The following is a 72,089-nucleotide window of genomic DNA, read 5'->3' as shown; positions in this document are numbered from 1 at the left end:
GTAATCTAATCTAGAGATCACCAGAGCATAGATGACAGAGGCTATCCCAGTCCAGATAGGGGTGCAGCTGAGCCACCAATCAAAGCTGATAGAAATCATTCTGCACCAACGGGGCCACCTAAGTCTCAAGTGACAACAGTGGACCCAGACGTATCACTGAGCTACGTATCCACTGCTTAGAACTTAGAAGTTAAATAACCCACAGAGATACTGGGGTTATAGGCTGCAGGGTGCAACATATAAGAGTCCTGTCTCACGAAGAATGGAAAGGCTCACATAGTATCCAATATTCTACACAGGAATGGCAACCTATGGCCTTCCAGGTATTGCTGAACTCCAACTCCCATAATTCCTAGTCATTGGCAACGGTGGCTGGAGTTGATGGGAACTGGAGTTCAACAACATTTGCAGGTTCATAGGTTTCCTGTCCCTGCACTAAAGGGAGGATGAGACAACCACATCCTATCATGTTTGCAAACTTATCTTTCTCATACATTTCTCTGTATACTTCAGGAGAGTATCAATGCAACACTACAGTGATGTCAGTGGACACTGCATGTGTGCAGCTACTGTAGTAGCAAGGAAACAATATAATACAGTGACACATGAGAATCTAGATAGTTTATTTATTATGCGTTATTAAACCATAGCCTACTTCCAAAGCTATGCCCATTCTATTTTTGTCTACCTAGTAATCTGAAATCTCATAAGGACTTAAAACTGTGGAATGCCCTCCCATCAGTTGTCAAGGAGATAAAGAAGATAAAGATAAAAAACCACACAACTTTTAGCAGACATCTGAAGGCAGCCCTGTATTGGGAAGTTTTTAATGGTTGATGTTTTACTGTGTTTTATATGTGCTGTAAGCCACTCAGAATGGTTGGGGAAACCCAGCCAGATGGGCAGGGTATAAGTAATAAAATAATAATAATAATAATAATAAATAATAATAATAATAATAATAATAATAATAATAATAATAATAATAATAAAAAATAAAAATAAAAATGACATGGTTCAAGCCAAGCTGGATTTTACTAAATGCACTCCCTGCTATTGATGTACCTCTGGCATGATGTACTCGTACCTTGCCTAATCTTGTTCTTTGCTGATGGGTTTGTGTTTGTGATCCTGGATCAGCTCTGGGGTTTGGAACAGATGACCCTTGAATGTGTTTCAGCCTTATGATTTTTTGTTTTTGTTTTTTTGGCATCATTAATTATTGACTGCTGTCAGAAACTCAGTTCCGTTCTTATCTGATATGGCAGGTCTAGGCTTTATCAGATATGGCACTTTGTATGCCACAGTTGAATGTTTTAGTGACTGCACTGTTCTCCTGACAGATTGCCAAAAGGAATAAAGCATTTCCAACCAAAAGCTTTCAATCTGACAGATGTGAATGATACAGGACTGATCATCATTGTGTAGAATTGAATTTTTGTCTCACCGTTGCTCACAGGGGAATCTGCATAATGAAAGTCTAAGTCACAATCTCTGGTTAAAAATAATGTTGGTCTGATGAAAGAACTGGTCAAGTAGAATTTGTCTCCAATGGTTCAAGAAAGGTTATGCAGAACCAGGGTTTGAGAAGAGCTTGGCAGCAAGTGAGGAAAAAAACATAGATTGGTGGCATTGCTGCGCAGTGTGGAAATGCAGGAACTAGGGAAAGGGACAAAGGACGCTAATAATACTAGATTAGTTTTCACAAAGTGAGAAAGAACCTGGAGGGGATAAGAAGATGAAAAAGTGAAACAGTGAATGGACAGGTGGTCAAAAATGTAAGGATAACAACTTGCAGGAAACAAAGAAATACACAGGCAATTAATTTTGAATCTCATGTTACCTGAACAAGATGGCTGCTGATTTTATCTCAATATAGATGGGAGCCAAACCACATGGAAATAAGTTGATATGATGCAGCCCCTATGAGGGCTTGGATGCTAACCATGTTTAAAGATCCACTTATAAGTGGGTGTTTACCAATGATAAGCAACCTCCCCCTTCCATCTCACCTACTAATTACCTTTGTTCTTCTGAGCTTTCACTGAAAAAACTAAGAAAATCTCAGCAAACCTAGAAAATAATAGTTTGAGAGGGAGAGGAAGGTTCTCTAACAGAAAATGGTCAAGATTCAAGGGAATCCAACTCACTTATATTAAAAAATGTTCCCAAGATTCAAGGGAATCCAACTCACTTATATTAAAAAATGTTCTAAAATAGAACATTTTACTTGTAGTGTCCTAGTTATGTCCTAGAGTTTGGCCTCATCTTCACTATACATTTAAAGGAGTATCATACCTCTTTAAACAACCATGGCTTTCAGCAAAGACTCATGGGAACTGTAATTTGTTAAGGGTGCTGAGAATTGTTAGAAGATTCATATTCCCCTTATAGAGCTACAGGTTGCAGAGTTCCCTGGGAAGAGGGGTTGATTGTAAAACCACTGTACAATCACTGTACAAAAAACCTGTAGCTCTCTGAGGGTAATAGGTGTCTTCTAATAACTCTCAGCACCCTGAACACAGTACAGTTCCCAGGGTACTTTGTGGGAAGCCATGTCTGTTCAAAGTGGTACGATACTGGTTTAAGATTATAGTGCAGATGGGGCTTTCATTCCTATTGTGTGAACAGTAGAACACATACAGAGTGAACATTCTAGCATACTATTATTGAATGACATAATAAGATAAAATAAAGTACATGCTCAGAATGACACATCTGAAAGAACAGACCAATGGGGAAGGCATGTTATAGCAGTCTGCATTCTCTCAAAGTAAAATAAGAAGAAAGGCATGTTTTCCTTCTTGTTTTAAGTGACTCAGCATGTGCTTTTATCTCCAGCATAGCCTTTCTTTCCTTTTAGTTTTGTACTATGCTGGCAGTCTTAAATGTTGCACAAAGGACAGCTGGTAATTGGTATTTGGGGGAAAATAAAATGCTGAAATCTTGAAATATTTTGGAAAGGAAACTAAGGAAGGAACAAGGAAGGGCAGAACAATGGCAATTATCCCTGAGCTAAAAAAAAAAAATACAGATACTTCTAAGACCTCTTTCCATCATTCAGTTGTGACACTGTTGTTGAATTTATCAGCATACTTTTACATCACAAGTGTTGAGGTAAAACTTGCTATCAAACTATAAAGTTTCCAAAATTAGTTAAAAAAATTAAGTAAAAAGTAGGAGAAAGTTAAATAAATCTCCTTCAGATTTAAATTCCCAATTAGTCTGTCCTTCATAGGATGCCAGGGAGAACAGTATATTTTTAATCTAAGCCTTAGATTCTAAGCCAGGAAGTAATGCACCTGAGCTTACTTGGTGAGAGAAAGGGTATCAGATAAATGTGCAGTTACAAATATAACCCATAACTTTACATCACTCAAAAAATTGTTCCTGTCTCTCCATTGGATGCAGAGGCCATACTGGTCAAGCATGAACACTACAAAACACCCATGATGTACCTGAAACAGATCTGGGTGAAATCCAGGTAGACTTGTGGGAAAATAAGGTAATCTTAAACTTGAATACTTGGAAATTCTGTTGAGATCAACTAACTTTCTGAATAATACACATGTCTAGGAATCACCAGTGTTCCTGGTCTGAGATTTAGTACATTTTGGGTAGCTCTCATAGTCAAAACAAGAGCATTAACATGTAATTTTTACCAGGTTTGAATGGACGTTAGTGCACTAAAGTGTTGTTTTTTCACACATGAAGGCTTAACTATTTTCTTTATTTCAGATATACAAGGGATTATTGGGAGAAAGAGGCCATCCATTTTCTTTAGTCTATATCGTAATGAGAATTCTATTACTCTCTATGTGCAACAAAATGTATTCAGTGAATAGCCGAAAAGAAAAAAATGGGGTTTTTCAGCTTCATTATGCATTTGATTCCTCTTATCATTAACAGAGAGGCATAACGTTTCTTAGAAAATTGTGTATAAAAGTGGGGAAGTCTGCAACTTTGAAAACCTGGAGAAAATGTCATTACTGGGAAGGTAAGTTCATTGAAATGAACAGAAGAAACACAAGATCATGAGAATATTATAAATCAGCTTCAAGTCCATTAGTTTGGTAATGAAAAACAATACAAAACAAAGGAGTAGAATACAACCCCATATTGAATGACCCTCATCTCAGCATGAAAATGTTTCTGTGCAAGCTGCAATTGTCCTTAAAGGTAAAGGGACCCCTGACTGTTAGGTCCAGTCATGGCCGACTCTGGGGTTGCGGCGCTCATCTCGCTTTATTGGCCGAGGGAGCCAGCGTACAGCTTCTGGGTCATGTGGCCAGCATGACTAAGCCGCTTCTGGTAACCAGAGCAGCGCACAGAAACGCCATTTACCTTTCCACCGGAGCGGTACCTATTTATCTACTTGCACTTTGACGTGCTTTCGAACTGCTAGGTTGGCAGGAGCAGGGTCCGAGCAACGGGAGCTCACCCCGTAGCGGGGATTCGAACTGCCGACCTTCTGATTGGGAAGTCCTAGGCTCTGTGGTTTAACCCACAGTGCCACCCGCGTCCCACCACAATTATCCTTACCTGTACCAAATTGTACATCTGCTGCAATTGTGAAGACATGCTGGGACAGTTTCCAGTTCCACCAACAGGGTTTTTTTGTTTTGTTTTTAAGTCATGGAGAAACGTGAATACAGTAATTCCAACATGGTTGTATTCCATACTGGAGCCAGTGGGTATATTGCAGCCTGGAGTGGCAAGGGAAACAGAAGATCAGGACCATGGAAAGCTCCTTGTGAACAAGCTTCAGGGTTAGACTCACCAGACTCACTGTGAAGCCAGGAGCATTTGCTCCAGAATTAACTGTAGGTGACTGATCATTAAATCTGTTTGAGGAAAGCTGGCTTACATAGTTCTGCAGAGAGGAAGATGTGGGTGAAGCCACATCTCCATGAAGGCGCATAGTGTTCTACTCCTGTGGGGATAAAAATGCATCCTGGAGTGCTCTAAGTGAGGCAGAGTGGAGGAAGGAGTCATCAAAGTCCAAGATGGGGGACAACCCTACCTCATTCACAGGTAACCAAGAATGATCTGACCCTCTTAGATCCAAAGCATTGCCCTTTAATGGTTCAAGCAATTTGATCAAGAGATGGATGAGGATCTCAATGTAGCCCTTGTGGACAGTGCAGGCAATCAAATGCTTGATGTGAAGAACAGCAAGTGCATGCTTGGCTTCAAGAAATCATATTTTGTACACTATTTATATGTATAATATTTATTCATCTGTCTAATGAGGTGATGTTCTAAATTATTTAGGAGAATTCTTTAAGAATTGATCAGTGGCAACATAAGCAGTCCAAATGATCATAGGTGCTGCTTAATAAATGTGTCCCCTCCATGGAATATTTATTAGAAGGTTTCTAGAAGGACATTCTTACCCATTGTAGCCACAGCCTGCATGTCTCTCAGGAAAGCTAAGCCTGATAAACCCTCTGAAATTTCTCCTTTATAAAAACCATACCTTGACGTATTCTCCTGTCAGAAGTTTTGAAAATATCATTTGCAGGGTAGTTAAGTCAAATGTAAACATGAACAATGAAGACATTTAGACTATTTAGAGTTTCCTGCAGAGATTGGTCTGAAGGGACCATGATAGTATTTGCCTTTTCAAGAAAACTCTTAACTGCACAGCTCTGCCATGAAGGTCACTTTTTTAAGGAACATGGAGCATTTGGTGTGTGTGCACTCCTAACATCAATATTAATACAGGTATCTGAAGAAGTGTGCACGCACACGAAAGCTCATACCAAGAACTAACTTAGTTGGTCTGTAAGGTGCTACTGGAAGGAATTTTGTTTTGTTTTGACTATGGCAGACCAACACGGCTACCTATCTGTAACTATCAATATTAATGTTATTTGGGTTGGGGGGGCATATAAAGAGAATATCTTTTCATACAAGGTTATTGTTCCTAACAGACATCAAATAATAAAGGGAATCTGCCCAAGTGGCTAAAAGCTGAAAGGGCCTCTCAGCCAAAATCCCCCATCATCTCTAAATCATAGGAGTTTGGAAAAGACCCAGTTCATACAGCATTCTGACGAGTGCAGAAGCACAGTGATTTGTCAGCTTGTGACAAATAATTCAGGAATGTGACCTAAATTTCATAAATTGTAACTGTACTCAGAAAACAGCAGCCACTTGCAGCAGTGGCTAGTGCCCACTGGGACTGGCAGGGTATGAGGTAGGAGACAAAGCTTTTGAAGTGGGCTTTCACTTTTATTTCCTGCCTTTATTGATCATTCCACACTCACCTGTGAGGCTCTTGAGACCAGCTGAAGTCCTTGAGATGCAAAGATGATGGGGCTGTTCCTTTATCTACTGTTACTCAGCTGGACTTCCACCATGCCTGCTCTCCATCTGCAGAACAGCTTTAGATTGATTCATAGTGTCCAAGGATGCTAGATCACAATATCAGAATTCCATTGACAAATGGGGGGTGTCTTAAGTTTCAGCTACCGTTAGGCAAACTTCAAAGTAAATTTACTTGAAAAACGTAATAATTACAACAAAGATTCTTGTTTGTCTGCCGACTGAGTATGCAACTGAATGCAACTATCAGAACAAGACTGACATTTGAGAGTCAGGAGAAATTCCCATTGCCTGCATTGCAACAACAACTTTCTTTTATGGATATGTGGGTGTTCAGTTGGTTTATGAAAGGATGTGTCAGGACATTTTAATAAAAATGAAATTTATCTGAAAATTATGTATACAGGGCAATGGGTCCCATTTTTTCTACCAAGGACCACATGGAAATTGCTGAGGGCCTTGACATACCACTTAATGATTTTTCTGCCAGCTGCAACAATTGTACTGTCCTGTGCTAGTTGCTGCTTGGAATTCAAATTGCAATAAAAATACAGTTACAATAATTATGAATATCTAATGTGATGGATGTGCCATCTCCTACCTTCAACCACAAATCCAGATAGACACTGCAGGCTACCTGAATGAAGCTCATGGACCACTAGTTTGGGAACCCTTGTCACAGATCACAGTTTGGGAACCTTGGTTAGATCTTTTTGCGTACCAAGCAAGGTGGAAGCTATGCCCAAAAAATGAATGGAAGAAAATTAGGTCTGAGGTTTTGTTAACAAAATGATTACACTTACACACATGCCCAGGGCTACTCAAATACTGTAAATCAAATATTTTTAGCTGCCATAATGGTTCACAGAATTGGACCATGAACTGCAAGTACCCATATCTAAAATGGAAGCAGCAGTGACATGAAAGGGTGGGGGATTTGGGGGGAAAGAACCACTACTGGTCTTGGCTGTTAAAACAAGGATGAGATATTCCTTAAAAATCAAAAATCAAAAATCTGCAAGCCCTTTTGTTGGGAACTACTGTCTTGTTGGTATTACTTTTTTGTATGCTAATATTGCTGGTGTATTTGTATGAATCTAGCCTGTAGGCGGATTCACACATACTTGAGAGCTATACTAATGGCAAATATGTGAACTATCTCTACTGAAAAGATATGTGTTTGAATAAGCATATAGTGATACGGAAGTTCTTCCAGTGATTAATATGCTGTGGCTGATTCAAGCACTCATCAATTAACGCAACAGTCAACAACAAAGACCCTAAGGAGCCAAAGAGCAGAATATATAAACATAAACATAAATCAACAAATGATGTTGAATATGCATGTGTGAATAGGGTTGGCGCCTCTCTGTCTTTAAGGATGAGTCATATCTTGTAAGAAATAGGCATGCAGACACAGATGTGCAGGTGTGTGATGGGGAGAAGCTGAGAAACAGGCAAATGCTTTGTTTGTGTGTTAGATATCAATAAGATGCAAGTTATAACCTGATCTGTCTTTTGTTCTATATCTTTTAGAGATCTAGAAGATTGGCATTAATATATGTGGGGAAATAGTCTTCAGCAGAAATGATACTCTATTCTCTTATGGCCTTAGTTGGCTAAAAACTACAGGGACCCTTAAACTAGATAAATATTATTGTAGATAATGCATGAATACAATACTAGAACCCTGATGATCTGCTTTCTTATGAAAAGCAACAGGGCGGATGTGTGGTGGTGGTGGGGAGAGGTTGTTTAGAGAAGAGCCTGGATTTTTCCACTGAAGCTCCCCACAAGGCACATTCTCCATCTATGAAGTTCCAGGTTTATATTTACCTTGCTAAAAAAATGCCATGTATTGCCATGAGATGAAACAAGGCTATGTGTGGGAATAAAAGAGGTAGGGTGTTAGGTGGGGAAGGATTAAGCATCCTCTCACTCCTTACTGCTTCTTTATTACAACTTGCTCCCTCGCAGTGCTGCTTGTAGTGAGGAAGTAGGCCCTCAGTCGAATATGACACTGCTCATGTGTACTTTTTTTAAGGTGAGGAAAAGTCACTTAGCTTTGTAATATGCTTTGCTTTAATGGCATCATAATTGAGATTTATTTGCTGTTAAATTCTTGACTGGTTAAGTAGCCGTAGACTATTTAAATCAATTTAATTCCTAAGTGATTAATACATTTTGTTGTCCCAATTCTAATAATGTTTGTCCATAATTGTAGGAAGATCTATATATAATGTCCTGGTAGAGCAATAAATTCATTTAGGAAGACACCCTGGTGGAGCAATATATTCATTTAGAAATTGTAGGGACATGTTTGGAAACATGGCTATAAATATTTGTCCAGATGGATCTCATTATGTAGATTGGGATTTCCCATTACCAAAGTACTGGCTCTTTAATACCACACCTGTCCTTGCTGATCCGCAGCAAGAAACTGGTCACATGACTTGTGTGTTATCATGTACTGTAAAGCATACACCACTAGTTGGCCTGAGCAAAGCAGCAACCTAGCCTTAGACTTTGCCCTTTTTAAACCCTACTACACAGATGGGGGAGAGGTACTGTACCTGACCTAATGTTGGACTTGCAGCAATTAGCTTCCTATCCTGCTATCTCAATTTTCTTTTGAGTCAACCTCAAATGCTAATTAAACAACCTATGGCTTTTTAAACTGTGTGTGGAAGGATTATACTTTCTGCTGTAACAAATCTGAACAAAGCTCTCCCTCTTTTCTCTATTGGGTAAGCAATACACAGGTCTTAGGACACATTCAATTATTGGCTTCATTTGAAAGCAATGCTCATCTATGGTACAATGTTCCATGAATGAGCCTTGGGAACACCAGCTCCCCTCCCTCCCTCTGCTGTGTGTGGCCATGAATACTTTCACTTGTGTTTTTAACTCACCACAATTTAATGCTATGTCCACACCCAAGCAAACTATGATTTGTTGAAACAAGACATCTTCAAACCATGATTTCCAATCCTGTCATGTTTCCATAAACTATAATTAAGATTAGCCACAAGTTTAGGTTTCTGATGTAAACTGTGGTTAATTGAAAACTAAAGTCAAAGTTTCTAACCTCCTGCTCTTAATTATTCTAGAAGAGGAGTGTGAACACTGAAGACCAACACAAAACACTAAGCTATACTTCAGTGCAAGATAGACAGAATTCAAGCTTACAACTGCTTTGAGCTAGATTGTAGTTGTCGTATTAGAACCCACAATTTCCACCAACTGGAGCCAACTGCATAAAAGAATCAGGAGCCTGGAATTTCATCATTTCATCAGTATAATTTTGATGGTTTGGAGGAGGAAGAATAATTTTGTTGTTGTCATTGTGAAAGATTTGGTCAGCTATAACCTGAGCTTTCTTCTCCTCTGCTTTGTTTCTCCCCCAGCAGATCTGGATTTATCTTCTGTCCATCTCTGTTTTAGAGCTATAACCAAATCAGGTCACATTATGCAGTAAGCTTCTGTTTCTGCTTCCTGATATGTCAAAACAGCAGCAACCCCCAAAAGAAAGAGAAAGTCTATTACTTCAGCTATCTGCACGCCAAAGAAGACTGCACCACATTTTATGCAGTCAATTGGAGCAATGCAGGCCAAACGTTCATGGACCATCAGTGCATCTCTGGCAAGAAGACAGAGAGGAGGACTGAAATCTGACTCCAGGAACTGGTTGTGATGCCACTAAAACAGCATCATTTGGTACCCTTATTGCTTCTGTGGCAAGTGATGGCTTGAGGCAGTTAGCAGTATGAATTTTAAATTGGAGAGTTTATCTCTGTGACAAATGGTTTGTTTCATTGGCTTTAGAGATCGAAGTAATTGCTGCACGAAAAATATCACATTCCAAACTTCAACTATTGGCATGCTTGAATTATCTTAACAAGAGGCGCCTAACAAACAGCTTCGATTCATAAGCTGTTTACACAGTAAATGAGGAGGTGGCTCTTTGGGTTAAATGTTTTAGTGACTGTAGCAATCTTGATCACACTTAGCTTTGGCCACCCTAACCAAATGCTGGGTGGTGAATATTTCCTTTGACTTAAGAAAATTTCACTATATTCAATCTCTAATGTACTTCAGCTGCAGAGCAAACTGAATTTCAGTCAAATGCTAAGGAATTGGAGTTAATGAGCTGGTGCTGAACAATTGCCCTTGGAATCATTGGTTCACCGATTGTCAATCATGTCAGGATTTCAGCTGGAGCAAAGATAGGTTATTCCTATCACCTAAAATCCATTCTAAAGATGTGATGCAAAATCTTTGCTCTATTAAACATAAGGAGAGGGCATTTTGTAGATTTTAGTGGGGCTGGGATTGCTATTGAGTGTGCAGCCATACAAGCTGGCCTCACCTTTTCAGCAGAAGTACAAACTGAGGGAAGATTTAATATAAAGCTGTAGGAAAACTCACTCTGGTGATGTTGTGGCCTCTCATCTTTCAGCTCCCACTCAGTGCGAGAGTATTCTGTGCCTTCCCAAAGAGCTAAAACCTAAGGGTTTTGAAATTGCCAAAGTGCTTGAAATATTTACACAGAATTGTCTGTGTACGTGCTCATGAATTTGGAGGTCATTCCACAGAAGCTCTCTCTCTCACACACCACATATGGCCTGTATGTAAGACATGTTTGCAAATCATACTGGTTCACTGAAATGGTGCCAGCTCCCTTGCTAGGCCTCACCACACCAAAGAGGAGACTGGTGGATTTTAATGGTGGCATTGTCCTCATGGACAAATGCTTTGCAAGCCCTGAAGAACTTGCCACTTCTACTCCCTACTTCTCTTTTGGCCCCTCCCCACCCCAGATACATCTGAACATAGCACATCAAGCGTGCAGCATGAAAACTCAGACACAGCTGGCTGGGACAGCACTGAAGGGGTTCCCATTCAACTACTGTGGAATCAAAGAACTGTGGCATGAAGCCTCTAATAAAAAGCAAACAAATTGGCACTGGCGGTGCTAATTGGAATGACGTGCCTTAACTGTGCAGACAGCATCAACTCATTATGTTATTCTCTCCTTAACATCTTTGCTGTTGGGTTCTGGCTGAAAACTTTCCAAGAGTACTGCAGAACTTTAAAGAAGTGTTAATGCAAGTGCTTTTGCTGTGAATATTTCTCTTGACAGTCTCAGAGACTGTTAGAATTCCATGCTGTTGTTGCTGATGTGGAGTCTCCCCCCTGCCTTTTAGTTTTCTTTTTTTCCATTTCAAGAAAATCAATAAATCCCATTCTGGTTAAGTGGAGAAAACATCAGGAAGATATAATCAGGCCAGAGTGTAGTTTCACAGCAGGACTTGTGCAAGTGGCAGTGCTAAAGCCAGAAATGAAAGTCATAGCCTATAAGAGGGTGGGAAACGTGCTTTGCTGCAAGCAAATAAATTACCTGGATTACTCAGGTGCTTAACGCAAAGTATAACCAGCATTATAGAAGAAGACTGAACTGAGAATTAGGAAGCCCCCATTTTAAATTTGGACTCTGCCACAAACTTACTAGGTGACTTTAGACCAGCAGTTGTCAGTCTTACTGTGACTTTTCTGCATTTTCTTCACTATTATGATGAAAACAATACTGACCTACCCAACTGGGTTGTAGTAAGGAATACCAAGATATTGAAGTGTTTTGGACACTCTAAGCAAATATGAGGTATTTAGCGCAGAAGCTCAAAGTTAGGTAAAGTTGAAGTTCAGTTTTAATACATTAAGCTTTAAAATTATTTTTTAATTTAGTTTTGCCTTGCTTTCTTTTGTTATTTGAACTCCATAAGGCAGTAAGGCCAGGCCGTGAAAACATTTCCGCAGGCATTTGCCCTGCAAGAAGAAGAAGAAGAAGAAGAGTTTGGATTTGATATCCCGCCTTTCACTCCCTTTAAGGAGTCTCAAAGCGGCTAACATTCTCCTTTCCCTTCCTCCCCCACAACAAACACTCTGTGAAGTGAGTGGGGCTGAGAGACTTCAAGGAAGTGTGACTGGCCCAAGGTCACCCAGCAGCTGCAAGTGGAGGAGCAGAGACACGAACCCGGTTCCCCAGATTAGCAGACTACCGCTCTTAACCACTACACCACACTGACTGGAGGAAGTTCTTTAACTGAACCTGTTTTTAACTTGTATTATTTTTATGTTGTATTATTTGCTGCTTTTGCCTCTTTTAAACTGTTTAATTCTATATTCATACTCTTGTAGTTTGAACTGTTATAAACTGACCTCAGAACTGTGTAGCAGTAGACTGAAACAAAATTGTTCCCATGGTCAAAGCAAAGTAACAGTGACAGAACTGAAGCATACACACTATTATCCTCACTGTTGTTGTTTGACTATATCTTGCAACATAAAATAGTGTTTTTGCAATGCTTTTGTGGGGCAGGAGGAATTTAAATGCCCTGTTCTAAGGCCAGCAGTTCTAATTTCCAACACATGCTTGTATAAACAAACACAATACAAACACAGCCAATAGAAATGGCTGTAGTATTTATATTCCACCTTTCCTCCATAGAGTTCAATAGGTGGTGTACATGTTTTCCATCTCCATATTGTCCATTTCCATATTATCAACAAGTCTGTTGAGAGACACCAGCTTCATGGCTGAGTGGAATTAGGACCCTGGTTTCTGGGTCCTAGTCTGGCACTCTAACCACTATGTAACACATTCCTATTATTGTAGCAGCTGAAGAAAAACAAATAATTGTTGCTGTCTGTCTCTGCCACTGCTTGGCTCAGACATCATGCTTGACCACATGAGCTTATCAGAACTCCAGGCATGTAGAAACAAATCATCTGGTAGAAACTGGTCCAGTAGGAAACAAAACTACCAGCTTTGTCGAGGGCAGCATCCACATTAGAGGGGAGCTTAATCAAAGATACATTACTTTAATGAAATTCTCATAGAAAATTCAGGACATTTGATAGAACGTATCTAAATTAATTACTCCCTGCTGCCAAAAGGAAGTTGTATGACAAATTATTTGTTCTGCCTATTCATCCATTCTTCATCAGTCCTCTTCCTTCCCTGATGCAACATAAAGAGCATACACAAACTCATTCATGGTGCTGAGTGGATTAATTTGCAATGATCAGAGTTAATACGTGACTTGTTCAACCAAAATAGCAGTCAGTATAATAATAATAATAAATAATAATCTAGATCATTGAAAACTATATTTTAAATGAAAGAATCATTAAAATATTTTGGGTCTGGATTGCAGCAGGTTCCAATTTTCAATCAAAATAGCATTTTTAAAAATTGGTGTGAAGGATAACATAGCTGACATGGTGGCTTCCTTTACTGTTTCATACAAACCCATCTCAAAATTACACATTCTGTTTAGTTGCATTGCAAACCATTTCTGCTTAAATAAGAAAACAGATAAATTCCTCAGGAACCATTAAGAATTTTTAGAAATCTTTTCCTGGGTGCATGGCTTTGAAATGGATGAAAACTATCCAAAACCATGCTAGTAGTTCAGCAGCATTTGGAGTGCACCATGTTGACTAACCCTGAGCTAGAGCTCTCAGTGGTCTGACTAGATATGAGGCAGCTTCCATTGTTATGTTCCCTTACTGGACTATATTACATTACTGTTGCACCCTGCAAAGTTACACTTTGCCATGTTTCTTCCTATCTCTTTTTGAAGCCCTCTGGAAGTGAAGACCTTTGAAGTCCACAGGATTCACAGCAAGATTTGGGGGGTAATGGAATGGTCTTCCCAGGAAATATGTGAAATCTTTTGAATGGGAGGTTTTGAAGCTGAAACCAGATGGGCATTTGTTGGGGCTGTTGTTGATCTAGAGGAGTGGAAGGTAAGTCAAGTTCATGAAGGTCTAAGAAAGTCAATGATGGTATGATCCAAGGTCTCTGTGCTTTCCCATGCATATGAGTGTTTGTTCTTCTCTCCTTTATGACATGGCTGTTTGGATGGACCAGAATATAGGCGCTGAAGCACTAGAGAATCTTTTTATCATTGCCACTATGAAATCCACCATAAACATTAAAACCCAGATAAATTACAAAAAGCCCAGCCAACCAATCCCAGTAGCTAAAATCAGCATAAACCAAAGCAAGGAGAATATTGGTTCAAAACCTGAAGCCCCTGATAGAATGTCATTAAAAGTCCTGAAAGAACAAAGAAGTCTTCATTTGTCTAAAAGACCATAGAGAAAACCATAGAGAAAGACCATGTCAGGCAACCCTTGAGGCCCTTTCCCTTGCATCTGTCCATCATAAATCATTAAATAATTTTAAAGTATCTTATTCATATTTTGAGCTATTTTTGCACATTCCAAAATTTGGTTATTGTTCCAAATTTAAATTGAAACAATTTATGAACAGTTATGTAAAGCAGTTGGGCAAGTTTGCTCATACCTATTGGTGACACCACCACACTTGAAACATTATTGGAACTTCCATTGTCTTTTGCTAGTCCTGCTCATTCTCCTTCTCATGTCCCATCAAAAAAAGTAATGTATGTAAAAGGGTTCATCTAATTTGCATGGACGCTTTGATTAGTCCCTAAGCAATTCTGCACATTAGCAGTATGAACTGATTTCAGTAGCACATTTCTCCAAAAGCATTTTCTTTCCTCTGCCTGTATAATTTTCATGCATCCTACAAATGTAATGTGTGAAGCAGCCTGCAGTTGAGTCTGCAATTACCCTTCATATTACCCAGCCTCCACCCAAGGAGACTACAGTGAAACGCCAATGCCTGTTGGAAATAGTGCAATATTCATTTAAACCATATGAGATTAGTACTTTGTAAGTACCTTAAAGCCCCTACCCCCAGCTTCCTTTATCTCTTTTGGCTTTAATTCTGCCCCCCCCCCAACAATTGACCTTACTGACCATTTAATCTTCACGTTTGTAGCTAGCAAGCTGACTGTACTGCCAGTGGAACAAGATACAAGTGGATGTTCTCAGATGTCAAAGAAGAAGGGAATGATCTGCTGACATGACAGTCTTTGCTCAGCAAACATAACTGGCAGAAAGTATAAATCAAACACTTTATAATCAGACTTCTAGGCAGATATTCTTTGTGAGCTGCCAATCATTTGACAGCACAGGAAATTCTTGTTGATGAAGCACAAATGAAAATGGATAGTCCTTAAGAAAAGTCACCTCTTTGCTGACTTCCGACGTTCTTCCAAATGTAGGGGATTGCCATGAGTGAGGAAGTTAGTTTGATGACTTCAGAGTATGAAAGTTGGCTCTTTGAAATTTCCAGGCATGTGGTTGCCTGATGGCCAGAGGTGGGAAACCTGTGGTCCTCCAGATACTACTAAACTACAACTCCCATCATCCCTTGCCATTGGTAATACAGTAGCTCCTGCGGTAGAATATGCAATGCAATTTTGTGTTGATTTGACCTATTTGTTTTATTCCCCCTTTTCTGGCTTTATGTGAGATGTGCCAGGAACAGCACATGAAGCAGCAAAGGAAACTTCAGGTAAAGGGGAAAACAAGAGGGGGGAAAGCTTTTCCTCTTCCATGAACAACAAGCTTCAGTAGATCACCAGCATTTCAATGAATCCAAAGTTTGTGGAACAGCTACTCTGGATCCAAGCCATTGAATTTATGTAAAAGATTCCCTACCTTTTTATACAAGAAGTTCTTGCTTTTATCTGTAAGCTGCCTCAAGTCCCATCAGGGGGGAAATGGGGAATAAATAAATAAGTAATAGTGAGGTGAAATTTGTATAATGTTTGACATCTACATGACCCAAAGTTCTCATCCTAATAGCCATATTCAATTTTAATTGTCCCCTCCCCAAATGAAGATGGATGAGTGGTTATAAGGGCTGCAATGTAGCTAACAAAGATGTTCAACAAGCATCAAAGAATCAGAATTTCTAGCTCCTGCTTTGACAGGCAGCCATGGAAAACCCTGAACTGTCTTGCCAATTTGGATGACACCACCCTGGCTCAGCATGCCCAGTCAACAAGGTTGTTGTTCTATGCTTTTCTTCACCTGCCCACCTTAAATGTGACCCAAGGGGACCCTGTCTGCTCCAGCCCAACCCTACATGGAGGATGGTATTTGGGAAGAAGACCAGATGCCTGATATCAAATGAGATAGCAAGTAGCAAGCTGCGGTAAGCACCTGTTTAATTCAGAACGTCTGGTAAACAAAAAGGCAAAACTAACGGACACTTTGAATGTCGCTGATTAAATCCAGTAATATACACATGCATTATTCCCAAGCTATTAACTTTCTGACACAGCTTAAATTGCCATAAATTAAATCTGCATGAATGATTTAGACCCCTGTAGTGCAAAATGTTAAGGAATGATAACAGGGTTGACAGTATATTGAAGCCAAGGGTGAAATCTGCTTCTTGGAAAATGCTTCTTGAAAAACGGGTTTCATTCCAAAAAAAATAAAAGCCGATTGATTCTGCATTACCCTGCTGTGTATCCTTTTGCAAACAGATGACAATTGATGTAGTCAGTCCTGACAATGAGGTGTGCGTCCGCAGCTGCCCAATGACGTTGCGGGATCACAACCACTCCACATGGAGGGATCACAATCACACCTTCCTTCTTCATTCACTTGGGGCACATGCAGAGAGGAAAAGGTATGGATAACCAAACCAAGGGAAGAATTTTCACATGGGCATCAAGTAACCACACACATCTTCGTGAATGGCAAGATCTAGAGTCAAACTGGCTTGAAAGCAGCATGCTTAGGATGAGCACGAATGAATCGAAATAGATTAGTTTGTGTGCCACCATAGAACATGATGGCCATGTTTAGCTGCACTCTCCGCTACCAGAGGAGCATTCCTCCAATGTCAGTATGCCTCCAAATAGCAGTTGTTGTGAATTACAAATAGGGCAGAGTTCTAATTGCATTATTGCAGGATATCCATTGGCATCTGTCTGGCCACTGTAATAATACAAAGCTGGACTAGGCAGATCTTTGGCCCAATCCGGTGGAGCTCTTCTTATGCAGTCTACAAAATTCTGAATTCAGCTACTCCTTACATAGCTCTTGTTTTCTCATGGTGATCTCATATTTCTTTACTTAGAAGAGAAGCAATAAAGCAACAGGGGGAAGCAATGAAGATAATAAAGAGGTATTCTAACTCTACCCCATGCCCATGAAAATATTAGTAATTAACCCATTTATTTATTTTATTGCTTTCTGGAAGCCAATGAGAATACAAGGAGGTTTGGGATGCCTCTCCCTTTCTCTCCCTCTCCTCCAACCCCATTCTTTTGTCACCCTGGGAGTCCTCTCTTACTGTGTTGTTCCCCACCTAAATTCTGTTATAGCTGGCAGAATTTCTCAAATTCCTGCCAAGACTGAAGCACGCAGAATTTGCAGCTGTTCATTTGCATCCTTTCCCCCCTTTTGCACTACCAGTATTCATGCCCACATGATAAAAACTCTGCAAAGAAAGTGATCCTCAGCTGATTGCGTGTATTAAAGATTCTTTATTACATGTACTTTTGTCAAAGTGAAATGGCACACAGAGAATTCAGGACAATTAGTAGTAGCAGCAGCAGCAGTATTTATTTAAAAACAGAACTTATAATCTCCCAATCTATACTGTCCTCCTACTCCTGGGCAGTGGTGAAGCTGCACAAACTGCTACCAGGGGCAGAGAGCAGGCGGGGGCATGGCTGGCACCCCCCAGGGGCGTGACATGCCTCCTGGGGGCGTGGTATGCCACCCGCAGGGGCATGGTGCACGTTCTGAAGGTGTGTGACGCATCGCCTGTGGGGGTGTGGCACCTGGCATGCATGGGGGTGCGCGGTGCATGTCCAGGGGTGCGCCACGATGGCACCCAACCAGAATAGTGGTGCCGGGGGCGGTCCACTCCCTCCGCGCTCTCATTCCTCAGCCAGAGCTCCTGGGAAGATTCAGGATTTGGAGCAGGAGCAGGGGGAGGGGGAGGCTCCCACCATTCCTCCTCCACGGTCCCTGACACCTTTATGGTAACTCTCCCCATGTTCACTTTCCCAGATATGAACTAATTATTAAGCTGGGAAATCAAGGCAAATAGATCAAATCTGAATGTATGCAACAGTGGGTGGAAACAATTTTCTCTCCAAAGGCTAAGGAGGGAACAAGAGCCCCCAAATTCTACTTGCTCCCCTGCTTAAAGGTAACTGTCGAATCCTTCATCATATTAAATACAGCAGGTGGGCAGGCTGCTGAATATGCTGTCCTGAGGGGTCTGGCCCCCTTAAATAGGCACAGACACACAAGCCCTCATTTTATGGGTTACATGAGGACTGCATGGAAGTCTAGCCAAGCATGCTGCACTCTCTAGGGGGTGAAGCAAATGCACCCCCCTCCCCAACTGGAAGGTCAGAGAACAGTATTCCCAATCTGCTTTTCCTCCCTGCAGGCCTCATAATGTGCATCTTGGACCATGGATCTGAGCACCAAAAAAATGCAATTGAAGTACAGATCATGTCAGAAAATCAGTCATGTTTAAATATCAGAACACACTTCAAAACTAATAGCCTCTGATGTTATGTTTGCATACATACACTGGTAATACCGCAGATTTTTAACAGAGATCCACAACAAAGGCTGATCAACAAGAACAAGATTAATTTCAATAAATAAAACAGCATCCTTTTCATCCTACAGCCATCAGAGAAATCATAATAGGATGTGTGTCCTGTTTTATAGAATCAGTTTGGACAATATCCCAGTCTGGATCAATAGATTCATTTCTCTCTAGCCAACATTTCTGCTGCCTTTTATGTGCGAACAGTCTTTCATAGTAGAATTTGCTCTGGAAGGGGTATACATTTCTGATACTTATGATCTAGTAGCAGATCTGTAAGATTAACAGCATCATTGTCAACACTAGTTGGAGAGAAGATCAGAGTCGCATGCACACAAAAATGTATATGGAAATATGGTGTGGGATTCAAAATCTCACATGTGAAGTACATGGAGACTTTTAAGCCATCTCCTTGAGTCCTTCACAAAGTCATTGCCCAAGCTCAGGAAAACCCTAGAGCAGTATTCTGCAAAGAGACTGCCATCAATAAGTCTCTAGATCACAGTCATGAAATTCTTGCTCTTCTTATGGGTCTTTGGGTTCTGTGTTGTCTCTTTGACTCCTATAAGGGCCAGAGAATTGGGGTCTACAAATGGGAAGTCCTGGACTAAGGCTGCCACATGAGAATATATTTCACAAGAGACTACAAATATATGAAACATCTGTTTTATGGAAATCTGGAGCTTAAAATATACGCGTTCATGCACGAGCTGTCACGTGGAAGTGGGGAGACACCTGTGACAACAGCCATGCTTAGGCCCATTAATTCACCAAGAAGCTGACCTGGGTATTTCAGCAATTGAATATTCCATTAGATCTTAGCCTTTGCTGGATCCAGGACCCCAAGAATTGCAAGGGACTCGGGCACCATGCAGGTTAACCCCTCAAACTCACAACAGTATATTTGCTTATTGTTCCTCTCACATTCCATAATATTAAACTGCTGCCTGTTTCAAAGAGTGGCCAACCAGATACCTCTGGGGAGCTTGTAAACAGGATTTGATAGTGATTGCCATATCCTGCTGTTGTCCACAGCAGCTGGAAGGCAGAGATACAATGCCTTTTGAACATAGACATTTTAATCAAAGTAGGCAATAAGAAAAGCTTTTGCAGCTGGCTGAAAAAGCCTTGGGTGTTCATTTTGTATTGGTTTTAAACCAATCTAATCTTCAGATTCTTGGGGTGCTGTACTTATGGCATGTACATGAATTGCCTTAAGACATGTGTGAAAGGTGATTCATAAATTAATAATAATAATAATAATAATAATAATAATAATAGATGCAATGTTGTTCAATCCTTTAAAAAGTATAATAATAAATTGTGACATCTGGTGGCAATAAAGTTTGTAAGACTGCATTCTATACCCACTGAATTCAGTGGGACATTTGAGTATAATTATAAGTTAATTATAGATTGCATGAGCAAGTGCTTTCTTCATTTGTCCCGTATGATAAGTTTAGTTGCTCTGTTCTGTCTCCATCAGGAATAGCCAGTGTGGTGCCTCCAAGATTTTGCTCCCATAATTTCTGACCATTGGCCATACCGGTTGGTGCTAATGGGAGTTGGAGTTCAATGTACTGTACAATGTAACTATCCCTGAGGGGTGTGTGTGTGTGTGTGTGTGTGTGTGTGTGTGTGTACATACACACACATATATACAGCTTTATGCAGGGCAGTCAGTTCTACACACATTATTTCAGGCTTCTCTTTAATATAAGATGCAGCCTTATGTTTAATAAAACTGGGGCCCTAGTTTAGTTCATATTGTGTCTTCATTCTGGGATTGGACAGAGTTCTACACACTGTCACTCATTAATGTGTATCACATTACGTTAGTTGTACCTTTGTGTGACTTTTTTCTTGAAGACATATGCTGAGTTTCAGGTCAGAGATAAAATGGAAGGTAATGTGAAAGTCAACTTGAAATATTTTACTTCTAGGACAGAAAAAGTTGAGGATGGCGAACCTGAAGTCCTCCATGTGTTAGACTACAATTCTCATCATTTGTGGCCATTGACCAGGCTGGCTGCAGCTGATGTAAAATAGGGATAGGTATCCCCCCCCCCCCCATTTTTAAAAAGATTGACATAATGCCATGTAAACTAAGGACACTTAAATAAACAATTCATTCCCCCGCCCCCAGTAGAGATGATTTAACAGACACAGATTGCCCTGTTATTGTGGCACCTATAGCATGCATTGGATAACATACAGGAGTGACCATTAATTATATTTCCCCCCATATCAAAGGAAGATGCATTAAAACATTCAAGCTCAGCATAATGACCCTGGAGACAGATAAGTGAGTGCTGATGCAAAGAGATAAAGTTTTGTGGTTGTGATCTAAGAGAAGGGATGGTGATATTTTGCTGACATAGATGCAGCCTAGAGAAAGTTAGTGGCATCCTGCCATGGTATTTAAAGATGCTCATGAAGACTAGGCTATCAGTCTGGATATTAGTTTTCTCTTGTTAAGTGAAAAGCAGGTTTTGTCCTTTGAAAGTTTGAGGATCCCAAAGAAGGGCCCCTTAATGCTGTTAATATTATGATTCTTGTTGCAAAATATGCACTTAAGTTGAAGAAAAGGATCCTAGTGTTCACCCACTAGATGGAAGTTCCAGCCTTGGTTCATTTTCTTACTTGGGCTCAATCCTATCCATGGTTGTTGTTTTTTAGAAGTCTGACTCAATTCATTGGGGTTTATTCCCAAGTAAATGGGTTCGGATTTTTTTAGGTGGGGGATGAGAGTATTTCTTTGTGACTTCTGAGGCTAACTGAGTTCCCCCCAAAAAAGTCTAGACAGCAGTCTATTCTCATAAAAATGCAAGAAGAGCCTGCTGGATCAGACCAAAGATCCATGTAATCCAGCACCCTGTTATTGGTACCCTGCCCATCTGGCTGGGTTGCTCCAGTCAGATGGATGTTCACAGTCTGCTCACAGCCAAATGCCTATGTGAAACCTGGGCTGGATCACATCAAAGAAGTGTTCCAGTTAAACGTGTTGTAAACTTCATACAGGGAAATCCCATTGGCAAATGATGGGACTCTACAGTGCCATCAGCTGTCACAGTGCTTTAACACATATAAAGTGCTTTATCTTTACCAATGCATAGCTGAGTCCCTGCACTCGCCTTCTGTGTATCTCCCTACTTTGGATATTACCCAGAAAGCATGAAGCATTTGCACTTTTTCTCATGCTTGCTCTTGAAACTCATTGCTTAACACCTTTTTATGCCTGTGGGCACATTTGTAAGCTGAATAAACTGTTTGGATATCACACACATTCTACACCCAAGTGCACGCTGCAGCACATTCTATTGGCTGCAACAAAATGCTTATTTCAAGCCTAATTTCAATGGGTGAAGAGATCCTATGGATGCCACGGAAGCACCCAGAAGGTGCCATATTGGCAGTACCTGATAACAGGCAGCTTGCTATGTGCTACACTGCTTGCCCCAGCTACAAAGGTGCTACCCTGCTTCCTATGAGGGAATGAGACCATCAGTTCTTCACAGAGTGGGCAAATGTCTGGCATAATGGACTTGAACTGGCCTTTGAACGTAACAGTGAGAGGCAGGAGGCAGAGAAAGAGAATGAGCTGTGTGCTTATAATTCAAACTGCACTTCTCGTCCTTACTTTTACCTCAAGTCTGTCATGAAAACATGGTATTACATAAGTTTAGACATTTGATTTTATGCAAGTTGCTAGTGGCATGGATATCCAGGGATGCCATGCTCTGCTTCGGGTTATATATGTATATGGAAATCTCACCTTGAAGGTTAATTCCTATTTGCCCATACGAGTTGACAACTTGGATATTATTATATTCTGTTGTGACTTTGGTATGACCTTTTAAACTGTTTGTGAATTGTTAATGAGTCCTCAGCTCCCAAGTGTTGCAAAACCTGATGATAACACTGTCTGACAGGTACCATACTGCAGAATACTGCATTTGCATTGGAGGATGTGAGCATTTGTTTCCACTGTCATTTCTGGAATTAATGCATTTTTGTTGTAAATCACCAGTGGATCTCTGCCAGTTTATATCAAATGAGGATGGGGCGTGAAAAATTAAAGGCCTCTTCAGAGCTGAACTGTAGTACAAATTGGACCTCTTTGCTCAGTAACGGAACTGTTTGGGATGCAACTAAAAGTGAGGGGTGCTGCTGTGGAGATGTTACCACTTCCCTGTGGCTTAAATCTTTGCTGCAGTAGCAAAGCTTCGGTGAAAGAATCAACCAGGATGAACACATCACATGGAAGGTAGTTACATGAGCACCATTCTTTGGGGGTATGATCTCCTATACCTTTCAAGCATTCTTTGCCAAAGGATGTCCTGCCTTACCCTTCTGAAACTCTCATAGGTGCATAATATAACTTTGGAGTAGGCCCTGAAATAAGTTCAGCAAAGCATTTGTGCATGAAACCACATGCAAGAAAGCACATATTTCCTCTGCATGTGATGGAAGAACAAACTGCACACTTGACTGGTGTGTGTGTGTGTATAAGTTATATGTATGTATTTAATCTGACACCAGGACTTATGCCATAATAATTACTATTTCAAAAGTATCCAAATACGTAACAGCCCACAGACTAATTCTGGAGAAAGTAATACTTCCATGACAATAGATTATACCTCCTGATGGGCTTTCAATAACAATGTTCACAATGTTCTTGGTAGGTGCGGGGGGTGGGGGCAGGAATTAATTATGGCAATGAAAACAGACTTGAAGAAAGTGGATTAAAGCTTCTAAAAATTTGAAGTCAAAATGAAAAGAACCCCATCAGCCACTTTCTATTTGAAGTATTACAAAGGTTAGGAATATTGTTAGGAATATCGGACTATAGTTTAGATTTTCTTGGTTTTGAATTGTTTTGTTTTGTTTTGTTTTTAGGAGCAGTTTATTAAGACTCTGCATATCAAAGAAAAATAAGTGAAGAAACAATGAAATCTCAGAACATTTTGTTAAAGCAAATTGCCTTGAAAACTGACACCAGGTGTTGATTTTTCTAAAATGAGTCCATTGGGTGCCAAGGCCTCATGACCCACAGTTCCCTAGGGGATAATAAACACACAGACACAGGTATTTAGGTTTCTGGGTTCAAATAGGCCACAACTTTACTGGTTACAGATGTGAGTGGCTTGGCTTAGGCACCGGGTGAAGCCAGGCTATATCTCGCCTCCCACCCACCTGCAGGGAGTCCATCTAAGGGTAAACCACTAATAGGGGGAGCCCTATGACTTACACAAAATAGGGGCACCCCAAGGGGTCACTCTTGGGGTCATGGCATGGCCCTAGCCCATGTCTGGGCATTGGACAGGATCCACACCCCTGGATCCCTTTAACAGGATACCTTTTATGAGGAGGGGCAGGTGGAGGCTGCAACCTCCCCTCCATCCAAACAAACAAAGGCTTACCCAATGCCTAGCCTCACAAAGTTGTGGCAATTGCTACAAGGTAAGCAAAAACCAAATGGCTGGTGCCTAGTGGAAAAAAATCCTACCTGGCCCCAACAATATGGCAGCCGACATTTGTCCATAGCAAGGACATGTCATAGCAAAGCATAAAAAAGAGGACGGGTGAGTTGGGAGATCAGGCAAAGGGCACGAGAGAAGGGCTTCTTGGCCACACCATGGTTTAAGTTTCCCATGCCCACGCCTCCCGCCGACTGGACACTGGGGCCACCCCTGGGCGGAGCCCCGCCCAGTGCCAGGGATGTAGCCCAGATGGTGATGAAGGCGTCAATCTCTGCTCCCCACCAGATCACTGCAGGGATCCCGATGCCTGGCTGCAACGCCGCCCACCCAAAAAGGTGAGCGGACTTATTAGCTGATCTCCTCCTTCCTTGCTTATATATATATTTGATATATCTTGATATATTTTAAGGCACTCTAAAAGCACTTGCCATGTGCAGTGTATAAATTTTAAATGGCAATAGTACTACTACTACTAATAAATGATAGACAATAATAATAATGGGTTATATTCAACTCACTTTTCCCAGAGCAGACCCTGTGAAATAATGAAACCAAGTTAGTCATGGTCCTTAATTTCAATGTTTCTACTGTGAGTAAAAGCTACCTGAATATTTCTTAAGCTTGCCTTGAATAGCACTAGCAGTAATAATAGTACTAGATGATAACGATAATAATATTTCTTAAAGTCCCATTTATTTGCTGCATACATTTTAAAAATGCCCGCAGGCTTACAGAAAGAAAATGAATGAAGGAAAGAAATTGAAAATAAGCTCACACAATCAGTCCTAAGCTAACTGAAGAAAATAAATTATGAATAGGTAAATAAATAACAGAGCGCTCCTAAATCCTGATCAGCATGTCTAGATGGAGTTAAGATTCAGGGGGATGTGTGCCTCCCTGGTCTCTGGCATCACAAAGACCTCCACTGCGGCTGCTGAAAGTGTGGGTATTGGAGAAACTACCACTTGTGGTGTTCTAAGTGATAGGTGCCAGCATCGGGCTCTGGAATAGTGGGCAGAGCAGTGTTGGAACAGAGAAAGCTATGAATCCACTGGATCCAAAGCTGCTGCACAGGGAAACGCCTTCTGCTCTGGTCAACACACACACACACACGGCTTCAGATGTGGCAGTGGCTCTGCCACTTCTGCAAGGCAACCCCAACAGTCTTTCCCTCTATTAGAGTTGTGTTTGTGGCTTTTGTTGTTGCTGTCATAAAGCAGGACGTAAATATATACACACGATTAACCTGTAAGACTACTTTTTTCTCCTTTAGACTGCAAAATGTTGGCAATGCTTTCCATTGCAGACGTAGAGATTTTGCTCCTTGTTTTTTAAAAGCTCAGTCAAGAAAGCATCAGCTGCAACCAGATAAGCAGCTGACCAAACCTCCCACTCACGTTTCCATCAGAGCACGGTCATCAGGCTGGGTCTAAAGTATTCAGGTTTTCTATGTATGATTCCTTCTTGTTGTAAATTCTCATACTGCAACAGAGTGGACCAGAGATCCTCATCACATCGGTTTTAGCTACTGTTTCCAGTAACTGTAATACTTCACTAATATAAAAAGAGCCCTTGAGACTAATTTAGGAAGAATGAGATCTCATTAATGTGCTAGCCTTCGAATTTCATAATACAACAGTCTCCTCTGAAACCAGGACTCAACTGTACAGGGAGACTCTTGTTATTTAAATGTATGAGCATGTGAAACTTACATGTGCAGGTCCACGAGGATAGCGTAATATAGAGGCTAAGAATGAGTGGAAGACCATTTGTGCAACATTGAATTCAATGGGACTTGCTCTCAGTTAAATGCAAAGAGTTGTTGAAAATCCACAACTGGGACCCTGGCTCACCTTTAAAATACCAACTTTGCAATGAACTCACTAGATGTACAGTGATTGTTATTTTCCAGACTGAAATAACTTTAAAGCAATGGTCATAAGTCGGCCTCATTTTAAATTAATGGTTAGGCATGAGTCAGTGCTGCAAAATAATAGATGCATCACTCCAGAGAACCTCAGCTGACATAATGGCTCCAGAAAAGTGTCTGACGTCTTTGGTGCTTTGAAACCCCAAATGATGTACCTACAATTTCACATATCTCATGGAAGGTTTCTTTTCTTTTCTTTTCTTTTCTTTTTTTCTGCAGCTCCCATCAGTGCTCAAGATGTAGGCTGTGAGGAGGTGTTTCTCTTGACTTGAATCAACACTGTTAGTTTCATGGTCTGCCTGGTTGCCTGAATCACTAAGGTTCAAAGGCCACTGCAAGCATTGTCTTTATTTCCTAATCTACCTAGTTGGCTCCGTTGATTGGATACTAGTAGTGACCTTCCAAGAAATAAAATATTCCATGTAGGGTTTAGGCAATGGAACCACTAAGTTTTGTGCACTGCTTAGGTAAAATGCCCTCTGTGAGTACCTGGCTGGATCCCTTCTCTTTGATAAACGGCCTCGGTCCAGTATACCTGAAGGAGCGTCTCCATCCCTATTGTTCTGCCCAGACACTGAGGTCCAGTGCCGAGGGCCTTCTGGCGGTTCCCTCGCTGTGAGAAGGCAAGTTACAGGGAACCAGGCAGAGGGCCTTCTCGGTAGTGGCACCCACCCTGTGGAATGCCCTCCCACCAGATGTCAAAGAGAAAAACAACTACCAGACTTTTAGAAGACATCTGAAGGCAGTCCTGTTTAAGGAAGCTTTTAATGTTTAATAGATTATTGTATTTTAATATGCTGTTGGAAGCTGCCCGGAGCGGCTGGGGAAACCCAGCCAGATGGGCGGGGTATAAATAATAAATTATTATTATTATATTATTATACTATCACTGCTATCATTCAGCTGCACTTATCCCCAGGGCTTCACCCACATCACAGCCCCAAAAAGAAAAGCAATGCAAATGAAGCATCCTGCTCTTTCCTCTTGTTCTTCTGATACATGGATTGGTTGGGGGAAGGAAGAGGAGTAGAACCAGTGGGCAGAAAATATTTGGGAATGAGAGGAAGATAATGCAAAACTCATCAAGGAACAGCACACATATCAAAAGAACTGGTGTACATATAGTTGCAGACAAGCCTGCCTCCTAATGCACCTTCTGTATTAAATATGGACAGCTGTATGCAATACTAATTAGAATTGTGCTAAATTTCCTGCTTTGGGTATTTTTCTTTAAATAATACCATGAAATCTCACTAGTATTCATTGCACTTCTCGGCGCAGTGTAGAAATATCAATAGCCAACATTGATTTGTCAGTTGTGGTGGTGCATAAACACCAAGGAGCTCTGCATCACACTCTCTACATCTCAACAAATCCGAACAGATGCACTTTAAAAAACAAAATATTCACTGTTTTCTGATTCAAAGGATATAATGAATGATCAATCTTTAGGGTCAAAACTGTAGGAAGAAACTTCTTGAGATAATTAAAAAAAATAAAGTGCAAAGTGCAAGTCCATGGCAGCCTGGATAGCTCTGTTAGTTAGAACATGGTGCTGATAATGTCAAGGTTGCAGGTTTGATCCCCGTATGGGACAGTGGCATATTCGGGTTGGACTAGATGACCCTCAGGGTTCCTTCCAACACTATAATGCTATGAATCTATGAACTGTTGAGGCTTATTTGGGCTCTTTCAGCAAAGAGTCTAGAGTGGGGACGGGGGCCCTGTGGCTCTCCAGCTGTTGTTGGACCACATCTACCACCATCCCTGGCCATTGGCTCTGCTGGTTGGGACTGATGACAGGATGGAGTTCAAGAACATCTGGAGGGCCACAGATTACATGTCCCTGTGATAATATAGACATGTGGGTAGTATTGGGGACCACTATATTGACATATACACATAGCAATTAATAAGATTATGTAACCTTATTGGTATTGGCCTTAATTGTATCCAGTGATTTACCCAAGAGTGACTAAAGAATGCTGAGCCAAACCAGTGATTCATCTGACCCAGTATGGTATACATAAACATAGGAGCTGATCTCTAGGAACTCTTATACAGTCATACCTCTGGTTGTTAACATGATCTGTACTGGAGGCATGTTCACAACCTGCAGCTTTTGCACCCTGAAGCGCTGCATCTGCGCACACATGTGATGCGATTTGGCGCTTCTGTGCATGCATGTGATGTCATTTTGTGCTTTTGTGCATGCACGAGCGCCAGAACCTGGAAGTAACCCATTCCGGTACTTCCAGGTTCGGCACGGTCCGCAACCCGAAAACGCGCAACCCACAGCGTTCGTAACCCGAGGTATGACTGTAGAACTCTGATATCATGCTGAATCCTGAAGTTCTCCAATGAGAGATGAGGGGGCTTGTATCAGGGGCCCCATGTATGTAAACCATTTTTTCCATCACTTAGTTACTTCACCAAAATAGGCAGAGTCAGTGTAAAATTGAGTAATTAATGAAGCTCAAAATATTTGATGCCAGACGTGTGTGAACAGAAGTGTGGTAATTGAAAAGGCAAGATACCACACCAAAACTTCCAAACTTCTAAAAATGGGTGCTTTAGAGCTATGATGCTAGAAATACAATACATCCATCACATTCTCTAGCAGCACAAGCAGTAGAAATAAAGGACATCCATTATGTCTACAAATAAAATAATGGCCACCTTCGATTTCTTCTAACGGTATGTAGCTACTGAGAAAACTTGTGACGTCTGTAAGCACAGCTGCTACTTTCTTCAGTAGCTAGTTCTGCAAAGTATTGCAGACCAAGACATTCTTAAAAGTACATTGGTGTTTGTGGAATGCTAAAAGCCATCTGGGATGCACTGAAACAGCCAGGAGGTAGTAAGGGCTGCTATGAAATCACATTTCCAAAATCCACTGAGATTGCTAATAATGCTGAGACCAGCCACCGACTTGGGGGCTACTGTAGTTTCCCTTTGGAGGAGGATTATGTCAGGACTGATCTGGAGAGTTACCCGTAAGGAGATTTAAAAATCCTTAATGGAGCGCTTTGCTCCCACACTGTTCCAGTGAGCCCATTGACTTTGTTTTTGCAAGAAGGAAGAAGAGTCTGCAGATCTTTTCATGGAGGAAACCCAAGAGAGCTGATTATTGCTCTCTGCTGACATGGACTCTTATTCCCATCAAATGGCTATTGAATCCTCTCATCAAATCCCCTCCTCCCTTTTGTAGCTACCTGATGCAACCAAATTCAGAACAGCAGAAGGACAAAGGTCTTGAAGTGCCAAAACACAGAACATCTGGGAACGATCAGATAGGTCTCAGAAAACACTATGCTTTCTGAACCATGCTGAAGAATTACTTTGATAGAGGGCACATTAGTTCAACTCTTTGCCGAACCTGAGTTTTTTCACTGGTCAGGCCTTTCATGGATGTTTAGCTTGAAGATGATGAGCAAAGAAGTATTTTTAAAAAATAAAAAAATGGTGTTCAAAGTATTCAGAAAAGCACCCACGGCAAACCTTTGAGCATTCTTCAGGGCAGAGAAGAAAGAAACTGCATTAATTCCTAAATTTGCATTCTTTAAATATGTATGTTTCTGAGCAGAGTGAACACACACAGGCAGCCAGATGCCCTCTTCCAGCCCTTGCATTTCCATTCCTCAACCGGGGTACAAGGCTTTTGCAAGCTTTCCTAATGTTTTGCACAGGGATATTGCTAGAGATATAGGAGAGAGAGAGCACACTTGGGCATTTCGCTCAATCAGCCATGAAATTGTCTTGCCTCAAGCAAAGCCAATGAGGAAGGAGGAAAGGGGTGGGGAGAAGTTGCCCGACCGTGTCAGTACAAACACTCATCACTCATAATGAAAGAGCACTGGTTGAACTCCAAGTGGGATTTATTATTCATAGCGAATTGAAGCAATCCTGGAAGTTAATGTGGCCTAGTTTTATTTAAAAATATCTTTTTGAAGTGTTTATAAGTGAGTTGTTTCAGCTGTAGCTTTATATAATTCCAAATAGCTTCTGAAACTCTTCTTTCTGGCGTAAAAAAAGACACCAACATTGCTTTTTCTTTTTTTCAGAATGAGGATGACATTTTGATTCTACGCGTACCAAATATTTTGATGACTTACCAAACGTGTTATTTATGCTCGGAAATTCCCCTTTGCTCTCTTACCCCCCAACGGCCTTGCCCAAATTAAACAACAAAGAGATTTGAAGGTGGGAAAACTGCACTATGTTTGCATGTGGAATATACACCCATTTCTTGTGTCCTGTTACCAGCTCTGATCACACAGGGATGCAGCTAGAGATGGCTCTCAAGGGCTGAAATGCAGTCCGGAGTAGCAAATGATGCAAGTACCAGCAAACAAACCACCTGTCAGCACTTGGAATAGCCATGGAAATGCAGCAGGGCTGAAGCTGGCTGATGCAGCATGTTTCTTTTCTTCTTTTAATAAATCTGTCATAGTCCAGAGTGTGAGTGTCTGGACCTGTACATGATTGCAGATACTCATTGGATTATTGCCTTAATAGAAAAGTCTATTGTCTTTTCAACAAAATGGTGCCTATTTCCAAATAATATATTTTTATAGATATTTTGTTTGGAGGGGGGGTTTGTCATTTTGGATTATATCCATGGATCCTTTCCAGGCCTGTGATTTTGTGCCTGTGATGTTAGAATGAACAAGAGGAAACCTGGTACAGTGGTACCTCGCAAGACGAATGCCTCGCAAGACAAAAAACTCGCTAGACGAAAGGTTTTTCCGTTTTCGATTTGCCTCGCAAGACGAATTTCCCCTATGGGCTTGCTTCGCAAGACGAAAACGTCTCGCGACTTTGTTTTCTTTGTCTAAAAAAAAAGACATGTTTTGTTTATAAAGTTAATTTATTTTCCCTTCAATTTTTGAACTGCTCTTTACAGTATGTGTGACTTTAAAGAGCAGTTAATAAACTGTTGTTGTACCAAATTTGGCTTTGTTTGGACTTTTTTTGACCATAGGAACGCATTAATTGATTTTCAATGCATTCCTATGGGATTTCGTGCTTCGCAAGACGAAAAATTCGCTAGACGACAAAAATTGCGGAATGAATTAATTTCGTCTTGCGGGGCACCACTGTAATGAATGACCTTGTGCAAGCCTCCTCAGTACTTCCCGCTGTCCATGGTCCTTATCAGCTTAGCTTTGCCCACCAGGCACAAATTCTAACCTAGCTCAGCAGTTTCCAGCAGCTCTGCCCACCCCTGCCCACATCCAGGTTCTTAGCTGCTCCACGTTTTGATCATTGGGCTTGCTTGTGGTCCCCCCGTGCTTACATCCTATGTCACCAGAAGGTTACATGTGGTGTAGTGGTTAAGAGCGGTAGACTCGTAATCTGGTGAACCGGGTTCACGTCCCCGCTCCTCCACATGCAGCTGCTGGGTGACCTTGGGCTAGTCACACTTCTCTGAAGTCTCTCAGCCCCACTCACCTCACAGAGTGTTTTTTGGGGAGGAGGAAGGGAAAGGAGATTGTTAGCCGCTTTGAGACTCCTTAAGGGGAGTGAAAGGCAGGATATCAAGTCCAAACTCCACCTCCTCCTCCTGTCCTCAGTGCTGTGAGGAGGGACAAGCCCACTGAGCCACCAATGCTACCTGACATCAAATGTGTGTGTGGGCTTGTCCCTCCTCATAGCACACACATATGATGCTTGAAAAGCATGTACAGGAGCGAACAACAGGAATGGGACGGATGTGGGAATGAGGTACAGGCAGTACAAGCAGATTGGTAGAACCAATCCAGTGCTTCTGCCAGTGCACTTCCATTGCCCTGACTTCATCCTGCTCTGTCCCACCCCTCCACTCCATCCTCACAAGGAGCATTGCTGCTGCAGGGAAGCCAAGTCTGCAGTTCTTTGCCTCCCTGCTGCCCACTCCCGGGCACGAGGGTGCATATAAGAGCACTGCCGACTTGCAACCCTCATCTTTCAGAAAATCCTGTCATCTGCCTCCAGTCTTTGATAGTTCAGATCAGACAAACATTCTTTCTAAGGACAATTCCAACATACAATCATAGCACCCCATGCCAATTGTCTAGAGGTAAGCCAAATAAAAATAGTCTCATGGGATGCTAGGTTTTAAAAGTGCCACAATCCCGGTTTTTTTTCTTTGTTGTGGCACATGCATGAAACCTGCATGGAAACGTTTGTGAGCCACTTTCAGCAACTTATTGGTGGGGAGGGAAATCAGGGTATCACTCCCCCCCCCAAGACTAAAATAAAGAAAAAATTATTTGCTCCAGAAATGGTAACTGCCAAAATTACACACGTCCACTGAAGTCCTTCCTCCTGTGTGGGAGCTGAATGTGATAAGGAAAGGGCATTCTCTACTTTATATTGCTTCGTGGGTTCCAAGGCTAAGTTCCAACAGTTAAAATAAGTTCTAGGGCTAAGCCCAGGGGAGTTCTGGTTCAAATTAATCCCTCAGTAATGCGGGGGGGGGGGACTTTGAAAACTCTTAATTTGCTGCAATTTATTGAGGTTTTAAAACTAAATATTTAATGCAAGAAAGCCTTTAATGCAGAATTTATATAAATATATCCCTTTGCTGAAAAGGTTTCTTTTTTTAAATAAAATCCTGGGAAATGGAAATTTCATCTAGACCGATGCAGCAGTTCCCCTCAGACCTAAGATATGAGGGGAGGGCAAGGGATACATTTAAGGGAAGTGCCAAATGCCAGCAGCCTCCTTCTCAGGATTGAGAACAGTGAAAGCAGAAATGGAGATGGATGCAATAACTACAGAAGAAGAGCAGAATCCCACTTCTCAAGGGGTTTTAAATCAATTTTAAATATCAATATAATTAGTTAATTACAATGATCAAAGGGCTGAGCTAGACATGACAAGGAGATCCTGTGGTTTTGAGCTTGCTAATTAGTAGAACCTTGATTCATCATGGCAGAGGATTTTAACCCTTTTATCCCCTGCTCGTTACCCAACCTGTGTTGCTAATAACAGCAGGGAAGGGGAAGGAATTCCTTCTCTCCTTTCCTGGGTGCCCATCCCAAATCTTCCCGGGAGGGTTGGAGGAAACCACAGAAAGGTTTGGGGGTGCACAGGGGGAGGAGCAGGGGGAAAGTCTCATTGTGCAATCAGAGTTCATTCCATGCATGCATCCCACACTTAGTGCTATGTTGAAATCCACCCTAGATCTTCCTAGCCCAAGTTGAGCACACTTTTTACTACATGGGTAGCCAATGGGTACCCAGTCAGCCCCAGTCAGTTTGGCCAATCTTCAGGGATTATGGGAGCTGGAGTTCAACAATGCCTGGAAAACACCTCCTTTGCTACCCCTGGTCCACTAAAAAACGCTGTTTACCTTCCCGCCACAGCGGTACCTATTTATCTGCTTGCACTGGTATGTTTTCAAACTTCTTGGTTGCCAGAAGCTGGGATAAAACAACGGGAGCTTGCCCCGTTGTGCGGATTTGAACCACCAACTTTCCGATCAGCAAGCCCAAGAGGCCCAGTGGTTTAGACCATAGTGCCACCCGCTCCCCATCCCTGGTCCACTAAAAACACCGTTAGCTCTATCATAAAGGTAGAACAGTGAAGCTTACACAGACAGGATTGAGCTTCGGGAAGCATGCTACATCAGTACGCAATGATATGCACTTATTTTCTGGATTCACCCAAGCCAGGGGTGTCAGTGGCTTGGGCACTAGAAAACCCAAGAAGTCAGCTTTTGCATCATCCCAGCTGTCCTATGATTACCTGAAGGTGTCCTCCTGACTGTATCTTCTTTGCAGAAAACATAAATATAAATAAGGTGAAAATGCGATGATGGGTTGTTGGCATAATGAGGGGAGCAATGGGAAACACTGCTTTTCATGGACGTTCCAGAAGATATCTGCTGAAGGTGTTTGTACTGTTGTTGTTTTTAAGCATTCATTTATTGCTTTATGACACGTATAGGGTCCAACACAGCTAGTGCTCTGGATATAGGGTGATTTTAGACACCTGCAGTGCTGGATCATTTTGTGATGTTACAAATCATTTCAATACTGTATTGCGCATTCAATCTTAAATACCAAGTTATTTGGTCAGCATGCTCAGTGCCAGGAATCAATTACTTAGTTCTGGTTTTTTTAGCATTAAGTAAAATCACTGAAATGCACAAGTTCACTGTTGCTATCATGTTGTTTTCTATTTTGATTGGTGCTTTCTGACTTGGTTACTCTAAAGATGAGTAGTATGAACATGAAGTGTGTATATGCTCATATATGGGAGAGAGACACAGAGAAAAGAATTGCTTCAGGCAATATATTATATATAGGTAAATGGCTCCCAGAAGCCCATTTCGATGTTGCTTTCTGTGGTGTTAAAATATTAACCAACTTCTACAAAGTGCGACTCTCCCTAACACATTGTCAATTGGCTTTATGTCTTCAGCTATAATAGCTTCCATTCTCCTTTGCTTTGGTTAGTTGTTCAGTGTTGCTGTTCCATCTGTTTCATCCTGGCACTTTCATTATTCTTTCCCTTATTTTCTTCCTGATGCATTGTAGTGTAGGGAGAGGGCACGAGAGCTATTGCTTCTTCCTAGACACCACATTTCCCAAACTCTTTCCTAGAACTTGCAAATTGTCAAGACAAAATCAAATGCAACGACACGCATTGCATATCTCTGCCACTTGATTGTCTTCTGATGGCAGTAGGAGGGCAAAGTGAAATGGAACACACTGGGGGGGGGGGGGAGTCAGCTACAGCACAATGTTTGGGACACTGTGCTTTGTCTTTACATTTTTAAAATCTGTCTGCTTCTACCGGTTTATAGAGGAGCACAGATGGAATCCATAATGAAGCTACTCTGTTGTTTATCACCTCTAATATTTCATAGGGCAACTGCCTTGGGTGGCAGGATCCATGGGACAGCAGATACAGCCTGCATTGAATGAAGGAATGAATGAATGAATGGTGTGTTCTGCTGCCTTCTCTGTAGCCCCACCATGTCCCCTCTACAGCGGCCCCTTGGTGAATGGGAGGCGCTGTTGATCTCCCATCCTTGTTCTCGATGTATATTTTTATTCCCTTCATGATCCTGATGTAGATCTTCACTCATCCCTTGGGGTGTGTGTGACCATATTGTGGTTCACTTCTGGTACCAAAATGCATTGGGCTGGCCCTAGAGGAACATAGCTCAGTGGTGGAACATCTGTTTTCCATGCAGAAAGATCCAGCATCTCCATTCCCAAGCATCTCCAGTAGGGTGTCAATGATTTCCCGTCTGAAACCCTGGAGAACTGCTGCCAGTCAGTGTGGACAATATTGAGATAGATGAACCAAAGTTGTGATTCAGTATAAAGTAAGTTCCTGTGTTCCTAAATATGCCTGGGATGACTCAAACAGCCCTTTTGTCCGAATTGTTTTCAGTCCAAGCAGTCCTGTTTAACCAGGTTGTGTTTTGAAATGTTATATTCCTATGTAAGAACCACATCTATTGCTCTGCCAACTTTTGCCTCTGCCTCCCCCTGGCATGTGGCTTTCAAATGCGTGGCATGGGTAACCCAGCCAGATGGGTTTGGTATAAATAATAAAATTATTATTTGAATTATTATTGGGATTGAGCGAATGTAGCCCTCAAAGCTGAGAAAGGTTCCCCTAGCCCTGACCTAATGCAACACGAGGATTCAGATTCAGATGAAATTGACAGAGTTAAAATACCCATTATAATCTAAAATGCTATATAGCGGAAGCTATCAAAAGTCAGTGTTCAGTGGGGCTTGGTTTATGCCCCCCACATGCAGCATACATATTTGGATGATCAGTGGATCAGACTGTTTCAATGAATGACAGGCCTGTGCATCTAGACTTCCCTTCTCAATCAAAGAATGAGAATTATACAATGAGAAGCGGGGGGAGTGTGTGTGTGTGTGTGTGTGTGTGTGTGAGAGAGAGAGAGAGAGAGTGTTTGTGTGTGTGTGTGATGGAATTTGCAAACCAAAGCCATTGCAATGGATTACAGGGTTGCAATCCTAAAACTTTGCAGTGGTGACCCTTCTGTCTGTAATGTCAAGCATAATATTAAGGCTTGTGATAACTCAAGTTTAGTGGAAAGGACTCTTTTCCCCTTGTGCCAGCAATGTTTTAAAAAGGGTAAAGTATTGGAATACATTTTTTATGAACAACACTAGGTTTAACTTTGAAAAATGTAGCACTGCAAATCCTAGGATTATAGGGATAACTAACCTTTTTTCTGCACAAAGGCAGTGAAAAGGAAATTTGCAATCGCAATCCAACAACAGCATTTCTTTAGAATACATATCTTTTCTTCTTGTTAGCAAGTTCCTCAGTTTCAAGGATTTGAAGGAGAGCAAAAGAAACTGTCAGGAAGAGAAGGCGATTACTTTGGCTCTTTTCCTTCACACCATTTCAAACAATCATGCTGCAGTGTGAACATTATGTACAAGAACCAACACAGGAAATAATTGTTATTGCCTAAAAACCACCACCACACATATAGTCACTCAAATCTAATTCACATATGAGATAGAGACTTATCAAGATCAAGAACAGTAAGAGAATTGCTGGATTGCTGAAATAAAACCCACACAGGATATGGAATGCAGGTTTAGGATAAAACACATAGCTCAGTTGTATAGAATAGTATGTTCAGTTTCTGGCTCCCTCAGTTAAACAGTCAGTAGAGATAAAATCATTAGAGAAGCCCAGCTGGATCAGACCAAAGGCCAATCTTTTCCAGTATCTCCTCCTCACAGTGGCCAATTGGCAGTGCAACAACATTGTCCCTACTTGTAAAAAGGGAAAGAGCCCTCCTTAAGACTTTGAATAGTCACTGTTAGAGTAGTCTCAATATTGGGCTAGATGGGTTAGTGGTGTGTCATGGTGTAAGGTAGCTTCATAAATTCAGATGAACTAAGGAAATGTACACCTCCCTCTGTGTTGAGTAAAAAAAAATCCCATTAGAGTCCAATCGTGCATATTGAACCATACTGAGTACTGCAGCACATGTTTTATAAAAGTTCTTTAAGTACAACCCATTAGTTCTTTGGACACCTATTGGAAACTGTGTTGAAGAACAACAGTGCAGTAGAATTATACCAGGAGACACTACACATGCATGAATCTTTTGTTGGAGGGGGCATGATATGACCTTACACATAAAGTGAAATATACAGACCACTCATTGAAGGATGTAAGAATGATAAGATACCAGAAATGTGTGTTAGTATTCCTGTATTTGATTCATGAATAGAAATTACATAAATGCTTTTAGCTTCAGTGGTTTTAGTCAAAGGAGTGAACTGCAAGCATGCTTCTTGTAAGTGGCTCTTCAAGGCCGTGTTTTTATGACAGCTCTATAAAAATAAAGAATAAGATAAAGTAATAAAATGTTGTAGCAACATCATCAATTCCAATGAAAGTATATTGAGCCCCGCAATGTCTAGCAAGTTTTGGTACTTGTCCACTGATACAATTAAGAAAATTTCTGTTGATGATCTGGTGGTGAAATATCGTATAAGCATTTCTAAATGCTGAGCAAAGGGATTAAAATAAAACATTGCTTCAGCAGCTCTGTTTAGATAGCTCACTGGACATTTCAAGAGGCTTTTGTAATGCCTCTGGTGCATTAATGTAATAAGCACAGCAGCAGCCAGAAAACTTAATCCTAGAGCTTTCGATAGTTCATACAGAGAAGGCAAAGGCAACAGAGGAATCTATCAAACCTTTTCGCATGTCTGCAAAAGGTAAGGTACCATATCACACATTCACACAGTATGCAGATGCAAGTTTGTCTATAGGTAGGCTCTGTTCAGGCCTTCGGAAGGATCAATGTGTGAAAGCCTCATTATCTCATTACCCACAGCTTTCACACCCTGAAAAGGACTACTATTTTTATGTTCTTTACAGATTTGTGCCTGGGTACTTAGCTCAAGAGTCACCACTGTTGCACCTGTAAGTCCTAATGTGCCCATCAGTACTCATTAAAGCAAAAGCTCAGCAGCAGCAAGCAGCAGCAGCGTACCCTAAAAAATACACAAAGCATGAGAGACTGTTTCCTCTTCCAGCTCAGTTTCTATTTGCATTGACTCAGCCTTTCCTGCATTGAATGTGATCCCTTAAATAAGCCCACATTTCATTGGATGCCAGTATTAGATATCCTCCCTTCCATTCTGAACAAAGGAGAAGTATAGTGGCTCATGTAGGTGCCTGTATTTCCTTCAAGAGTGGTGGCTGATGGGGCTGCATTCCTGCACCATACTGTGGTCCCATCACTTTTTGTGCTCTTTCAGATATGACAACCATTTTGTATTATGTCCCATACCCAGCAGCAGCCATTTTGCGACTGATGCCCAATAAAAGGTAAAGGTAAAGGTACCCCTGCCCATACGGGCCAGTCTTGACAGACTCTAGGGTTGTGCGCCCATCTCACTCTAGAGGCTGGGGGCCAGCGCTGTCCAGAGACACTTCTGGGTCATGTGGCCAGCGTGACAAAGCTGCATCTGGCGAGCCAGCGCAGCACACGGAAACACCGTTTACCTTCCCGCTAGTAAGCGGTCCCTATGTATCTACTTGCACCCGGGGGTGCTTTCAAACTGCTAGGTTGGCAGGCGCTGGGACCGAGCAACGGGAGCGCACCCCGCCGTGGGGATTCGAACCGCCAACCTTTTGATCGGCAAGCCCTAGGTGCTGAGGCTTTTACCCACAGCACCACCCGCGTCCCTCTGATGCCCAATGCATTTTCTCAAAAGTCCAAAATTGTGTCCACTGGCCCCCAAAGCTTGGCAACCTCTTCCTTTGCTCATATCAGTTTTGCCTTCCAGGGCAGGGACATATATTCCACTATCTACAAATATCAACACTCTGTATCAAAAAGGAGAATAATTTCTGCAATTTCAACAAATTATTCAGTGCTAAATTGCCATTCCTTCCGACCAGGCCCTGAGCAAGGCTTTTACTACTGTACTATTTTCTCTCTCTTGTGTCAGCCAAATGGTGGGACATATTCTGTTCCATCGGGCAAATACACAGAGAGGTGCTAAATTTGGCCTTCAAAGGTATACTTGTTAGCCATCCTAAGAATATTATTGAACAGACCACTGTTGACATCTCAGCAAAGACATAGCCTTGAACTAACTCCTTTTGTTCTTTCTCATCCCCTGCCCCAGTCTCTAACTGGCTATAACTAGCTGTGGCATATATACCTCACAGTTTTATTTATTAAAAATGGTAAAGCATTGCATGAGATAATTGGCACCAGGGAATACAGAAGCAAAGCAAAACAAGACCCACATCTTCTCTGTCTATGCAGGTGGATGTCAATGTCATATTGCCTACATTCAGATTAATATCTAAGCACTATATACTAAACTCAGGATATAGATATACTTGCCTTAATTGCCACATGTGATTTCCCCCCCTTGCTGTTGTATGTGCCAGTTACTGCAGCTTGCCTAATGTATATTTAGCTGGCTTTATTAAAACACTGAATACAACAAACAGTGGCAATGAAAATTACATGCTCTTAATAGACATGTTTATTTATTTATTTAAAAAACAAACTTTTGTGCTGCAATGCTACAGCCATGGCTCCAACATAATAAGCTTAGTATTGGGAGGGAAAAAAACTTATTTCTTAGAGTGATTCTGGAGCCCTTTGTTAATGTCAAGGATAATTTGGGCTGACTGATTTGATTGCTGCTCTCTTCCTGCAAGAGGGCTCAATAAATGAAGCTGCTTGCATGGATAATTTAGGATTAGATGATTGCCAGTGAACTAATGATGCAAACACAGCTGAAATAAAAATTTCCACTTTATGGTGTGATTAAAAAAACAAAAAAACAACAACAACCCACAAAGCCACACACACATAGGCGGGAAGAGAAACACTTAGGCACCTGCTGTATGGACCATATCCAGACAGGAAAGTAGTCAGATGATCAAAGGCTATTTTCACATCAGAACATCTTCCCAGAATAAGCTGTGCATGATTGTGTAAATTGGCTCAGTGGAAAACATGGATGACCAGGATGTTACGTAGGTTTGAGCTTGTCCTTCTACCTCCATCACTCAGTCACAACCCTGATTTTATTCATTCTCTCAAAATACATGTTTCTGATATGTTGTTTTTTTGAGCTGAGAAAAGATTTGGGAAGTTCAAGAGCCAGAGAAATGCAGTTTTGAGCCACACATTAGTAGTGCAAGACTAGTCAATTCACATGAGAATGCACAAAGATCAAATTCTTCAATTTGTAGTGTGGAATTTACTCCCAGAGAAATGTGCATAGGGTTGTAAAAAAGGTAAAGGGACCCCTGACCATTAGGTCCAGTCATGGCCGACTGGGGTTGCGGCGCTCATCTCGCTTTATTGGTCGAGGGAGCCGGCGTACAGCTTCCGGGTCATGTGGCCAGCATGACTAAGCTGCTTCTGGCGAACCAGAGCAGCGCACGGAAACGCTGTTTACCTTCCCACCGGAACAGTACCTCTTTATCTATTTGCACTTTGACGTGCTTTCAAACTGCTAGGTTGACAGTAACCAGTAGTAGTAGTAGTTGGTAGTAACCAGTAGGTTGGTTGTAACCAGTGTTAAATAATATTGAATATACTCCAAAAAGCAGAGGGGGTTATTTATTTATTTATTTATTTATTTATTTATTTATTTATTTATAACACCCATTATGCCCCACATTTCACTTCATCTGTGTTATAAGCAACTTACAAAATATCAGTATTAAGTATATTACAATTATATCACATATAATTTCGCATATGTCTTCTTACAAATTACAAAGCTCAAGAACAAGAACTCTAGGCAATTCCCTCCCCCTATTTTTTTGTTGCGGTCCAAAAAAATCAGGGTTGTCTTATACATGGGGGGGGGGTGTTATACATGGAAAAATAAGGTAATAATTCTGAATTCCACACAGCACACCTTTCTTCTTATGAGATAACAAAAAAGAGAGCTAGAGAAAAAGAACACAACTTCATGGCAGGCGCTCCTAAGTTTGTCTGCCAGCTGGCAGGAGTACTGGATGGTATTGTTATTCTGTACTTCTTAACAAGTGCAGAGACAATATCTGAACACTCATCAGTGGTAGGTAACAACTTCTGTTAGAAATTGTTGTGTCTATATCAGGTGAGCTAGACTGAAGTGCTGATTGGTTCTTACCCCTTTAAAGCACCAAGATGCTATACCTCCTCAATAAGCAATAGGTGCCCAGGCATCCTTGACTGATAAACTTACATGTCCTATTTTCAGTTTTCCCACAACTGTTTTTTGTTGTTGTTCCTTGTTACAAATGAATCCACCCTCCCTTTCCTTCATTTCCTTAAAATTCTCTGTTAATATTTGACTTTGTCCCTTCCCTTTTCTCCTTCCTCTTGTTAGCATTTGTCTCATCTGTTTCTCATGGAATGATTTAGTAGATTTTGACCTCCATGTAAGCAAGTGACCATGAATTTGGTTCCATGCTGACTCAACTCCTATCACTCCTGGTAAACCTTCGTTGTGCTAAATCATGCTTTTTACCTAACTGTGGCGAGTCCTCATTCATCCTTGCTGTTTGATCTCTGCCATGCACTCTATTCCTCTAGCAACTGAATCGGGGTTCAACGTCTTGTCAAAGCCTACTCAGAGCTGATAATTAAAGAGTGATAATCTCCCACCCGCCACAGTCTTTGCCACCCACCACAGAACAATGGTTGGGTCATATCGCTGCAGCTGACAAATGGTGTCCTGGCGCATGATGCTAGAGGGAATTGTTTCATTGAGATGTTTTCATTGCCGGCTCCTTTTGTGCCTAACCAAGTTTCTTCCTGACTCCTATTTTCAAAAAGATGGGTCCTTGAGAGAGGATTTATTAGTAGGTTTGTGTAGCAAAGTCAGCTATCTAAAGCTTTTTCTCAACTAGTGCCCTGATGTTTACGCTGATGCTGGAAGAGAACAACAAATGGCTCTTATGATGCAGCAAAACTCAATTTATTCTTCCACTCTAGGTCAGTGTGACCCCTTCCCCCACCGCCTCTTCCTCCATGCTTCCTGCAATTTCCCTTTGATTTATCTGCTTTCTTCATTTCTTTTCATATATCCATCCATCCATCAGAGAGTGCCAACCACAAGCAAGTATTCAAATTACATGGGCTCAAATAAGAAGAAGGTACAATAAAATTTCCTTTACCATATTATTCAGAGGATTTGTCCATGTGATCAGGCTTCCAGGCCCCCAGGCAATTTTGATTGAAGACTTGTAGCTGCTTCAGAGAAAGAAATAGATTTCATTATGAATAGAGAATCCTATATCATGAGGCACTAGGGATGTGTGTGTGTGTGTGTGTTGGCTGGCTTAAGCCATGAGATAATTTGCCTATTTTTCCAATGTACATAAATCCTATACAACTGCACGTTGTAAAGGTGCATGTTGCCAATGTATATTTTTACACACACATATATGTACACAAAAAGCATGTACACCACACATACTGCACAAATACACACCAAAAGATGACACACCACACATACTCTGCACATACTCACCACACAAGCAAGTACATCACACTGTTCCTATATATTCATCACACACACACACACACACACACACACACACACACACACTGTAAAGCAGTCTTCCTCCCTTGCTGAAATGTGGGTATCTAGTCCTTACTGCATATAAACTTGAGATATTGTCACCATTGTTTTGCATTCCTCACTTCACCCCCAGCCCACAACCACATCAAATGGGGAGAGAGTGAATAGCATTATATTCAATTCCTGGAAAGGAAATGAGGGAGAATGTTTAATAGCTGGCCATTCTTGTATGGAATCCAGCCAATGAGATCTCGTATAGGAAGCCAGCCTCTCCATTTCAGTTTGGTGCATGCAACCCTACAGCCACCCATCATCTCTGGCTGCAATTCAGGACTAGCAGGTGGTTTAGTCAAATATTTTGCCTTAACACACATTGGCCATTGGAGTTTTTCACCAGTTCTGTCCTATAGTAGTGGTGAAGCAGTATTGTTCAGTAGGGCTAGGAGGTGTTAACTAGGCATGCAAACAACCAGGTAACAAAGTAAATGGACAGTACATGTATATAGAACTCATATCAACCCTGTTCTTAAAAAAGCTATACTGTCTGCCAGTTCATTTCCAGAACCAATTCAAGGATCTCACATTAATGTTTAAAGCCCTAAATTACTTAGGGCCCAAATATCTGAAAGACCATCTTCTTCCCTACACATCCTCCCAGGTGTAAACCAGAGGGGACCATTTTGATAGTTCCACCACCCTCAGAAGTTTGGGTTGGTGGTGGCTCAAGAGAGGGCATTTTTGTGGCAGCCCTTATGTTGTAAAATTCCTGTCCACAGAGGCTTCTGAGATGTGTTTTAAGGGCCCACCCTATTCCTGTGACTGCAATCAATTTAAAATGTTTTAAATTCTGAATTTTAAATTGTTGTAACTTACCCTGGGCTGGTGAAGGGCAGGTAATAAATTTAGTAATGATGCTGATGGTGAGGTTAAGAGGGCAATAGGAAGCTGGGGGTTGCTGATGATGACCCTGGCTAAGCCATCACATAGAGTGTGAAGAGAAATTACTTAGAATATCCTGAGGAGACATGGAATAAAGGCCCCTTGAAACATGCTTGCCTTGTCCAACCCAAAGTTATTAGGCCCAGATGTTGGTGCCTTGGAAAGGCCTCTTTCTGTGGTGAGTGTTGGATCTGTGCTAAAATCTGAGCACTTCGCCACACCAGATTTCTGACAGTGGCATGCTGAATTTGGGTCTGTCACCCTAGTAAGTTGCCATGGACTGGCTTTCATTTACGAATGGGCTATCACAGATAACGTTTCACATCACCTGAAGTGCAGCACTTCTCAAATGGATTCCGTCCACGCATTTTAGCTCCTGGTTTATACAACAGACAAGTGACTGTTGAGAAATCAAGTGATGTCTCTGTGTCTGTGAACAAGCCTCAGGCAACTCCTTTGCCATAGATCCAGTGCTCATCAGCCATGACAGCTAAATGGAACTCAATGTTCACATGCAGGATTGCCAGATGTTGAGGGAAGCAGAGACAATAGGGGATTGGAATCACATTGTGCTCTACATCTGAGCTTTTTGGGGGGCATCTGACTAACCACTAGATGAGATGGGACTAGATGAGATGAGACTTTCTATTTCAGCAAGAAAATTCTTATGCGCTCTTGCAGAGGAATACTTATCTTTGGGCAACATGCAAATCATTGGTTTTTAATGTATTATACATGCAATAGCTCAAGCGTGCATTAATGTCTAGCATTTGCATTTGAATACAAATCTTCTGTCAATAGAATCCACAGCACACCTCCTAAACATGCCTGTCTCTGGTGGAACAACAGCATTAACTGAAGGCAATGACTTAAAGCTGGCTATGACAATGCCTGCCTGGCAGTGCTGGGGATATGTTGACAGTTATCAACTATTAAGCGAGATGTCTGAGCGGAAGGAATAGTTCCATGACTGTAAGCGCAAGGTACCAATGGATATATAAATATAACCTTCATGTGTTGTGCTTATAGACTCCCATAAAGAGGAAATTGCATCTGATATATTGCCCACCCATTGTTTTTATCCATTTAATTGTTAATAATTTTATTTATCCTTCAATTTCCTCTCCCAATGGAGATATTATTTATAGTGCCTAACAAGTACTCCAGATGATTAAAATATGACAAATAATGCACAATGCAGAAACAGCATGAAAGCCAAAAGTCAGGAGAGTCAGAATTTTAATAACTCATCTCGGTAGCAGAAGACTCAAAAGCTTGTTGGAAAACATATGCCTTCAGACATCACCAGGTGAATACAAACAAGGAGGTCGAGAACTCTAACCTCTTATTCCACATAAAAAGCGATGCCACAGGAAGAGAAAAAACAACAACAACCTTTTGCCACCTACTGTGTCTCAGAAGTCAGTGGCTCTCATTAATAGATCTTAAAAAGCAGGAAGATACACATGTGAGGAAGCTGCTCTGATCCCAAGCTGTCTAGGGTTGCACTATTGCCAAAATCTCTTCTCTGCTGTTTCTGCTTCCACCCCAGCCATTCTCCCCAATTTATAAGAAAAGCAATTGCATTCAAAAAATATCATAGGGGAGAGAATGTTTTGGGGGAATTCTTATGGGTTTTGTTGTTTTTATCTTATTTTCAGTGCACTTGAGGAGGCTTGTGAACATGTTTTCTTTCATTCTACAATCATCTCTCCATTGGTCTGTCCTCTCAAGTATTATGGACTTGCCTCAATCAATGATCTCTCAAATCTTTTGGTGCACAGTAGCCAGCCTTTCCATGCTTCAGCTAAGAGCCAGTACGAGGCGCATGGGGCTTTTTCAGGTCAGGAAGTGCAGATAGCTGAGAAGTCTGCAGAGTGCTTGAAGAATATACAATGGCTGGAGGTGAGCAGCACCTCATTCAGCCACCTCAAATAATACGAGAAGCCCAACTCTGCACCCAGGTAAATTCTTGAGAAATATTAAAGAGCTTGAGAAAAAGGTAGAGGTATGGAAGCCTCTTTCATAGGAGAAAACTTTTGAGAAATTAGAGTACAGATTTTGGCATAACACTAGTTTAGGGCTTTAGTAACTAGTACCTTGAATTACACTTGGAAACAGGATGGCAGCCAGGATAGCTGATACAATAAGCTGAAGTTTCTGAATAATCTCCAAGGACAGTCCCACATAGACTCTGTTACAATACCCAAGCTGATTTTTCTTTTAATGCATTGTATTCTGCCTTGGGATCATGTAAGGAAAGGCAGGATAATATATACATATGAAATAAATAAATGTATTATCATGGCTAGACCTGACTATACCAGGAACAGAGACAGCTGGCAGACCAGCTCTAGATGAAAAAAGCACTCTTGGCCACAGCCATCACCTGAGCATCTCAGAGTGGAAGGAGATCAAAGAGCACCTCTGGACTGCAAATTTGAGCGACCCTGAACTGTAAAGTGTCTTGCAAATTGGTCAAAATGGGCTACTGAGCTCTCTTCCAAGTTCCCAGCAGAGCCTGATAAAGAAGTCCAAGTACCACCTGGAAAAGCTCCATCTCTGCATAGATGCAATGTTGGCAGAGAAATAAGCTTTCTTTGCCACCAGTTCCACCACTGAATAGTCCTGAAGCGACTACTCAATGGCAGTCGAGTAGATAAAAAGAGCATTATTTTGCTAGGGTTTTTTTAGTAAAAAAAAAGAATAATGAGAATATTTAAAGCCTTCTGCCTGATGAGAATAAAAACTGTCACAGAGTAAATAAGAGGCTATTCAGGTTTTCATCCCTTCTCCCTCATGTAAATCCTTTTAAACCTCTTTATCTGGCCCTCAGAACTGCCCCAGACATCCCTTGCTGGCCCTGTTTCACCCCCCCAAATATTTTTGCCTAGAAGGAATGTGTCTTTGAACTCTGATAATGTCTCTTGCTTGACTGAATGGTGTTCAGAGAGTGTGTGCAGAAACCAGCCTACTGTACAAACAGAAAATCTGAATTTCTTGCTTCACCTACTTTTTGTTTTGGTCCTAACCATCATCAGAATGTGGTTTCCAAGCACTGGCATATGGCCCTTGGTCTGAAAAAATGTTCCTCACCCCTGATGTAGATGCCCCATTAAAAACAAATGTACAAGGATTAGCAATTTCAGAAAAAAGTGTGGAAGAAGCCCCTGCCTTTGGTCATTATATTATAGCGGCAGAAGAAATGCTTCACTGGAAATTTAGAAGGAAAGACTGGACATTGAGGCATCCATTGAAAGTGCTTCATGCCTGAAGAAGTCTGATGCATCATAATTTGCACATGTACAACCCCACTCACTGTCTTATGCCAGGACATATTATGTTTGTTTAGTGACTTAATTGTAAGTCACTTTTTCCTCTTCTTTACAACAGTTCAGATCAATCGATATGATCCTACTGCTGTTGCCGTAGGCTCTGTAAGAATTGTTTTATGGGCTCAGTGCTAGGTTGCAAAAGTGGCCACAAGAGCACATGGCAGTGAATGGGTGGCAGAGAGTGAGTGTTCAGTGACTAGAAGTGAACTGTCATTTCATTACAAAGATAAGCAGTCTGCTCAAAAGAGTGTGTTGTGTTGGGGAAATCTAGTGGGAAGGTTCAGGGGACATGATGACGCTAGGCAAAGTCCGGGAGATTGAATCTGGTGGCAGAGGCTTGAAAGGGCTCTGTCTGCTTTCTGCATTTGTTTACTTGGAGTGTCCTGTGCAACTCCTCCCTTGCTTGTGGGCTCCACTGCCATACCAGAATATGACAGAATTCAACGGCTTAGGAGTGGCCAAGAGAATGCCCTACCACAAGTTGCAACAACCCACTCCCCTCCAAACTACTAAATATGATAGAATTACCAAGATGGCCCCCTCTGCTGACCCGACAAGGACTGTGGTGAACCACCAAGATTGGAATCTTGTGGGCTGCTTTCTCCTGCGCTGACCACCTTTCTGCTGCACCTTGTATTGCAGCTGTGCTTGCTGCCATGCTCCCCACTTTTGTGAATAAAAGAGAAAGAGACCCCTTTAAAGTGAATGGTCTAGACTCATTCCTGCATAGCGTTGTCCCCCATTCAGGAAACTACTACTCCCTGGATTTGATTGAGGTGGCAGAGCAGTGACCCTAGGTTGGACTTCACTAGTGCCTCCTATGATCCTTCCCCTGCCTCCTGGCTAAGTTGGTAGATGGGGTATGAAAGCCTTTGCAATGGCAGCAGTTCTTCATTTTCTTGTTGCAGAATCAACTACAAATGTTACAGGTGGGGAAGACAGTACCAAAAGGCCATATGTTTACATAACACGCTAGGCTGACTGTGAAGGAGACACATGCCTTGCTTGTAATTATGAGAAATGTTCTCACTTGTCAGAATGTATTCCACATCCAGGCAGAAATGATGTGGCAGGAAATGAGCTTTGGTTCTGTCACTGCGGCTCAGGCTTACGGTGTTTCTCACATCTTCCCAGCGTGGCTCGGGCTAGGCTGGAGGCGCACGAGAAGTAACCGCTGTACAGTGACAGACTAATCATGAACATAATGGACACAGTGCATCACTTACTGCTTGACTAGAAGTAGCTATTGATCTATAACCAAAGACATTCTCCCTTGCACTTTATCTATCACATCACATTAGGGAACTGGCAGGATGAATCTCCTTGCAAGTTTGAAACATAATCTGGGCACACAACCCAATCGTGTGACCTCCTTGATTTTTTACAAACCTGATAGATGCATGGCCTTGGTTAGCACTCAGAGTAAGGGCATGCTGGAACACATTCTGTGGGATAACCAGCCTCGAATAACCAACATGCTTCAGTCTAATTAATGCACAAAGGGTTAATACCATAGTGTAAGCTGTCCTGCCAGACTTTGCTATGTCCACTTCACTTACCTTGGGAGGAAATGGGTAATCAAGCCTATTGTTCAACCCCCAGTCTACATGAGAAGCTCAACTTGTGAGGAGGTTTGAGCTGGTTGTTTCAGCTCAACCACATGACTCTCATCAGCCATTCTTGAGTTCCTTTACCAGTAATTTAAGAACTTTCACCACTTTGTAACTAAGCCAAGTTTTATTGCCTGTGAAATTTTTATGAATGTTGCATGGAAAAGCACATGAATCTGGCCTTTGAATAATTTTTAAGTACACAATTTTTAACTTACCAAATGTGTGGTCTTTCTCTATGCTAGGGGAAGAGGTAAACTTTGGAACTCAATTTATAGGGCACATATTTTAAAGGTCTAACAGCTTTATTTCCACACTTCGCTTTGCTGCATATTTGGTGATTTCAAATCTCTGCTAGGATTCTCTCACCAAAGAGTACTTGCCCCAAAGCTGGATCTTAGAATCCACAAACTCTCATTCTATATACCAGCAGTAGAAAGGCCTTGGTCAGGACCTGGCTACCTATGAAATGAGCCTATCATCTCAGGTGATGGATCTGCCCACCACCAGCAGATCTGCAGGCTGCTGCACACCCACATGCCTGCTGCCACTGCTCCCTGCCTCCTTTTGTTCCCTGGGTCACTTCAGGGAGAGCTGGTGTGCTGTGGCATTTTTAGTTTTGTGTAGGGTGGAAAAACATCTAGGCAGTGGCGTAGTGTGGGTTGCCAGCACCCCGGGGGCTGCTGGAGAGGTGGGTGGGAAGGAGAGAAACAAACAACGTACACATGCACATTCAACTGCCTAATGTCACCCGGGAGATGGCAGCCACAGAGATAAGAAAAGAAGAGTCATTCCTTTGTCTGGAGAGGTCACTTCCTTGTTCACATGGAGAAGCCATTTTCAATAGAGCCCAGTGACAGAAGTGCATAGCTGTATTGAGGCAGCACTGGGTTTGGCATTTTGTGCCCCTAGCAATTTTGCACCCAGGGCAATCTCCCATGAACCCCCTTTGCTACAACACTGCATCTATGGTAGTTTTGCTCTTGGTAGAGGAACTTAGAGCACCATCAGATTGGGATGGGGAGAAATGCTTATTCGTGGGAAACATGATAATGTTTCATCTAGTTTGCATCATTTAGTTTTGCCCTTAGGTACTCAATTCAGGCATCTAAATAAGTAGCCTCTGGCTCATGAAAGCTTAAGCCACAGAATCTTTACTCCTCTTTTAAGTTCTGCAAGACTCTCTCTGTTGTTTCTGGCAGGACTACACCTCTGGAATCAGAACGGGGACTGTCGCCTTTAAATAAGCAAAAGGACACGAGAACATATCTGACCAAACCAGGCTGCGCACCATTTGAAATGCTTAAATTTTAATGGGATGCATTTAGAAATGTATCCCAGAAAATCTCAAAGCAATTCTTACCATCTTTAACAGCGAGAAACCCCGAACCGAGACTTTCCCAGGTTTTCCTCCCTTTGATACTTTGCATACTAAATAATTGATCGGGTGTAGCTGCAGCAACTGTGAGTAAGGAAAGTGCTATCTCAGCAAAGTGGCGGCAAGTCTTTTATCAGCATTTTGCAGTACTTTGGTAGAATGTTGATATGCTTGCTTTGGGTCTTTAAATCTTCTGATATCCGCTTGACGCCGCCACTTGTGTCATTGAGGCGCAACGTTAGGTTGCCCAATAGATTTAACAGCATTGGAGAAATGGGCAAAGAATAGAGCTTTGTTGTTTAGTCATTTAGTTGTGTCCGACTCTTCGTGATCCCTTGGACCAGAGCACGCCAGGCACTCCTGTCTTCCACTGACTCCCGCAGTTTGGTCAAACTCATGCTGGTAGCTAGTGACCCATTAATGAAAATATGCATCACACCTTATCCCAAAGGCTCTTGGCAGGTCACTATAAGGTTGCCACTTTAGCAGATCAATTGTAGAGCATAGGAGCATAGGAAACTGCTCTTTACTAAGTAAGAGCACTACTCTGTCTAGCTTTGTATTGACTGGCTGTGGCTCCCCAGGGTTTTAGACAGAAGTCTCCCCCAGCCCTCCCTGGAGATAACAGGGGTCTTCTGCATGCAAAGCAGATGTTTTTGCCACTGAGCCACAGCTCTTTCCCAAAAAAAAGAGGCAACTCGTGAGCAGAATAAAGGGAATAAATTTGCATAAATAAATTTCTAGCTTTCTTTGGGAGAATTGTTAGAGAATTTTTAAAATGAAAAGCTTGGGCTCTGTGCTTATCTGGGTACAACTCCACATCTTTCCCAAAATCTGGAAGATATTCTCCCGAATCTCAGACATAACAGAAGCTGATTATGATTAGCCTGGTTTAATGTACTCTGCACATGAACAGAGATTATTACTGCACATTTTGAGGACAGAGCCATGAAGTGCAAATATGTTCTGTTCTGCTGTTCCGTTTTTCAAATGAAACAATAATATTTTTTTGTTTGTCTGTTTATTGGTTGGAATACATTGTTCTTTTCATTTAGAGAAAAAATGTTCTGGATAATGAAAAGTTAAATTGATTTTGCGGGGAGGAAAACCACATGCAACTGGAAACAAGTTTTCCTCATGTTTATAATGTTTCTCTCTGTGTTTTTAATAGGTTTTTTTTGAACATGTAGGTACAATCAATGCATGTGTTCAAAAACTAATATCACAAGATGGTATGGCTTAATATACAAATGAGAGGTATGGAGTCAATCTTTTCTGATAATCCTCTTGGAAACTCTTCCCCTGCCCATGGATGTGCAGAAAATAAATGATGGTAGAATGGGGGGAGTTAGTGAGAAAGCAATGGCACTCTGCACATGTATAATGGCACACTTTCCTAAATAAGGGCTGTACAAGTTCTATTGTGAGGAAAATAGCAGAGTTAAAAATTGCCTTCCTACCAAATCAAAATGTTCATAGCTGCCACTGAATGCAACAGAATAAAAGGGTGAATGTCGGTGTGTGTGTGATAGTGTGAGGAAGACTGTTTGTTGAGAAGATCTCTTGAAACTTTAAAAAAATATAAACAATGAAAAGCTGCCATGCTCTCTGCCCCCATAGAGGCATCAATTCATCAGGCACCATATGTTGGCGTAGAACCATCATCTGAGAAAGAAATGCCTTCACACTATCTTTAATATGACTACTGAGTTTATGTGTATACATGTGTGTGTCATGACTGAAGATAAAATCAACACAAGGGATCAACATTTCACATGTAAGATGATTATTTTTTACATGAGCCAAAAGTGAGAGTCAGGATGCTCAGATCCCTTTGGGAAGCTTAGGGTAATCACCAGTAGTCCAGCGCTCCCAGTACCTGACCTAAGAGTCCTGGAAATCACGCTTTATTGCCCCACAGTGATCTGAGACAAAGATATAGAAACGTTGACAGACTAGAAAGCTTGTCCATTTACAAATACGACTGATATTTGATCCTTGTGAAATTTTCTAGACTCCAGGTTGCTGTCCAAGAATTATGGGGGAAGCTAGCTACACTAGAGGACAAGGGAGGTAGTAAAGACAGTTCCCTGCCAAAGAAATGCAGGGAAGCTGAGTGTAATCAGTGAAGTTGGAATTCATCCAGGATATCAGAGCAAACACCTTTAGTGTTGTGAAAGCTCTGATGGGATTTTTAACAGAACATTGGCTTTTATCTCTCATTTTATAAATGCTCATTTTTATAGTTTGTTTCATGATCCAAGCTTTGTAGCTCAGGTGAGGATATATTTGGCAAACAATTTGGGGTGGAGGGGGAATTCGACATTTAAAGAACAACAACAACAAAAACCTTGTGGAGGCATGTGACACAGGTCTAAAAATAATAATTAAAATTCTTTTATTCATCTTGGTTAGGTCTCCCTTCTCTCTCCTTCTTAGTTTGTCTGTGGACAAACACTGGCTCCCTCGGCATGAAGCGAGATGAGCTCCTCACCCAATAGTCGCCTTTGACTAGACTTAACCATCCAGGGGTCATTTACCTTTACCTGTTCTCTCTCTCTCTCTCTCTCTCTCTCTCTCTCTCTCTCTCTCTCTCCTCTCTCTGTTTTCCAGGAGAGGACAGTTTGTTGTTTTCGAAGAAAGGAACATCCTCCCATCCTCCACTCCTTACTAGTTGTAAAACTAATTCATGTTGGTTAGATGAAAAGGATGGCTTTTATGTCCTAAAATAGAGCAAGTTACATCATAAAGTACTGATTGCAGTGACCCAGCTGTCAGGGACGATGTGTGGCTCATGCTGACAAATATAAGTACCGACAATACATCCAACTTTGTTTTTTATACCACTCTGAGCAACTGTACAAGAGGCAATGGAGCAGTGATTCCATCAAGCAGATGACCTTGTATGGCAGCTGCTTTGAATTTTGTCATGTGCATACCATACATTAGGTGGCTCATGTACAGTGTATAACCTCCAGTCCCGATACAAGCTAGGGATCTGCAGCAACAATGGCAGAGCTGTCGGCATGCTTGAGTTCTCATCCATGAAACTCAAACGAAACACCTATACCACTCCAAACAGGAGCAATGATGATGACAGCAGCAGGTGCCCTCTCCAAATGCCACTCCTAGATGGGCTGTTTTTCCAGAGAAGGCAGGAGGCAGCAGTTTCCCCTGACAGCTCCTCAGATTGAAGCTGGAGTGAAGGTCTGTTTGTTATGTTAGATGGAGATTGAAGAGGGGGCAGTTCTAGAAGTGATGGCAGTCAGTTTAGCTGAGGAGGGGTTTCCCTCCAGCAGCCTAGGAACTCCCACAAACATTTCTGCTGGTGGACCCCCAGAATGAAGGTAGAAGTTATGTGGCAGAGTATGGTTAGGGATCACTTTGAGTTAGAAGCAGATCCCAGCCACACCAGCTGCCTGCACTGCAGGAAGTAGACTTTCTCTACTCAAGAGAAGATAGTATGCCTACAACTTTTATCCACTTTTGATAAAAGGGGGGGGGGAGATTAAGGCAATCCCCCCCCCCAAAGCAGTAAAATGAGTGAGGCAGAAACTGTCAGTTGACCAGAGCCATCTTGGTTTGGCCACGATGGTCCGGAAACTGACTTATTCCAGAGTATCTGGGCTCTGTGGAGTTGAAAGTCATAAAAATTATGGCAGTGGCTATTCCCTGGCACTCAGTACACCAGGGGTGGCCAACTCCCAAGAGACTGTGATCTACTCACACAATTAAAAATTGGCAGTGATCTACCCCCCACTTTTGCGGTTTAAGTCACAGTTGTTGAGCTTTTTTTTTAGGAAGGAAAGCCCTGTTTTGGGGGGTTCAGTCAAGGTTGTTGAGCTTTTATTAGGGAGGAGGAGGGCCCAGTTTGGGGGGGGGGTGCAGGGCAAAGTGTTGAGCTTTTTTTAGGGGACCAAAAGTTGTTGAGCTTCTTTGGGGGGAGCCAGTGATCTACCACAGACCTCCAGTGATCTACCTGCTGGGACGTGCCTGCAGTACATCATGGCAAAAGCTGCCATGTTTTTCTGGAGGAAGCCATTCTCCACCCTTCCCACAATGCTCCTGAATGTCTCAACTTCTTGATCTCACTCCTTGAACTGAATAAGAAGTGAGCTAAAATACAAAGAATTCTGGCATTATTTCATGCATTGTGTTACACACACACCAGCTTTAACCAGCACGTAAACAGATACATACAGCTGTATAACAATACTTGTAAAATTATGCTACAGAAATACCTATATATTGCCACATTTTCCTACACCAGGGGAAGTGGCTTCCAGCTAACATTAATGAACAAAAAAGTATTTAAAAGGTCATACACACAATAAACTAATCCATCCACTGCAATTTACCTTTCTTTAATAATCACTATGCTACAGCATTTGCTATGATATAATTCAATGGATTTACTGTACTTAATGATGCAAATACCGCAAGTCATTTTTTAACACTGACATTACTTGATTTCAAATATTGTCACATTTCATTTTACATATGCATCTCTGTTCAACTTGTCTCCATATATAAGTTCATGAAAATGTATACCTTCCCCGTCATACATAGTGCAGAAGAAATATTGCACCTGTATTAACAAGAAGAGTTTGGATTTGATATCCCACATTATCACTACCCTAAGGAGTCTCAAAGCAGCTAACATTCTCCTTTCCCTTCTTCCCCCACAACAAACACTGTGTGAGGCAAGTGGGGCTGAGAGATTTCAGAGAAGTGTGACTAGCCCAAGGTCACCCAGCAGCTGCATGTGGAGGAGCGGGGACGCAAACCCAGTTCACCAGATTACGAGTCTACCGCTCTTAACCACTACACCACTCTGGCTCTCTTGATATCAACAAGTAAATATAGTAACACGTCTGATGTTTTGAAACGTTCCATCTTTTGTCTTTCAGGAGCTCTGACTGCTCTTTTTGCCTCTTTCATTGTAAGGCTACATCCACAGGTACTCAAGTGAACATGCAACAGTTTTCCCTACATCTGGATAGCAATTAACTTGTAAGCTAAAGCTTGTGTTCTCTCATGTTTGTCCAGAAGATGTATATACATTTTCTTACATTGGAGTGGTATCTATGTCAGGGGGCGGTCATATGAACCAGCCCTCATGCCCATTTCATTTCAACCCCAAACAGAGGTTTTACCACTACTGGGGGGGAAACAGAGGTAAGGACTAATATACTGTGAAATTGTTTCAAATCATAGCTAGCTGATATCTGAGTTTCAGGGGAGAAGGTCTCTCTGACATAGTTTCATGGTATCCAGATTTTTTTTTTTTTGTATATGGTTACTCCACACAAGTTCCCTACTGCCGATTTAAGACTGCATGCATAGCATCTTTCTCTCATTTTCTCTACTTCTCTCATGTGGGTGTCTGACCGATTATTAGTACCATTGTTTTCATTTCCATAGTGGCAAACAGCATGTAATCTGCTTTAACGGTGCTTCTTTGGGACTAGGGATTGGGGACTGAGGATTGTGTACTTGGAAGATTGTCGCTATGAATCCTTCAGAGTCTTCCTGTTTAATTCAGTGGCATCTAGTGATGTTCTGTGACTACATACTAAAGTTAATGTAAGAGCTTTAAACATCTCCCGTGTAAGGTGCTCACATAAGACCAGACTTTCCATTTTGCCAGCATACTAAAGCAAAATCATATGATCAACAAAAACAGCGATCAGATTACTGTACTTCATCCTTGGTATTGAATCTTTTCAGTGATGATGTCTCAAGATATTCCCTCCCTAAGACAGGAATGATTCAGAATGACTAGAAGCAAAGGTACTTGTTCAAGTGTATTAGGCTGTCGAAGTCCCAGAAGTTATATTTCAGGTAGTTGCAAATAGTGCCCTTTTATGACACCCACCATCAGCTGTCTGAGCTGGCTGCCTCATTATGTCTAATTGTAGGGCCGTTCTTGTTGCTGGACCACAACTCCCATCACCCCCCTGCAATGACCATGTTGGGAGGGGCTGATGGAAAGTGGAGTCCAACGACATAAGCATGCCCACTAATTCCCCAACCTTGCTGTAGCTGGATTTGGGGGAAAGGGGGGAGCAGCTGTTCCTTGTTGTTTTTTGGGTGGTGGTGGTGGGGTTTAAAATGTGTGAAGATTTATATTTCTGTGAGTGCTCCTCTTTGAAAAAGCAACTCCCGTCTGTTATTATTGTACCACATACCAGGGCTTATTAGAAGTGAGCTTAGCTTTATCTGTAAACAACTGCAGCACTCTCAGCCTAGAGCAGAGAGGGGGGAAATGAAACAAAACCTCATTGTCGGCTGTTTGCTCCTGTCTGGCTGTTGTGCTCTGCTTGGCTGGTGCGGCAGCTATGGAGAAGAAAGAAAAAAACAGCTGCAGGAGTAATCAACTAGTGTGAGTTGCTGCACCTGCAGCTCTTGTCTTTGTACTTTATTTCCACTGGGGTAGGTATGAAGTGTACTGCTGGATGAAAATCTGTATGGATTGAACAGACAAATTTAATTCCATATTTCTCAGAAGCATGATTGTGGGGTTTTTCCTTCCAAGATCTCTGTTATTGCACTTCACCTTTCGCTCAGTTCTTGTACAACCTTGCAGACTTGTACAGTCATACCTTGGGTTACGAACGCTGTGGGTTTCACATTTTCAGACCGTGCCGAACCCGGAAGTACCAGAATGGGTCACTTCTGGGTTTCGGTGCTTGCGCATGCGCAGAAGGCCAAAATGACATCATGCGCATGCGCAGAAGCGCTCGTGTGCAGACGTGGCAATGCGGGTTGTGAACGTGCCTCCCACACAGATCACGTTTGCAACCCGAGGTATGATTGTATCTAATCTAACCCTTTCCTGCATCTGAGTGCAAATGAACAGGGCAGGCAGAGTCCGCCACAGCAAAAGGCTGTTGCTTTTATGTGGCCACACACTGCCCAGGAAGCAACTGATATGGGTCATTAGAAAGAAATACACATATCAGGTGTTTTTTAAAACACCACCACCACTACAGAAAACGGTGCAACCGTATTAGGACCAGCCCTACCATTAGGCAAATGAAGTCAACAGCCTAAGGTAGCAGATGCTGGGTTCAGCAGCAGCTTCCACTATCCCTGCAAGGTCTCTTAAAACAGCCTGCCCTGTGTGTCTTAAGTTGGCCTGCTGCTCTCAGGTACATAGGAAGATGTTTTCACATCATTTTAAGGTAAGCTTCAACTCCTAGTCTGTTCAGAATCTATATATGGAATGGTGGTGGTTGGGGTGTCATTGTGCCCTTTGCCTCAGGCAGAAAAATGTATTGGACCCTGAATCCTATGAACACTCATGAGTCCCATTGAGCTAAATGGAGCTTACTTCCAGGTCAGGGGGCATGGGTCTGCCTCCAGATAGACTCATTTGCACACATACCCATGTGCCTGCAGAGTGCTATGGTGGAGCAAAAACCTTTAAGTACTTCTGGTACTGTTTGTAGCACTAGATCAGTGTTTCCCAACCACTGTTCCGCGGCACACTAGTGTGCCGTGAGATGTTGCCTGGTGTGCCGTGGGAAAAATTAAAAAATTGAAAGATTTTTTTTTTAAGTCAAATTTTCGATTGGGGCGCCGTCACTAGATGACCCCTGGGGTTCCCTCCCTCCCTCCCGCTCTGCGCCTCCCTCCTCCTCCTCCTCCTCCTCCGGGGAGGCCCTTCCTGGCTCTCGGCCAAGGCTTGGCGGCTGCCACTCACTCACTCGCTCGCCCACCCGTCCCTCCATCCCTGCACCTGGCCTCTCCCCCTCCGTCCCCGGCGCGGGGGCTGCCGGGATCCGTAGTCCCCTCGCCCTTGGGCTCCGCGCCTGCGCGGGGTGCACGAACTACGTTTCCCAGCGTGGCCTGGCGGGCCGGGCGTTTTGTTTGAAGCACTCTTCTCCCGGCCATGGAATTAGCGCAGCGGCGGCGGCCGGGCGGGCAGGGGCTCTTCCGCGCAGACCCCGCGCAGCCTGCCTGCACCCCCCGGAGATCGGGCGGCAGAATGGAGCCCGGGGATCCCCGCGGAGGCGGAGCGGCGGAGGCGGAGGCTGCCCCCCAGGTAGGGCTGCGTCGGGGGTTTTTTATTTTTGCAATGCTGCATCCGCGCCGGAGGGGACGCATCGGACCGCGGGGAGACCCCTTGGCGGGCGTGCAAGGCAATGCATGCGTGCAGGCGTTGCATGGAGTGCAGTGCAATGCAATGGCAACGAGGCGCCCTGCATGCATGCATGCAACTTCCACCGGCGCTCCGGACTTGGCAGGTGAGGGGGGTCCCCAGTGGGCGGCAGAGAGAGCCGGGAGGGCGAAGGGGAGCCGGGGGGGAGCAGCGCTGCTCCCCGAGCCGAGCCCGGGGGGAAACTTCGGCGTCGTTGCGCCGGGTGTTGGAAGCGGATGCTGGCGGGGGCCCCTCACCTGCAAAACCTGGTCGCCTCTCATATATTTCGTGCATTGCATTCATCGCCCGCTTTCTCCTCCAAGGAGCTCCCGGGGGCGCGCGTGGTTCTCCCCATGTTATCCTCGCAACAACAGCCCTGTGAGGTGGGTCAGGCGAGTGGCCCAAGGGAGCACCCAGGGATTGTACTGGCCAGGTGGGGTGATTTGAACCCTGCTCTCTGCCCGGTCTTCGTCCTCATTTAGCCCCCACATGTGCATGACTGTGCATGACTGTGCATGACTGAGGTTTTCCCCCCTCGTCTTGGCTATGGTGTGAGTCTGTGCTGTTAATTAATGGGGTTCTGCCTTCGGAGAAGATGAGCCAGCCCTCAAGGAGGTGATTATGTAATTTGCTAGCAATTCATGTCCCTCCCGGCGTGACGCTGCGCGCTGACGTCACGGGGCTGTAATGGTGGTGTGCCTCGAGATTTTTTTCATGAAACAAGTGTGCCTTTGCCCAAAAAAGGTTGGGAAACACTGCACTAGATCCCTCTGTACATGCACTGATGTCCAGTGGCAAAGTATGGTAGGTTTCCATTGAACCACTACACAAGCTGCCACTGCCTGCAAAATAAGCATCTTCACTTAAACGTTTCCTATATCTTTTTTACACTGCAGGGGTTTACAAAAATTGTTTCACACTTTAGTATTTGGAGTAATTGCCTTGTAATGATACCATTTCATTTGTGTAGTGTTCATTTTGCTAGGGACTCTGTTCTCATGTGAGCTCCCTACTGAGTTTTTAATGATCTCTCTGCTGTACATGCCATCCAAAAATGCTGTCTGCTGTAACCGATCCCATTTTAGTGCATGGTGCTTATTCCAGTCCAGAGCCAATCTTACAATGGCTTATCAAGTTGATACGAATGTACCCCTGGTTGCTACAGAAATTAAGGCTCTTTGTCCCTTTAGCTGAATATATGTATATATAATATATATCACTGATTCTACTCACCTTTTGGGTGCTTGTGAAAACACTGTTGTTTAGCTCTTGTACAATACTTTGTGTGTATTCTGTGCAAGGAGTAGCACTGCCCATTTTAAAGCTTTTCTCTCCCCAATAGTCTGCATAGCTGTATACTAATTTTTTGTTCATTTGCATCTTTTTGCATAAAAGGTAAAGGCAAAGGGACCCCTGACCATTAGGTATGGTCGCAGACGACTCTGGGGTTGCGGCACTCATCTCGCTTTATTGGCCGAGGGAGCCGGCATACAGCTTCCGGGTCATGTGGCCAGCATGACTAAGCCGCTTCTGGTGAACCAGAGCAGTGCACAGAAACGCCGTTTACCTTCCTACCGGAGCGGTACTTATTTATCTGCTTGCACTTTTATGTGCTTTCAAACTGCTATGTTGGCAGGAGCAGGGACTGAGCAAAGGGAGCTCACCCCATTGCAGGGATTCGAACCGCCGACCTTATGATTGGCAAATCCTAGGCTCTGTGGTTTAACCCACAGCGCCGCGCGCACCCGCGTCCCTTCCATCTTTTTGCATAGAGCACAAAAATTAGGAACCCGCTGTACAGAAACATATACAAATTGGGGGGAAAAACAGGGGTGATCCCCATTTCGAAGAGAAACTCCTTCTTCAGCTGACAATATGAAGGAAAATGGTAGCAACCCAAGCCCAACAATGTAATGTGAACTTTTCCAGACCATGAGCAGGCTGACTCACCCTGTGAAGTTATCAAGGTCCCACATTGGGTACAAGTTGAGGCAACTGCTGCATACTGACTAGCACAAGACAGCTAGCTCTCTCTAGTCAGACCAAAGTGAGTCAGAAGTGGTGCGAATCAGCTGTTACTCAGAGCACAGCCACCACTCTCACCTCCATCACACCACATAGCAAAACCATACTCAACAACTCCCACACCACTGAACATATAGTGGGATTGTACCAGCTCTTTCTTCAAATATCAGGTTTTTTTGCAGCTGAAGAAAAATCATCTTGGCTCATACAATATTCCAGAATCCCAGAAAAATAACAATGAAGTCATGTGAAACCATGCAGGAAAATCCCCCCAACACCCCCCTCCCCAGCATGATCGTGCTGCAGAAGTCACTTCTGGGAGGACCCTTAGCTTGAATGCTATTCAGAAAAAATTGGGCTTTCCTCTCCTAATTGTTCTAATATTCCCTGAAAAAGTCCATTTTCAATCATTCAATATTCTTCCATGAACATTCGTACAAAATCCAGATTTGTTTCTCATGTATATAGTGATGGCCGATGTAGCACATGCTGAGAAAAACAGTGATCATAAAGCCTTGCAGGGATAAAACTAGCCCAACTTAGAGCAACTTCCACAATCTGGTCTGTTACAGTATGAGGCCCCCTCCCCCACACCTCCACCCTGCAGTTAAATCTTCAGTTTGCAGTCAGTGCAGTGAATGGGGAGATGTCCTAGTTTTTCACACTGTGCTGTGGATCAGTAGTTTGCTGTCATTAAAACAAGGATCACAGCTAGGCTAACCTTGATCTCTTCTTCCTGAGACGTGCCTTTCTTGCTTTAGCTTTTGTTCCAGCTTCTTAACCATCTGTTTGATACAGATTTTATTTAAAGAAGTGCATTAGTGATACATAACAAACAAAAAGCAGACAGATTCTGACTCAGTCCTGAGACTGGTGTGTGGATTTGGGGGGTAGATCTCGTCAGCGGAGTGTCTGCATTCCACCAGATTTCTGGGACGCTTCTCTCCATTTTCAGATGTGAGCCTCAAACCATTAAATCACTAATTTGCAGGGTTTACATAACCATGCATCCCTGGACCCTGCTATAGGTTGAAAAACTTCTGAATCGAAATGACTTGGAAACGTTTCTGAAAGTACAATTTTCCACATACATGCTCTGCATCTCAAGTGAGTACTAGAAAATGATGCAGAAAAGTCACAGCTAGAGCTGTGCTAAATATTACCTAGCCTCTATTTGGGGGTTGTTGCTAGCAGTTTTGATGGGGTCTTACATCTTTTTCATGGGAACCACCCCCTCCTAATAGTATCCCTATATGTCAGGAGCAGGAAACCTCAGACATGGGGGACAAATGCAGTCATCAAGCCCTACTTATCTGGCCTTTGAGATTCAGCCAAGCCATGACCTTCCTCAGCTGTCCTCCATGCCCTCCTTAAATGCTGTTTCCTGACTACAATGTGCTCTTGATCGGAGATGACGTGTCTTCTTTGCCTGGGTGGAGAGATAAACATTTGTATAAACCTCTGACTTTTGCACGGCTGAAATGTATCCCAATGCGCAAAGGTAAGAATCACATCAGTGGCCCTGTTCACCTTTCTCACTGACCCACTTTTTTGCCTCTGACCTTGCCCATCACTCTCATTCTTTTCCCAGGAGGTTGCACATGAGGAAATGCAGGTCTTGGGCAGTGGCAAACTTTGGGCTTTCAAATTTCAGCAGCACCCTGAAAGACCTACATTGGCTCCCAGTACATTTCCAAGCACAATTCAAAGTGTTGGTGCTGACCTTTAAAGCCCTAAATGGCCTCGGCCCAGTATACCTGAAGGAGCGTCTCCACCCACATCGTTCTGCCCAGACACTGAGGTCCAGCGCCAAGGGCCTTCTGGCGGTTCCCTCACTGCGAGAAGCAAAGTTACAGGGAACGAGGCAGAGGGCTTTCTCAGTAGTGGCACCCGCCCTGTGGAACGCACTCCCTTCAGATGTCAAGGAAATAAACAACTATCTGACTTTTAGAAGACATCTGAAGGCAGCTCTGTTTAGGCAAGTTTTTAATGTTTGCTGTTTTATTCTGTTTTTAATCTTTTGAGAGCCATCCAGAATGGCTGGGGAAACCCAGCCGGATGGGTGGGGTATAAATAATAAGTTGTTGTTGTTGTTGTTGTTGTTGTTGTTGTTGTTGTTGTCCTCCTCCTTCTCCTTCTTCCATTTAGCACTCCCTGCCTCTTGCCTTTAATTCTACATCATTGTTATGGCTTCCTCAGTGCCATCTTAGCTTGGGCCCAGAGCAGGTGAACTGGTTGTGCTTCCCTAAATTTACCTGTTTTTGGCTGAAGAAAGCTCACCTATTCCGGCTGTATGGTGTCACTTTTATTCTCCTCCTCCTCCTCCTCCTCCTCCTCCTCCTCCTCCTCCTCCTTCTTCTTCTTCTTCTTCTGCTTCTCCTCCTCCTCCTCCTCCTCCTCCTCCTCCTCCTCCTCTTCTCCTTCTCCTTCTTTCCTGTATTAATCACTTTCCATCCTATCTGGAACACACCATCAACTGGTGTCAACCATTCCATAGCTAATCAGATCTGGCTGCATGAAGATGTCACTAAGAGCAATGTACCTGAATAAAGAAATCATCTGCCGCCACCTTTAAGGGCTGCTGAAAAACTGTTGAAATAGGCAAGCACTTTGGGCAGTGTCAAAAATGTTCACAAGAAATTTGTCAGAAATTTTTCAGCCCTGCTCATGAAAAAGCATGCCGCTAACACAGGAACAATGCTAAAGGCACTCTGGAGATTTCAGGTTGTGGGAAATGGCCAAAATAGTGAAGCTGACTTATGGTATAACATGACAGGAAGGGAACCATAAGGATGGGAGATATTCTAAGAGGAAGTATTTCATCTGTGGCATACAGATGACACACACTCAGCCCTTAGAGTCTCCATCTATTATTCAAAAAATAAATATGTAGCTTTTCACACTTCTATCTATTGATGAGGTTCTCCCATTTTAGTTTTAGGCTCACAATAGCCCTGTGAGTTATATTAGGCTACAAGGTAGTAGCTCAACCTACCTCACAGGGTTGTCGTGAGAATAAAGTGGAGAAGTGAAAAGCATGTTTGCACTTTGAGCTGCTTGGCATAAAGGTAGGTTATACATGTGACAATAAAATGAAATAAAATACTTGTTCCTCTGCCAATATGTGGGTTAAAACAAACACTTTCAGTTCTGTTCAGAATCTGCTGGAGAACCAGTGTGGTAGTTTTAAGGCTGGTGAGATCTATTCCATTCACTGTATCCCAAGCAGAAATCTAGGTGGCTTTATTTCCTTCTCTCTATCTCCTTCTTCTTCTTCATCTTCTTCTCCTCTTACACAATATTTCTTTCCCACACAATATTTTGTGAAAATTCTGTCCCTTAGTTCTCCCTCCCCGCTTTCCCCTCCATTCTAGTATGGTCCACTGAATCACTCTTATGTCACTGAGAATGTTCTTATTTTTTCTTTGTTTAATTATACAGCTCCCTTGAAGTTTTTTTTTTCTTTCTTTTTTTAAAAGGTTCCTTTCATGTTAAATAATCAAAGTCTTAGTAGCTATGTTAGTCACACAGAGCTGATTATGACAGTTATATTCTGTTGCAGTTTGTAAATCAGTGTAATATATATATAAAAGTAAAAATATAAGTGGGTGAAGAAATCTGTCTAGTACTACACCTAGGTGCTTAGATCCTGCGAGTAGACTATAGAAGGAACAAATGGGATCACAGAATCATAGAATTGTAGAGTTGGAAGGGACCACAAGGATAATTTAGTCAACTCTCTGCAATGCAGGAATCTGTCACCCGATGTTGGGCTCAGACCCACGACCCTGAGATTAAGAGTCTTATGCTCTACTGACTGAGCTATCCCTAATCAGCCCCTTTCCCCCACACACCTGGCATTTTTTCTCCCTCTCTCATAACACTAGAACTGTGAACATCCAGTGCAGATGAATGTTGGAAGACACAGGACTGATTAAGGACTTCTTTATGCAGTGCTCAGTTAGACAATGGAACTTGCTCCAATAGGAGCACAGACAAATTCATGGAGGGTAAGGCTATCAGTAATAGTTTCCACCATATGCTGAAAACACAACTCTTTACAATGGTCTTTAAAAACATATATACATATACATACATGTTGTTGTTTAGTCGTGTCCGACTCTTCGTGACCCCATGGACCAGAGCATGCCAGGCACTTCTGTCTTCCACTGCCTCCTGCAGTTTGGTCAAACTCATGCTGGTAGCTTCGAGAATACTGTCCAACCATCTTGTCCTCTGTCGTCCCCTTCTCCTTGTGCCCTCAATCTTCCCAACATCAGGGTCTTTTCTAGGGAGTCTTCTCTTCTCATGAGGTGGCCAAAGTACTGGAGTCTCAGCTTCAGAATCTGTCCTTCCAGTGAGCATTCAGGGCTGATTTCCTTCAAAATGGATAGGTTTGATTTTCTTGCAGTCCATGGGACTCTCAAGAGTCTCCTCCAGCACCATAATTTAAAAGGATCAATTCTTCGGTGATCAGCCTTCTTTATATACATACATACATACATACATACATACATACATACATACATATGGACCCTCATGATTCCTGTGACTGTAATTTGTTTTAAATTGTTTTTAATATTGAATATGCTATAATCTGCCCTGGAACCTTGTGGCAAAGGGCTGGTTAGAAATCAAAATAAAATAATTGATGATATGCTAATAATATAACATAACCTGTTTGGCCAGTATGAGAACAGTATGTGGGCTTTCGGTCTGATCCAGCAGTCTCTTCTTATGTTCTGAACTGGAGCTCTGTTTAGGGTTATTTGGGACTGCTCTAACACCTACCAGTATCTTCTAGCGCTTGTGACAGCCCTATGGTGCTCTTGATGAGAACTTCAGCCTGAATATGAATACTATGACATGGGTTGTGTGTGTGTGTGAACCTCATCCACAATGCCTCACTCTGAGTAAGGACCCCTTCCTTGGGATAAATCCAGGAAGACCGTACCACTGCAGCAACTGATGGGGTGGTCAGGAAGGTACAACATTGGTGACTGGTCAGGAGGGAGGAAGCAGCAGGCAGGGAGTGGCAGACAACAGTGGCAGATGGCTAGCTAGGGGTGATGGTAGCCAACAGGCTAGTTAATTGTAATGGAAGACAGCTGGCCCTGTGGGCATCAGGCAATATCCTCCTTCTCAGCTGCCTGAGGTGAGTGCCAAGGGCATTAAAGACTAGAATAGTGTGGAATATGTCTACAATATTACAGCAAAGTAAAGCAGTTTACAAAGAACATAGGCAGATTTTATATTTTGATGTTTGATTGGAGGCATAACAGTTTTAGTCCATTGTGAATACTTGGCATAGAAAGAACATATAAGGAAGCATGCTTCATAAAAACATTCCCAACTTATCAAAATGTGTAAAAAAATTCCAGGTCAGTGTTAAGAAAAGAGAGTGATTAACTCTCTGAGAAAGTTTATGAAGTGCCTTAAGCTCCACTCTAGTGCAGTTTGACTTCCAACTGATCTTTAAACTCCATGGCAGAGCAGCCCTTTGTATTACAGCAAGGATATTCTGAAGGCTACAAGGTACTGGAGCGTGGAAGAAATTAAACAGGCACATTCTGCTTGAATAATACACTCAGTTCTTTGTAATGATTCTTGTCCCTGGATCCCAAGAAATGACTTTCTGCCAGAACATTCAGGCCCATGAAGAAAATTCAAATAAGTTATGAAACAAGCCATGTGTATAGATCCCATCGGTCGTTGCACATGCATATTTGCTCAAACTGCGGCCCGGGATCTGTAGGGTTAAAAACAATATAAATGTGCATCTCTGCATGTGCATAAATGGAAGCAAGGCTGCAGTAGAGCATCTGTCCTCAACTAGGCACCTTCCAAATGTTTTGGACTACAACTCCCATCAGCTTCAACACGTGTAGTCCAAAATGTCTGGAGGGCACTGGGTTGAGAAAGGCTATAGCAGAGGAGTTAAGCCTGTTGCACATGCATATTCACTGAAGCATGGAACCTGTAGTATTTAAGCAGTGTGAACATGCCCATGTGGATGTGCAGAGATTAAAGGAAGGCTGCAGCAGAGGATTTAGATATCAGATGAGTTGGTTTGCCATGAACAAGATTTTAAAGTGCATCATAGAAGGTTACCGAATAAGTGTTGCAATCGTGTGAAAAATTGCACTGAAACTCGCAGAATGAACACGCACAGTTGGTTTGAGGAAAGTATTTCAGATTTCAGTAATTGGAATTGAACAAAATAATAACAACAGACAATTGGAGACCAATCCATGAATGGAAACTTAACAAGAAGGAAGAGGTCAGATGGTAATGTGACTATAGGAACCAATCCATCAAAAATATTTCTTCCTTGTGCTCAGATCCATGCAATTTGCAGCTCCTATTCAATTCTAGGAGTTGCTTTGCAGGAACACTTCATCCATAATCTCTCAAAATGTTTTGTAACTGTATGTGAATGATAATACTTGTAACCCTTTTATTATAAATGATGTCAGGGTCAGCTGATGTAAGAAATTGCTTTTCCAGAAATAAATTAAGGGAGTTTGGCACTATTAAATACAGATAGCATTGTCTCTTCTCTGTTTCAGATATCAACATATACCATCAATCAGCTTTGGCTCCTAAGTAGACAGCATTAAAAGGGGATATAATATCCAGTTCTAGATAAGTGTGTGGCAAAGTTCTTCCAACCCCAGATTAATTACTGTTATCCCTAAACTGGCAGCAAGTGAGGGGGTGAAAATGTACCATCCAGATTTATATTTGTTCTGCACTGATTTGTATTCAGGAATGAATATGAAATGTCTCTTGGTATTTGGTCCCATGAATATTCAAAGGGGTCCTCCGCCCCGTTCCTATGAGTAAGCCATTTATAATTGGAGCCCAAATAAGATGCACAAGAGGTTTAATATAAAATGAAATTCTAGGCAGGAAAACAGAAGCGTGTGTGCATGTGTGAGGCCGAAGGTAAAGATTCAGAGCCAGTCTAAGTTCTCAGCCCAGGACTAGTCCTGTTTTACTAGTGTCCTGGAGTTGTTCATCTCCATTGGCCATGCTGGCTAAGGAGGGTGGGAGTTCAACTGCAACACCATTTGGAGGGCCTCTGGCCCCTCATCTGTGCTTGTATGGGCTTTTATTCTTAAGACACTTTCAGAAATTATTGGAAACCACATTGCCACATAATGTCTTCTTCCCCTCCATATCTTATTTATAAAACAATGTCTGGAGTGCTGAGGAATGTGAGTTGTTAGAAATGAGAGACAATAATAAGAGTGTGATAATGGAGCATCTCTAGACGGGTTCTGGAAAACCCAACTTACTAGCAGGAGTGTGAAAAAAGCATAGAGAAGGGTAATAAAAGGGAGGACTTCCTCTCTCACACCTGTGAGAAAACCAACCTCATATATAATCAACATGCTTTAGTCTAAATAAACATGAAGGGGTTAATACAATGGAGTAAGCTGTCCTTCTAGGCTAAGCTATGTCCACTTCCCCATACCTTGGGAGGAACTAGATAATCAGTCAAGCCTTTGCTGTCCTCCAGTATACCTGAAAAACTCAGCATGTGAAGGAATTTGAGGTAGTTGCTCCCACTCAACTGCATGGCTCTCACAAGCCACTCTTGAGTTGCTATGCAAATTTTAAAGAACTTTCACCACTTTTTAACTAAGTCAAGTTTTATTGCCTGTGTAATTTTTCTGAATGCTGTCTGGAAAAGCCTTTGAAGAGCTTGTAAGTAAACCATTTTTAAACTCAACAAGCATGTGGTATTTTCCTATGCTGAGGTAAGAGGGAAACTTTGGAAAGAAACTTCTTAAGGGGACATTTTGAAACTCACTTGGAAGGGCACATTTTAAAGGTTTAGCAGCCTATATTTCCATGCTTTACTTTGCTGCATATTTTGCGAATTTAATTCTCTGCTGGGGTTCTCTTACCAAGGAGTACTTGCCCCAAACTTGGATATTGGCATCCAATAATTCTCTTTTTTAGATATCTATTTTGAACCAACAACATTGTCAGCATTTCACCACTAGGCAAAGGTGCTTTTGTATTCTTGGGCATTTGGGCAGCACCAATTATATGATACTGTATTGTTGAATTTGCTTTTAACAATGCTTATGTGATTTTATTATTGTGTTTTTCTTGGTTGCAAGTTGCTTCGGAACAATTTTAGTGAGAAGCCACATGCAAATTTAATAAACTAAACTTAATTAAAATTAATTGTGATGATAATATGGAATAATCAATGTTATAAGCCAAATAAAGTATTTTGACTTGTACAAGCACCACAAATGTCCAAGGCAGTTAACCTGGATGATGGGCGTGAATGTTGGTGCCATCTGAATAAATCTTCTTTCTGACCAGCTATTCTGGGAACCTAGAATACACATAGCAATTCCTTGGCTCCTGATAGGCCACCTTATGCAGCACCTGAATAGAAGGAACCTCACAAAGATATAAACTCAAATTCTGTATCTTAAACGAGGAGATACATAATTGCAAAATCCACCTTGGTATTCATAAGTATATTCAAAAGGGAACAGAAATGATCCTAGCAGAGTCTAATTACCAGAGAGTCTTTCAGATTTCTTAGATAAAATTAGCCATTGTTATGGATGCCATCATATCTTGCTCTTTGCCACTAACCATCCTATTTGATAAGCTAAATACTTAACTGTTCCTTTTCCACGTACAAAATACTGATAAGTGTCAGACCTGTCCCTCTGCCTCAGATTCCTAATTGGTAACGATGTCTAGTTTCGAAAAGATAATTTAAAATGTAAGCCATGGAATGCAAACTGACCAGTCTTCCTTCTAAAATATTCAAACAATATATTCCAATTTGCATCATATTTGTTCAAATTATCACATTTGACACATACAATTCTCTCTCTCGCTGTCAAATGTACCACGTCACTTTAGCAAGTTAGACATCCAGGACAGAATCAGAGTAGAACTGAGGATCAACACAAAGACCGTGGACACATTACTGATTTCAAATGCAGCTAGGTCTTTGTTTTACTCAATTTTGGACATGGGGGAATGGTGGCTCTCTACTTGTTGCTGGGCTACAACTGCCAGCATGTCTGACCAAGCTGGCTGGGGCTGATGAGGGTCCAACAACATCTGAAGAGTCATAGGTTCCCAATCACTGAATTAATAAGACTTACTTCTGTGAGTATTTGCAAGACTGCGATTCTTATTTTCTTAGATGTACTCCTTTACCCGGGGACACGGGTGGCGCTGTGGGTAAAAGCCTCAGCACCTAGGGCTTGCCGATCGAAAGGTCGGCGGTTCGAATCCCCGCGGTGGGGTGCGCTCCCGCTGCTCGGTCCCAGCGCCTGCCAACCTAGCAGTTCGAAAGCACCCCCGGGTGCAAGTAGATAAATAGGGACCGCTTACCAGCGGGAAGGTAAACGGCGTTCCGTGTGCTGCGCTGGCTCGCCAGATGCAGCTTTGTCACGCTGGCCACGTGACCCAGAAGTGTCTCCGGACAGCGCTGGCCCCCGGCCTCTTGAGTGAGATGGGCGCACAACCCCAGAGTCTGTCAAGACTGGCCCGTATGGGCAGGGGTACCTTTACCTTTACCTTTACTCCTTTACCCACTTGCCTTGGTTGAAAAGCAGCTGAGTAGACAGTAGGCCCTGGTGGTTGATTCCTCTCACCCAGTACAGCGGTAACTTGGTTCTCGAACTTAATCTGTTCCAGTAGTCCATTTGACTCCCGAAACCATTTGAAAATCAAGGCACAGCTTCCTATTGGCTGCAGGAGCTTCCTGCACTCAATCAGAAGCTGCAGAAGCTGCTTCGGATGTTCGGCTTCCAAAAAACGTTTGCAAACTGGAACACTCACTTCCGGATTGCGGCATTCAGGAGCCAAGGTACCACTTTACTTAAAAAGGGCTTTAAAAAAACCCCATCTGTTTTGAACTGCTTTTAAGTGATGCATTTTATATAGGTCATGCTGCTGTTTTATTTCTTTGGCCCTGGAAATGGGCTGGATAGACAGATAGTATTTTACATTTTTATTACAATATATTATTTAATTCTTATGTTTGTATTTTGCTCACCACCTTGGGTGGACCTGGTCTAAAAGGACAGCTTCTAAACATTTAAATAAATAAATATAAATAAATAAATGCTGTCAGTTCCATTGGTTGTCATTGTGAGCTAAAATGGGTAGCCTGGCTCCTTATTTTAATCTCTGTACATGAATTCACCTTCTCAAAAGTGCTTACTGAAAGCAGCTACTTGTCTTTGGGGTGATGCATCACTTGTTGCTATCCCATGCATTAAAGGAAGTTAGCAAAGTCAATCTATAGCAAGCTAACGGTGATGAACAACTAGTTGCTTATCTCATCTCTGTGTTGATGTGTTTTCTACTGTCACGGAAGAGGAATTTTGGGTGACTGCCATATATTTTTCTCCAATGTGTTATTAGAGTGTGATGGCTTCCAAAAATCATTTTAGTCAGTTAAACTGAATAGCTGTCAGCTGTTGTCACAGGCTAGCCATATGTCAGGCAACAAAGTGAGTTTTGTAATACCACACAACTGTGGCTATCTATATTTCCTTATGTCACAAGAACAGTGACATTTTTAGCAATGGGGAACACACAAAAATTGCCAGTTGGATCGATACACTTGTCTTTTCAGTTTGATCTTTCTCCTGGTTTTGTTACCATTGCTTTTGTGGAAATTAAGTTTCTGTAGAGGCTGCAGAGAGCTAGACTCCTGTGCAAAATGTTTGGGAAGACTGGGGATGTCTCAGGCAAAATTCAACTCATTGTCAGACCAAACTCCAGTCTGTGGCATTAGCAGGATAAAATCCAGGGGTATTAATGTATAAGGAGAAGAGTCTGACTGGGTACCCAGATGGGGGGGGGGGGCAGAATTGCTTCTTCAAGTTGTCCCAAACTGCAATCCACACAAGGGAGAATGTATTTCTCTTGTAGCAACTTTCATTGACTTGTGCGAGACTGCAACTGATTTGGTTTCAGTACAAATATCATGCTCTAACGCCAATTAGCTGAAGGGTCTGTATTTGAAATAACTCCCATCTATTCCATGTGCTTCAGTCCTTCCCTTATCCAGAAACAGTAAGAGTAGGGAAACACTTCTTGGAGGTGATGAAGCAAAGGGTTTTGCATTGACCTTGAGCTCAAACTTGTAGTGGTCATCCAGTTTGCCAAGACCCTAAAGTGTTTAGAGAATCTTCTCTTGACATCTTTATCTGAGGCATTGGTGACATTCTTTCCCTTTTCTAAGAGACCTAAGAGAACTGATTGCTGGTACAACCATGTTTATTTCAATTTCACACAGGGCAATGGATGGGATTAGAGTCTGACGGGAGGTGACTGCACATTGAAGGTGCCTTATTTGATCCTAATGGCCCATTAGAATGGCTGAGTGTATGAATTTATGTTGTTGCTTTTAATTATTAGAGAAATGGTATCTAAGAGCCATACTTCATACATGCAACATAGAAAGACAGGAAGCTCCCTTATACTAAGTAAGATCATTGGTTCATCTACCAGTTCAGTGTTGCCTACAGTAAGAAATATGCTTTCTGGCAGCAACACTCCACAGTTTCAGTCAGGAGTCTTTTCCAGTCAAACCAGTTTACTTTAAAACACTGGAGATTGAATCTGGGGCTATTTGTATGCAACATTCATAGTTTAGCTAGGATAAAAATTCTGGACAGGAACATTTTTATTTATTTAACCAAGTGTTGCTAAGTATTTTGGATGAATTGTTGGCTCCCCAGTAAAGATGATTAGAATTGCATTACTGACGGCACTAGACTTGGGAATCTTGCAATAAAAAAAGG

The sequence above is a fragment of the Podarcis muralis genome, chromosome 2 (genome assembly GCF_964188315.1).
Source record: "Podarcis muralis chromosome 2, rPodMur119.hap1.1, whole genome shotgun sequence".
Taxonomy (NCBI): Eukaryota; Metazoa; Chordata; class Lepidosauria; order Squamata; family Lacertidae; genus Podarcis; species Podarcis muralis.
The sequence above is the reverse complement of the archived record's forward strand: the minus strand, read 5'-3'. Positions refer to the sequence as shown.